The following is a 72,089-nucleotide window of genomic DNA, read 5'->3' on the forward strand; positions in this document are numbered from 1 at the left end:
ACATCTTCTATCTCTCTTACTCAGTCATGCTCCATATCTGTCATTCATCCATATCGCTACGTTCCGTTCCTACATCAATTAAAATGTAATTGCATAGAGTGACAAGAGAAGATTATTATTATAATAATAAGGTAGGTAATAATAATAAGGTAATATAATAATAATAAGGTACTAGGTGCTATTTTCGAAGACTGTCTATTCCAAAAAGGTTTTTAAAAGTTAGCCGCTCGGAATAAAGAGAGTTGTTTCAGAGGCTTAACCTCATCAGAACTTGTCAGTATTTCACGACGCGTGAGTGAAAAACGACTGGTCTAAACGAAACCCACAAAGCGTATTTTGAATAACGTTCCTTAACACAGTTTAGCCATAAATACTGTTACAGTGAAAAAACAATCATATTACATCTGAATTGGGAATCTTTCAATTTCATATATTTATTTTATACTTTATACTAGCGACCCGCCCTAGCTTCTCTTCGGAAGCTGTAATTTATTATTGATTTTTCCACTATTTAATGGATGTTATTATACATATAAACCTTGCTCTTTAATCACTATCTACAAAAAAAACCTCATCAAAATCCGTTGCGTAGTTTTAAAGATTTAAACAGACATAGGGATATAGGGACAGAGAAAGCGACTTTGTTTTATACTGTGTAGTGATATTTGCTCATTTTCGCGTCAATCTTTTTTTAAATATTCATGTGAGATTAAAATAGTATTATCTATACTAATATTATAAAGAGGAAAGATTTGTTTGTTTGTTTGTTTGTTTCGAATAGGCTCCGAAACTACTGGACCGATTTGAAAAATTCTTTTTCCATTAGAAGCCGACATTGTCCCTGATGAACATAGGCTACTTTTTTTTAATTTTTATTTTATTTTATTTTTTTAGTTTCATGTGTGTTTTAATGTTTCCGAAGCGAAGCTATGTATAATAATTCTTCAACTGCTCGGTATTAGACGGATGTTTGTGAACTCGGCTATTAATATTGTAGGTATAATAAATTGTACAAGAGTATTACTGGATTACTTATTCATTTTACAAGAAACTGCGATCAAAGCAGTGACGGAAAAACCTGACGGAATCTTGTTGATAATTAAATATTTATTGTAAGGAAATTAATATAGCATCCAAAAGCGTGTCGGATATTTTAAAGGATGACTCACAATTTGCAGCTACAAGAAACATTTCCATTGCTCAACCAATAATTAAAAATAAATGGGATGATAAAAGAAAAACCCATGACGGGAGATTATAGAAAAAATGTTGATGAGATTTCTTTTTAATTTTGAGCAACATTTTAATTAGCATTACAACGGCGTGCATATTCAGAGAACTTCTAAAGCTTCTCATTAGTCGGTAGGGCGCAACATGGGCATTGTCCAACTTCAGTGATGAACTTCAGTGATACCTCCAGTATATTAGCTATCAAGGCTGAGTGAGCTATAATCTTTTGAAAAATGTCTCAAAACATTTGTCCCGATGTATTTAGATGAGACTCTTGCGAAAGCGGTTACGAATTTATAACTCTCTTAAAAACATAATGTTCCGTTACCAACAATGGTATTTATTTTCAGGAAGACTCAGCAACGGTTGACCAACTCGATCCACTCAAGTGTTTCAGACTTTATCAGAGCTACCGATTAGTCCCGATCTTAATTCGCTTGATGATGCTTTACAGTATTTTTTAGAGTCTGACATACCCTAAACGTAACGGGCTGGGTAGATACCACCACCCTGCTTATTTCTGTGGTGAAACAGTAATGCGTTTCGGTTTGAAGAGTAGTGGAATTGTTATGTAATATCTGTAAGCTCAGGGTGGCAGCATTTACATTGTAGATGTCTATGGGCTCCAAAAACCACTTAACACCGAGTGGGCAATGAACTCGTCCACCCAAATAAGCAATAAAAAAATGAACGAACCCAAGTTTTGGAAATGTAATACATATAAACAGTTTCAAAATATGTTTAGCTGCGCACAAAAATATGAAATGATGAAGAAAAAAGTAACTTACAAAAACTGTGGTTTTTTTATATTGCTTAGATGGATGGACGAGCTCACAGCCCACCTGGTGTTAAGTGGTTACTGGAGCCCATAGACATCTACAACGTAAATGCGCCACCCACCTCGAGATATAAGTTCTAAGATCTCAGTATAGTTACAACGGCTACCCCACCCTTCGAACCGAAACGCATTACTGCTTCACGGCGGAAAAAGGCGGGGTGGTGGTACCTACCCGTGCGGACTCCCAAGAGGTCCTACAACCGGTGATTACGCAAATTATAATTTTGCGGGTTTGATTTTTATTACACGATGTTATTCCTTTACCGTAGAAGTCAATCGTGAACATTTGTTGAGTACGTATTTCATTAGAAAAATTGGTACCCGCCTACGGGATTCGAACACCGGTGCATCGCTACATACGAATGCACCGGACGTCTTATCCTTTAGGCCACAACGACTTCAAAATGACGACTGTGTGGGATTAAAGATCTCTTGTGACACCTACCACCCGCTTTCGTTTTAGTTTGCAAGTTCACTAACAATGCAGCTTTTCAAAGAATAAGCACTTTAGCTTTACACCCTGTATAATAAAGTCCTGGATACGTAGTCATTTTATAAAATAAATGACAACATAATAATGGTATTACGGTTTATCTCAGCCGATCAACATCGCCACTTATATTTTCATGTTAACTCAAGCCGATTGAAGTCTACTACGTTTGACGTATAATTTATTCATAATAATTTATAGCTAACTGGATCGAAGTAAGAACGTTTTCATGGTGGTACAAAAATATATCATCGAGTAGTTATCGCTTCTGATGTCCACTGAGAGCAAGTCCATTGACCTCAAATTTGCGGCGCCGGGGTAATCCGGTCTATTGAGAAAATAGTTCGATCATTAATTTCTTTAAGAGCTATGAATTTTATTTCACAAACATTGTATATTATAGTGAACAACTTCATAGGCCACACACATTTTAAGATATTGTCTACCGGAAAAGTTCTTTCTCTTTTTTTACACACACTCTATAACTCTCCTCACAGCCATAATGTCATGTCAATACACAATGTCAGCAAGACATCTTCGGCGATCCGATAAGTTTTGACACTTCAAATGTTCAAATATTCCCCGCACCAAAGTGGACTTACAAAACCACAAAGATGGCTCATAAAATTGACACTTGTTTTGTTAAAAAAAGTTTAGTTAACTTGCTGGCTTAGTTATTTACTACTTCATAATTAAAATGTTCACAAAGTATGCAGTCTGTGATGATTAAACGATTGACGGTTGACCTCTTAGCATGAATAACTCTCATCAAGCGAGACTATAACAATAAAAAATTACTTACCTATCGGGAAACTGATTTCTCGCTTGTTTCAGTACGTTTCAGAGCTTTTTTCGAATCTTCGTTCCACGATTGCCACTTGACCAAAACAAAAAAACCACTTACCTTTTTACACAAGTTATAGACGTAGCTACGATAGTCTCATGGCTTAATGGCGGAGATGAGTTTAAATTCAAACTTTCTAGAAATAATAGTTTTTTCGAAGTTCAAAAGCTCGAAGTTCGAAAAAAGAAAGTCTTATAATAAAATTGCTAATTTCGAAAAGAAAAAAAACTTCAAAACGATACAATTCTTTGTAACATCATGTTTAAGCTTATTAGTTCACAAAGTACTCAGGTAAATAGTTCAAGAATCACTAAGAGGATTAATACTGCATTTCCAAGACATGCTTCGCTAGTAATGAAAGCTGCAGAACGAGCTCTTCAGTTTATCTTTTTTCTTTAACGTCTTGTATTCAGCATTCGAGCAGACTTCGAGCTTTTAAACTTTTGCTAAAGCAACAGGGAAACAACGTTAACAAGCGTGTAGAAAGCTGGAAGATTCAGTAATATGACACACGAGTTTAATCAAGTATAAATTCCACTCAAAATGGAAATCCGATCTGACATTAATAAGTTTCTCTCTATACAAGATGGCTGTTAACATTCTATGAACTCTTATTTACATTTTCAAGCTAGGACTTACATTTTGAAACAAAAATACCGTAATACCGTTATACCTTTTCGCTATGTTTTTATAATTGAATAGCCTGCACCTTTGTCCGTTTTAATTATGTGTAATTGTATGATGTGGGCGAAAACCCATACTTGGCATTAGGGCTTGATAGATTATATTCTATCCTAGGGCTCCAACTATTTCCAAACAAATTTCTTTAAAATCATTTAAAGGGGTTTGGTACAAATATTGAGGAATTCGAAATGTTAAGTATTTTTTTGGCAGATTCTTTTTAATGGTACTAAAATACTAAAAGTTATGAGTCGTAGAAGTGTTTATAAAGAAATAAAAAAAACTCATAATTTGCCTAAATAAATCTACTTTGCGATGCTTACATTCCGGCTTGTATTGCCAATTTTTACGAGATATAAGGTAAATGCTCGTAGTTGAAAGCGACAATTTTATGAAGGATCCTCCCATAACTTAATAACGCATAGTATAATTTTGCCCGAATGGATCACTAAACTGTGTTGTCTTCTGGTTTTTTTATGCATTCACATGTAACGTACTTACTAAACAAAAAATCGGACAATTTAAAAATCAATCGAATTGTCTGATACCTATTCTACAAGTCATTAAATAAAGTAAACAGGCATGGTTTAATACATAAGAAATATATAAAACTTTTTAAAATAATTGAAAAGCTTTTTGGTCGTAAATTGTGGACCAGTTTTTGGCTCATCAAACAAATATCATCACCTAGTTATTGTTACATAATGTCATAAGAATATTCATTTTATGAATACCAAATTTTTCAGCATATGGTAACGGATTTACTTTTTGTATTCATGATTTTTATACTTTAAGCTATATAGGAACGCACGACATGATCCGTGCGTACGATAGGTATCCTACCGCGGAAAATCGTATTCGAATGCTTGCCCTACAACGCGACGTAAAGTCTCGCATCGCCGAAGTCCGAGATGCCAGATGGTCTGATTTCTTAGAAGGACTCGCACCCTCTCAAAGGTCTTACTAAAGCTTAGCTCGTACTCTCAAATCGGATACGGTAGTAACTATGCCCCCCCTCGTAGGCCCCTCAGGCCGACTCGCGGCGTTCGATGATGACGAAAAAGCAGAGCTGCTGGCCGATACATTGCAAGCCCGCATGCCCAGCATACAATCCGCGGACCCTGTTCATGTAGAATTAGTAGACAGTGAGGTAGAACGCAGAGCCTCCTTGCCACCCTTGGACGCGTTACCCCCCGTCACCCCAATGGAAGTTAAAGACTTGATCAAAGACCTACGTCCTCGCAAGGCTCCCGATTCCGATCGTATATCTAACCGCGTTATTAAACTTTTACCCGTCCAACTCATCGTGATGTTGGCATTTATTTTTAATGCCGCTATGGCTAACTGTATCTTTCCCACGGTGTGGAAAGAAGCGGACGTTATCGGCATACACAAACCCGGTAAACCAAAAAATAATCCAACGAGTTACCGCCCGATTAGCCTCCTCATGTCTCTAGGCAAACTGTATGAGCGTCTGCTCTACAAACGCCTCAGAGACTTGGTCTCATCCAAGGGCATTCTCATCGATGAACAATTCGGATTCCGTGCAAATCACTCATGCGTACAACAGGTGCACCGCCTCACGGAGCACATTCTTGTGGGACTTAATCGACCAAAACCGTTATACACGGGAGCTCTCTTCTTCGACGTCGCAAAAGCGTTCGACAAAGTCTTGCACAACGGTCTGATTTTCAAACTATTTAACATGGGCGTGCCGGGTAGTCTCGTGTTCATCATACGGGACTTCTTGTCGAACCGCTCTTTTCGATATCGAGTAGAGGGAACCCGCTCCTCCCCGCGACCACTCACGGCTGGAGTGCCGCAAGGCTCCGTTCTCTCTCCGCTCCTATTTAGTTTATTTATTAATGATATTCCCCGGTCGCCGCCGACCCAGCTAGCTTTATTCGCTGATGACACAACCATTTACTACTCAAGTAGAAACAAGTCCCTAATCGCGAGTAAACTCCAGAGCGCAGCGTTAGCTCTCGGACAGTGGTTCCGAAAATGGCGCATAAACATCAACCCGGCGAAAAGCACAGCAGTGTTATTTCAAAGGGGAAACTCACCGCTTATTTCCTCCCAAATTAGGAGGAGAAATATCACTCCCCGATCACCCTCTTCGGCCAACCTATACCCTGGGTCAGGAAAGTTAAGTACCTGGGAGTCACCCTGGATGCATCCATGACATTACGCCTACACATAAAAACAGTCCGCGACCGTGCCGCATTCATTCTCGGTAGACTCTATCCCATGATCTGTAAGCGGAGTAAAATGTCCCTTCGGAACAAGGTGACACTTTACAAAACTTGCATAAGGCCCGTCATAACTTACGCGAGTGTGGTGTTCGCTCACGCGGCCCGCACACACATAGACACCCTCCAATCCCTACAAATCCCGCTTTTGCAGGTTAGCTGTCGGGGCTCCGTGGTTCGTGAGGAACGTTGACCTACACGACGACCTGGGCCTTGAATCAATCCAGAAATACATGAAGTCAGCGTCGGAACGGTACTTCGATAAGGCTATGCGTCATGATAATCGCCTTATCGTTGCCGCCGCTGACTACTCACCGAATCCTGATCATGCAGGAGCCAGTCACCGTCGACGCCCTAGACACGTCCTTACGGATCCATCAGATCCAATAACCTTTGCATTAGATGCCTTCAGCTCTAATACTAGGAGCAGGCTTAGGGACCCCAGTAACCGTACTCGTCGAACTCGACAAAGAGGTCGACGTGCAACCTAACCCATGCATCAGCCCGCTGAGTTTCTCGCCGGATCTTCTCAGCGGGTCGCGATTCCGGTCCGGTAGTAGATTCATTCGCGAAGCAATTGCTCTTGAGTTGTTAGGTCTCCTGCGGAGGCGCTCGGGCAGCTGTTAGCAAATCCCACCCCTCCTGGCTGAGCCTTTGCTCGCCCAACTGTCCTGGTGAAACTGGAAAGGCCTTCGGGCCACCAGTAATCTCTCAATCATAAAAAAAAAGAACGCATGACTACTTCACAGTATAAATAGACGCGTTGCTACCATATAAAGTCACCCGGCTCTATTCAAATCGAGCTATGTGACTATGCCGATGTTTGAATCTCGCAGGCAAGTAAAAAGAAAATGTACAGTGAAAACTCGCAATTTTAGACTACAAACTTTCTTAATGATATTGAAAAAGAATTTTAGACTTGTACATATAAAACACGCTCTTTAATGCATGCCAGATGTGTTATGCATGTATCTTTAAATATTAAAAATAATTACCTAAGAATTCATTTTCAAACACATATTTGCATTAAACGCATTATTGTAAAATCGTGACCCGGTTTCGTGATAGAAAAAAAAAACACGCCTATAAAAATAAATGGAATCAAAAATAGCGCCCAAACATACATTGAAATTAAGACAAACATAATTCGTACTCAAATAAAATGACGTAAACAAAAAAAGCGTTGTAAAAGAACAAAAATGAAAACTAAATACAATCTAAAGATAATCTTTTATAAAGATCCAGAAGTCGTTTGTCGCTTGTAAATTATTATTTATTGGCACTGCCTAAATGATTGATTCTGTAGACAAACTAAATTTCTTTCTTCTTTTCCGGGATCACGTCGTATGTGTTTGGGATCAACGTGACTTTTTTTTCTACCTAAGCTGATGGTCTTGAGAGACCATATCAGCGTCATCGGGCGAGTAGGTGAGCTCACGGGCGTCAAGCCTGACGTTGTTGTTAACAGACTTGTTTAAATTTTCTACTACGAACCATATTTTGTCATATCTACGAGTATGCTGTGAAAATATTCTTTCTTCTAAAATTAAGAGATCAAAAAATTGACCATACATTTTACTGCCGATCATTTATCTAATTTAGTTCTTCAAGTATTATTATTGTATCAGAATTTCAGAGAGGCTTTATTGTATAGACTCACTCTATAACGAAATTTATTTGTCTAACCACCTTGATAGGTATTAGTTGCTTGTCGATCAAGGATTTGTTGTCAGGGGCAACCGGCATGTCGGAGAATCGTTTAGCAGCCCACCCAGGTCTAATGAGTCTCTCGAAACAATAAGTACACTATTCAGATATTTCTATCAATCCACTTGTACATTTATCCACACTTGTGCAAATTTCATAAATGCTAATTTTAAGAAATACTAAATTAACAGAATAAAACCAATTCACATAAGATCAATCCTTGTGTTTCCGTTAGGAGACCGTGCTGAAGATTTATCTTAAAAAATCATGTCCAAATTTTATAGTTTTTTTTTTTAAATCGGATGCAATATTACAAAAATCAAAATCAGCTGATCATTAGTTCATTCTAATACACAGGGATTAGTCATTAGATTCTCGGTACCTAAAATATCAACACTAAAATCTTTTAAACTTCAAGGCTACCCACATCCTGTGTTTATTGCATTCGTGGTTTTTTATTATTAGACCTTTAGATGTGTTATTATCCTTCATGCTTCCATACCGTTAATGACGTCAGTGATAACTGCTTAAAATTGTAATTATGACTAGAAAGAAAAAATAATATATATATAACTATATATGAACTTGTGTGGCGCGTGCTCGCTTATTCAATTACTTAAAGAGTGATTTGCCGATGACCTAGATTGACGATCGAGCTCAGCGATATAATAAAAATAATAAAGCTCTCCATATAGTTAATTAACGTACATTTCAGTGCTAGGAACTTCGTAGCTAAGAAAGCTTAAGTTATAGCAGATCGAGAGCCTGATATACAAAAACAACAAACTTGCAAGTTAATTTTAAAACTTAGTTTTAGTTTTAATCGACTGTAGTGTTTACATGCAGTCATCGCTTTAGTTAATAGCTTGAAGAAAGCTTTGAAAATATTATCATATTTTTTGAAGCCCTGGCGAACTGTACACATTAATTTTACTAAAGACACTTTTAACATCCAGAAAATAATAAACTATTATTAGACTTTGAATTTTGTATTTCAGTACAAAATCTAAATGATAATATTCCCTTAATTAGCAATGTCTAGGAAGCAAATTAGCTCAAAAATATCAAATGTGAGTAGAAAAGTTCGTTCGGTCTGGCCCAGGCTCTATCCAGATCGCATTCTTATTAACTATTATTGTTTCCCGCTTATTCAATATTACGAATTGTATAAATAAAGCTACATTGGCACTAAAAAATGAATTATAGAACTAATATAAAACTAATTTCACCGCACCATTTATTTTTCATCCACAAAAATATTTCGCATTAAGAAATGTTTTTTTTTATATGGATAATTTCACCCTCCATCATGTGGGTACAAAGTAACGGTTAGAATTTTTAGGGTGCTAGTTATATGATTTATAATACCCAATGATTTTGATGTTAAGCCGTGGGGGAGAATCGTATAGAACGACATTCATTGTTTAGGTTCGATTTGTATTGCCCCTTAAAGCTTAGTGAAATAATAACTAATATCGGAACCTGATATTGTTGTCATTGAACATTTTAACCTAGACAATGCAATCCATTAGCTTGATGGTAAAACAAAAGCCGATTAGGTTGCTTATAGTGTGTGGTCAAACCTAGCATTGATAATATTTTTTTTTATTTCGATTTTTTACTATCACTCTCTGTTTTTAGTTACATTTAGCCATCCTCCAATTTTGTAACTTTTCTTTTTTTTGAGTGCCATTCGTTTGACCGTGCACAAAATGCAGAGGAACTTTGCGGCCCCCAGCCCTTACGGTTTTCACGGCCGGGTCTGAGATTTATCCTTCGGTGTTCTTGGAATTACCTGTATGCTATGGAATTATGTAGTAAGCCTTAGGTCGAATGTCCGTGTCGACGTCAGGGTGACCGGATTACGGTACCTCGGTCTGGCACTAATGTTCGTTGGACCTTTCGCTCTCACTTCGAGAAGTTGGGTCCCCAATTGATAGCGGGCTCGCTGTGTTAGCAGCCGCGCGGTCTTGTACCACATGCCTTGCACCACAGGACGCTACATGGAATCGTCAAAATATGGGGGAATCGAAATATCACCAAAGCCACTAAAATTAGATTTGTAATAGCGCCCGTTTTCTTTATTATTATAGTACCTAGTCCAGCCATAACTTCTGTTAATAATGAAAATTCATTATTTTTAATGAAGTAAGGTAATATTATTAAAATTTATACCTACATAATATATATTAGACTCATTAAAAAAAAAAAAAAATCAACTCGAAATGGCCACTTTTGGCTTTTACACAGGCCTTTCATCTGCTTGGCCACGAATCTATGGATTTACGTACTGTTTTTAAAGGAAATTTCGCCACTGCTTGCTCCAAATATTTTTTAAGAGACTCAATGTCGCCGTGTCGCTTAGAGCAGGCCATGTCCTCTAAAACTGACTTGAACAGTATCATTAGCCTTTGTAGCTCTAACAGCACGCGGCCGTCTCGATCTTTTCTGGTCTTCGACAGAGGAAATGTTGTTGTATCTGTTGATAGTACGATATACGAACAAACGGCTGATACCAAGCTTTTGAAATGTCTGAAATATGACCGACGGCTCCATACCCATTTTTGTGCAAGGCGATCACTGCAATCCTGTTTTATTTAACACTCCATTCCATATTGTATTTTGATAATGAACACGAACAAAATATGTGAAACGGCGCAAAATCGAAAGAAGTTTTTAAAATAATATAGGTACGTGTTCCAAATTCAAAAGAATTAAAACGTTTTTTTTTTTTTTATGTAACAGTATTTATGGTCAGACTAGTTAAATTTTGAACAATAGTAATATGTGTTTTTTAAAGCAAAAATACTTCATTCATTCATTCATTCTGATGTCCGTGTGTTCCTTTAACTACTTAACACCAGATACTGTAAGCTGATCTTCCATCTGCGGCAATAAAATGTGAATCCTTAATTAGTTTCTTTTTGTTGGACGGTTAAATTTGAGGGGATTGGATTCTGTAGGTGATGAGGGGCTATTTAAAACACACACTGCTTCATTATAATTATATTGCAGATAGTTTGAACACTGTTACACCATTATAAAATTATTATCTTTATATTTTTATAAAACTCTTACATGTTACTCTGACCGTGTCTAGATGAGAAATCTTGACTTTTCTTACGAGAAGACAATCATCTGTTTTTTAAACATTTAAAAAAATTCTAATATTCGAAATCTGTAATCATGTGTCAAGTGTTGCCTGCCATTACATTTATATTCAAACTCCAACACTTTTAATAAAACTAGAGTACCATTTTAAAATCAGCTTTTCACGCGCAAGGGTATATTGTGCATAATATATATGTGAGCTTTGTGTTGACGTTGACGTTGACAGAACCATTAATATTTGGGTATGTAGGTAGGTATCAGAAAAACATTCAACCATTTTTTAATAAAACTGATTGTGAATTAGCTTAATTATAAAAGTAAAAAGGACGATTCAAATTTGAATATAAGAACAGTAAAGCATGAACATTTAATTGTCGATTCTCTGTTTTAGGTTAGTACATAGTTATTTCATTAGTTGATATTTGTTAAGTAAAAGTTTAACTGTATTTAATAAATAAAACTCTGTTTTAGATGAATCACATAGTGTTTTGTTTTAAGAAGAAGGATAATAGATAATCTTATATATATAACATAATATAAGTGTATATTATGTTCCGCATCTAGTCCTTAATTCTTCTTGGTCGTATGCACTCTTGGCAGAGTGGTCGTGGTCATCACTTCGGTTGGTGGTGCGCTTCACCAGACGTCGCCATTCCTTAATACAATAATAATAATAGTCCTTAATACAGTGTGGTTTAACGGATTTTTTTGGTTTAAGCTTAAAGAGAACAAAATATGAAAACGGTGCCAGTAATTTTTTTCATGAGATCGAAAAAAACCATAGGAAAACATCTTATTTTAAAACAAGCATCTTGTGCGAGAAAAATCCATTTCGCTAAATTGATTTCGCGAATCTTGTGGAGTTGCGTGGGTTGTTGGAAAAATAATGAGCAAGATTTTGTCAAAGGCATTTATTAAATCAATTCAATGATCAAATGGTAAAAAAATAGGCTTTGTCTAACGGCAACAGCGTCATTGACACTGTACCATTCATTCGCACAACACAATTTTACTATGACTTTTTCATATTTTAGTTGAGGACAGATTTTGAACAGAAAATAACTAAATCTTCCAATCAATTTTTTTTTATCAGCATTCCAATCAAGAATTTAACATAGAGCTTCATACATATTTGTATAATTTTTATTGAAAGCTTTTGTATTGCCTACATTCGTGTAATTGTCTTGTCTTTGGCCCAACCATAGATAATACACTATACACAGATTATTAAGGTACATATTAAGTTTGTTTATGTTTGTTCACTTAAGTGTGAAACCTCTATGAGTTTGTACATATGTTCTGAATCATTTTAACAAAGTCACTGTCGCAACCCATAGAGTAGAAAGTCACAGCCGGATTACTATGGAAACCAACAAACCATATTGACAATAAATTAATCAATTCCACTGGAAAAAAACGTTGCGAAATCTCCTCCAATTTTGGTTCAAAAATGTCTTTCAAACGTGTTATGAAGGGTCAAAATACGGACCGATTGCCTGCTCGTGGCTTGTTCCATCAAAACGTAAATGCTATTACTGCCTGCCAGAGCGACTGTATCAGGAGACTAGGAAAGACAATTCAACTGGAACAAGAAGCTTATTTGATCAATCATCCAGAGGTAGCGTCTTAAACACTTAAAGCTACGATTCATAACAGTAAATTTAAATCTCTTCATTAATAAACAGCACCTCCTAGCCAAAAGTTGAAGTTTCCGGGAATCTTCTGGACGTGGCTAGCACGTCTATATCCAGCAGTACATGTCTGTAGACTAAGGATGATGTTGTCAATAAAATAACTAAATTAAATAAAGCAGATTTTTTTCTTAGCTTCAATTGGTGGAGGCTGTAATGTGCACGAGATTTGTGTTTCAAGCTATGAATCTTACCACTCGAAAATTGCTAGTGGTAATACAAGGCGCATTTCAATTCGGTAGTGCTTCTGTTTGAAGTATTAAGACAGCCGTTGTTCAAAGCGCCTGCAATATGGTTGTATTAATGTAATGGAGTTCATTAACTTATTAAGAGTCCTAGAGATTATTGATCTATTGGTTCTTTAAAAAAATACAATATTATTAAATTATACAAATAAATACAATATTAAAAATACAATAAATTAGGAACCCAGTGAAATAGTTCATATCTGAATGTGTTGAAATTCATGTTGCTATTTTTCCATAGGCTCCGCTTACTACCTAAAATTGGCAACTTTAAAAATAAACTTCAGAATAAATATGTCAAAAGTTCCGTAATACTCAATGAAGTAGGAAACCTATGGAAATGAAACGTCAACCAAAATTTCGTGCCACTGTGACGTCATCTGACCACAAAACATGGCGGCTTTAGTGCTGTACAAAAGATTTCAATGTTATCAGGTTTTATCGATAAACGTTCTTGGCTCATTTTATTTTAAATATTGTTGAGTATTATTTATTTGTAGAATTTATACTTTAATGGGAAGTAAGTAGGTATATTGTTATGTGCAAATATGATATGATTTAGATGGGTGAAATCTAAGACAAGTTCGTCCTTCGAATTTTCCAAGTAAACGATATGATGATTTTTAAAAGTTGCTACACTGATTTTATAAAGTTGTCGTTTGTCGCAAAACATAAAGATATGGCGTAGTTCAAAGCCATCAGCCCATTTCTAGCATGCTAAATGTTATCGTATTTTGAGTACGTGTTTTTCTTAGACTATTACAATCTATTTTAATTGTTTTGCTGACTCTAAAGTCCGTAACATACTACCGCAGCGCACCCCAAGGAAGGTGCGCCGCACCATTTGAATCACTTTCGCTTGAGTGATTCAAATTTTAAACTTATCAAGGGACCGCGTGAAAAAAAAAACACCTACAGAACATTTATTCATTAATTACAAACGTCATTCCTTGTGACTTCCTCTCTAAAATCACTTAATTATTAAATATTTAACAAATTTACAATAGTGTTTTACTCACTGCGGAATAAAACTATTTTATTTAAATAGTTCCGAAGAGATTTTGTCGGTAGCCTTTTTCCCGAAATATCTAAACAGAATGTCTAAATATGTTTTGATGACATATTTTAAAGTGGTATTTATGATTAGTGTCATGATCAATAGATTCCGACCGAAAAATGGATTTTTCGGATTAGGGCTCCATAATGAATTTAAATACATATAGATAATAGTTTTAGGGCATCGACTTTCTTGAGATCCTATAAAATACGTTTTAATTATTATTTTTGTATGTTTTAAGCATGATAAATTATGAAATTTTATATAATCAATCATATTAAATCGATATCAAAGTCAATAAATAATGTACAACCCAAAACAGACGGCCGAACTGACGTGACAATGACATTTGGCGCGCTAAACATGGCGGATTTTCGGCCTCATTAGACGGAGACGGAGATATTTACGTATAATCATGTTTCATTTTATGTACGCACTGAAATACTGTTATATTGTTTTCCTGCGAGTTAAAGTGCTGAGTAAGAACGAGATAGATATATGTTTATGTATGTGCCTTCAAAATGGGTGCTATTTATATAAGCAATTGTACGTATAGAACAATATGTCGTGTCCCTACTATATAGGTCTATGGTAATACTAAAGCTCTGAAACATCTGGTTTTAATTTCCCGCAGGCGCAATATGTTTTCCTTACCACGATCTTTTAGTGATCTGCAAGCTGATCTACTATCATCAGCAAAATGTCTTAATTAAATATTTTAATAATTCTAGCTAAACTCTAAGCAGAAATCATATTTTAGGTGAAAGCGATGCTTGAAGGCTTCGTCTGTAAAATGGTGCAACAATCGAAAAAAAAGGACATATTAAAGGAAGCTGCTCAATATTTTACTAGAACTGTGGATGAGCTAGAGTGTGAGATCAAGGAATTTCTGGGCTTGCCGGTTGACGCTTCAGACATTAAGGTATAAAAAAACCACGAAATTAATCACGGAAAAAATCTTAGCTACAGAAACTTACATATTTTGATTAAAATTGAACTAGAATTATTTAGTTAACCCCTATTTGAAGTCGTCGTGACCTAAGTGAGAAGAGCCTCCGCGTCTCGTATCGGGCAACTAAATAATCTAAAGAACTACCGATTTTTAAAACGGAAACTTTAAGAATGTTCTCATTAAATGAACAACGGTGTTTTTTTATTGCACAGATTAGTGGACGAGCTCACAGCCCACCTGGTGTTAAGTGGTTACCGGAACCCATAGACATCTATAACGTAAATGCCGCCACCCACCTTGAGACATGAGATCTAAGTCTCAATTTTATAATCCTAAGATTTTTCGGTTTTCCTGGCAGGGTGTCGAATCTCATAGATTTGATATTTAATCGCATAGAATGTGCGTCTTGACAGTCTGCAGACATTAGGAGCGAACCGTCGGCCCTAGGATGTCTTAGGACTCTACTCGGGTATGTAAAGGTACGGATACGGGTTGTCGAAACGATCATAAATGACCAACGACGTTGGACCCCGCGGTATGGCGCCCAGTGAAGGGTGGCACCGCACCCGTTGCCGCCGCTTTTCCGGGTTAATCTGTTGGGTCAGAAAGAGCCTGCCCGGTTGATACACAGCCATCGAGGTACTTTTCTACAGTACATCGGGCGACAACTGTAACGTGGATCACACCTAGAAACGCAGCCGTGGCGACTGACACAGCCTCGTCAGCACCTATGTCGTCCAGTAGCTAAGACGTCTTCGGTCGCGATTCACTCAGTGCTGTAACCGCAGACCGCCCTGACCGCGATTGCGCACTGCGTACGTGGCAACATCGCGACGTTGTCACTGGGTAGTTCCCAAAGACACCGAAGGCTAAATATCAGATACGGCTGTAGATACCATCAGGGCCTGGGGCCGCTCCTTCTTCTGCATTCTCATGTTTTGTCTATGAGTTCTGGAAGAACATTTAACACTGGATGAACCGTGAGCTCGATTAACCAAAAATATGTTGAAAAAAATCGTGTAAATGTAATATCATTAAGGGAAATATATAAAAAAATTTATAAATAACTTAGCTGTGACAATCAGGGCGTAAATATATGTAGCGTGGGCTTAAATGTCCTTAGCTTGGAAGAGAACATCCGGTCCATTAATGAGAATATATTATTATATTTAAAAACGACAACGTATTTATTTATGTTTTAGTTAAACCAACCAACAATGTATTATGAGGATTATGAACTCAAGTCGGACTTGCAGAATATTATAAGGGAGCATTACCCACCGGAGCCGTGGACAATACCATCCCCGATATCTACAACACCTGCCACTTTATCATCTTCATTTTTATCTTGTGTGACTTCGGAAACTACGTTACCAACTCCAGGTATAGGCCTGACATTAGATTTGGTACATTGCATCCACGCAAATCGTACAGAACCACTTTAAGCCTTAAACTGTAATCTCACATGTACTACAAATAAGAAGAAGGGACAGTTGTGGTTATAAATATTTTTTGCGTATACTATTTCAAAGTCACCATATTAACTTTCTAGTAAATAAATTCAAAGAAAAATAATCAAATAAGCTTTGCTTGATTGTAAGAGAAGAACGCATAACGCTCCCGATTGTATATTATTCGAACAATCGTAATGTATTTTTATAGATCTTGGTTCAATCGATGAAGAAATTCTAGAATTCAAATTTGAAACTTAACTAGAAAACTAATATGATTTTTTTGTAGATAGAGTTGAATAGCAGCTTACGCTAAATGAGATTAAACATACTCATTACATTTCTCGAATGCGTTCGTACGTTAAAAACATACTCGTTGATATAGCCTCAAAAACTTTTGCGCAAGCGCTCACGACAACCAAGGCCCTGAAACTGCGATACTTTATTAAGACATATTTTTTTGTATGAATGCTAGCGACATCTTGTAGCGAATGCCCCTAAACTTATACATTGTCAAAGTTAAGGCATTTCATTATTGTATAACTAAACTCAGAAAATAGAAAAAATAATAAATCATACAAGTCTTTATTTGTTATAGACAAATTGATTAAAGCTTATCAATTTGTGGTTTCTGAAAATTTACAAAATCCTTCATTTAAAAATAAAAAATATGATAGGTATTATGTTACTGCCATCTACAGGAGCAATGGGAAACTAATCGAAGCGAAGCCATCTAGTGGCTGACGCCCGTAAACATTTTTCTTGATTGCTTGAATTGCTTATGTATAACAAATTTATGTGTATTGTCTATGACGACAACTGCGTTGTTTCCGACCAATCCAATATACAATTAATACAAATATAATACACAACGCAAATATAGCATAATTATCGCAACGAAAAACCACCGGGACCAGTGAGAGCCTCAATTAGTGAACCTTGAAATTTTAAATTAGGGAATATATGATATGAATTTTGGAGTTAAATTGATATTATCATATGTTTTTAAATTGTATTATAGAACAAATATTTTTTTAATTAGCGTTATATGTAATATCATCTATTTTATTAAATCGAATTTAAGGTGCTTGAAAAGGCGGGAAAAAAATTTATTCGAAAATTAACTACTAATGTAAACGATCAACTTTATTTTCTCAGAACCAGAAGCACAACCAGAATTGACGCTATCACAGATTTTCTACAATACGATATTAGGTACAGTCGATAAAGCAGTGTACCAAAACGTAGACGCGGCTACACTCAAATTTGACACAGCCTACGTAGAGCTCCAAAAAGTAGTTGAACAAGCTATGGAGATTCCGGTCATTGAAATAAGAGAGGACATAGCAGAATTACTATATAACTCTTATAAGATGTTCGAACTTAATATTATGGAGAAGGAAAGAATTGGTAAGTCGATTTTAGGTTCAATCTAAATTTTATATGTTATTTTTTAATGGATTTTGAAAGAATATTATTACTATTAAGTTTTCACAGGTCGTAAATGGATTAGAAAAATGTTTTTCGCTTAATTAATACACGATACAACACGGCTGAGCTCGTGCTCATTAATTAGTCTCATTTATTATATTATATTAATTAGTGTGAAGCTAAAAAGGTCTTCGAAGCAACAATTAATTTTTCGGTCCAAAAAAAAAACATATTATTCATATGTCAGTCAGAGAGAGATCTTGATGCAGAAAGATAATGCATTAAAAATATGTTATTATAATTTATCCAATTACACATTGCATAGTTTAAATTATTTATAGTTTAAATGCAACGGATTTATCATCATTCGAATGTAATGGATGGTTCCCACGTGCATAGAAGTTGATCTTTCATGTCTGACGCTTCCATCACGAATTCGGGAGGTGATAAAATCGCCAGCAGTTTCTTTCAAAATAGCAATATTTTCACACAAACGTTTGACAATTTGACAAATGACCTTTGACATTTCTCCATTGATTCGTATAACAAATATTGTTAAGATTGCAGATTTTCTAAGTTTAAAGTTTCTATGGCTTGGTAACGAGACCTTTAAGCTAAGTCTTATTTTTTCTTACCTTCTGTTATATGAAAAATGATATGAAGCGAAATGAGAGGAAGCTAATTAATTTGAGACTTTAATCAATTCGGATGAAATTACATGAAATGAGATTAGATGTGATGAAATAAAGTCTTAGTAAAATTGTGGTTATTTAAAGAGACTTTTTCGAATAACCCGAGAAATTACGTTCAGCAGCTTTGTTTTATTTTTCCACATTTATAAACTTTTGTAGATGGTAGACTGTTAATAAACAACCATCACTGCACGATTGCATATAAAGAAACACAAAATTTACAAAATCAAACAATTCTCATAAATTCACGCCGCGCTTTCCCGCGCCACAGATTATAAAAACAAAGACAACTTGCTTACGAAAATAATGCTTCCTATATTAACCCTTTGAGGCCCAGAGATCACGCCTATTGGACATATGGTGTTACGTTACATTAGTCATTGAACCGCAAAGGGGTAATAATCTTACTAGAGATTTCTATGGACAAATCTTGTACAAGCAAAATGTCCCCACCATACTATCTATGCTTCGAAGGAAACGAGAAAATATTGAATGCCACAAACTACCCCGTGTGCTTCTAACGCCGATTTAACTATTACAATTTTTTTAGCTGCCGAAATTGCTTGGGAGAAGAGGATGAGGAAAAAGCTTAAGAAAACATTGCGACGTCAAATGAATTTCAAAGGTATGCCTAATAATGTCGCTTGCTCAAAATGTTTATTGATATCTATACAGGTAACTAGTAATTAAAAACAAGTACATACCTTATGTTTTAAATCTAAAAGAAATTTGATCAGCGTCGTTTCTTAATTGTCAATTTATTGATATTCACCACTATTCTTTTTTTTTTATTTTACTCGAGGTTAAAAAGCTTAATGCACATAAAAACATTAATTCTATCACGAATCATGATTGTAGTATAAAGCCGAAAACTTAGATATTCTAACCTAAGTCTTGAGGAGTCACGATGTTACGAAACCATTTTACTGCAAAGTATTTTCATTTAAAAATAACATGCCTTAGAATGGGCAGGTCACACTGCGCGAAGATCGGAAGCCTGATGGGCAGAAAATTCTTGAGTAGGGACCAACGCAGTATGGGACGGCCACCTTTCAAATGGACTGATGACCTAATGAAAATCGCTGGGTCACGTTAGACTGGCCGCACTCGAGACCGATCATAGAAGCCTATGTTCAACAATGGACTGCTATAGGCTGACATGAAGAATTGAAAAATATTTTTACCAATTATTTTTTTAAATGTAGGTTACGAAACTCCCCCAACGCCAAAGAGTGAAATTTCTTCCCACGAGAGCTACAAGAAACCAATGCCGAAATGTTGCGTTTGTCATCCGCAGAACAACTATAATCGGTATCCTAAGGCATGTTTTCTTTTTTAAATACCTTAATACATATTATTACCTTTTCGTTTTTAAACTCCCATGTACCATTTCGGTGCGAGAGCATTAGCGAGCGTCGAGTACGTTGAACCCAAAAATAATACACTAGAAACAATATGGTTTGGACATAAAATTCAATGAGCGGTCTTTTAGCTGAAAGCATTTTCTAAATAACTGAAATTGACAGAAATGAAAGTGACGTATCACGATGTGCTTGCAGTTAGCATAATATAACTGTTGGTACCTACTAGAAGGTACTTTAATATCTATCCTAATATTATAAAAAGGAAAGATTTGTTTGTTTGTTTGCATTGAATAGGCTCCGAATCTACTGAACCGATTTGAAATTCTTTCACTGTTTGTTTGGAAGTTTCGAAAACTGTTCATGATAGAATATAATAATGTGCTATGACTTTGTAGAGCATATTATTTTTTACAAAAAGTGTCGCGACAGCATATGTCTGACTATTATAGTTATGCCGCAATAAGTGTTCTATTATTTAAAAAATAAAACTACGTCAAATATCTTTGAAATTTTTGTTAAAGACCCGAGCGGAGCCGGAGCGTGCCGCTAGTACCTAATAAAAAAATTACACTTAGAAAACAATAGTTGTAATACGTAATATGCTCATTGCTCATTGTGATAAATCGCGCCTCTTATTCATAGTCGCTGGGCATGTGCCAGTCCTGTTTACATTTGTTTGTTGTCAGATACACGTTTTCTATCGTGGCAGCCTGAAGTACGTTAGCGATTGCCCACAGTGGGTACTTCACAAAATATTTACATTGCATCGTGATAGTTCACCCAAACAATTAGTTCTCATTGCAATAATGTTACTTTTTTGTTCACGAACTATGTTAAATGACCTCGAAACGAATCAACAAAATGTTGTTTCTACAAACACAAAACTGATAATGTAAATTGACATCTGAGCCCGTCATTTTAAAGTGTTTATTCGATTAGTTTCGCTTAAAAATTTCAGGACCGTTTCGGTATTTATCTTCCGAGAGAAACAAGTTTCAGTAATAAGAACGTGACGGCGACACCTAATATTTCTCTGGAAGATGTGTCTGAAGATGTTGGCGTGGATAGCGAAAGGGCGGACACAAAGTCTTTGGTCAGCCGAAAGTCTGCTGTTTCCACTAAAAGCAATGTCAGCAAACTGAAGGAGAAAGAATAAGAGCGATACTATAAATAAAAAAACATTGTGGCTGAGATATCGATTAAATTTTCGCAAATGATACACGCTGACCCAGCGCTGAATCCGAAGTGAATTGAAAACTAATTATTATTCTACTAACCGCATTTGAGTATTTCTATGTTTTTTCTACTATTTCGAAACTAACATCCCATTTATTTATTTTAGGAAAATATCTCTGTACTTAGTTGGCGGAAATGCAAATCATGTAGGTGTATTACGTAGGTACGATAGTTCTACATTTTTAACAAAATTCACGTCACATCATTCATTCTTTTGAGTACACAAAATTGTTTTGTTTTATTTCTCGATCACCTCACTTCTATTAAATAAATTAAAGATGTATTCAGAATACATAATGAGGCGAGTCGGTATTTAATGATTCAATTAAGCCGTATTTAGTGATATTTTATTGTTGTAAAAGAAGTTTTTATTAAATGTATACTGTAACTAATGTATATATTTAATTAACTGTATGGTTTCGGGATTGCGGAAACAAGTAAAACTAAAACAACGGAACGAGGCAACAATAACGTACCTATACGGAAATTTTAATTAAAAGTTTTGATCCGCGCCGCTGCAGGTGCGCTGTTTATTTATTTATTTTTGTTTTCTAGAAAAAACAAGCGAAGCGATTGTTTGCTGTGAAAATTGACGTATTAAAAAGAAATAAACGTGTATTCTATTAAATTCGTTGAACATTTTTTAATGCCTCTTCCAGTCTTGCTCCTCGTGTCGTGTAGTTTGTGTTAACCACTTCCATCCATGACTTCCGTCTTCATGATGTTGTGCCGTCTCATCCTGCCTTTAGTTACTCACAGAGCATCGTAGACTGTGGAATTAATGGTGGTGCGGATCAACGCGTTAGACTGCGCCCCCACTCAACGATCTTTTTCCTTCTAATTTGTCAGTAATCACTAGTTTTTCAACTCACCGTCTTTTCTGAGAATGTGTCCGAAGTACTTTATGTTCGCAAGGTAATATGGAGCATATAGATTTGAATACAACTACGCAAAAGCTTAACACAACCACATTCTAGAGTGATATTCACACTAATTTTAAGGGCGTTAATTGTATTGCATATATTGTAATGGCATAAAAGTTAATACCCCATAAATATTATTTAAAAAAAACAAAACAAAAATACGCTATCGAGAATCTAAATAAATAAAACGTTTCAAAGTGAAATTATAACAATAATGATATCAATATTTCAGCAACGCGTGAATAATAAAGCCGTAATATTTCCAGGCGACACTGAATAATCATTAGCAATTAATAAGACGAAAGAAACGAAGCCTCGGTGAGCACTTACCTACGCAACATAAACGGGCACGAAAAGAGAAAAGAAAACAATAATCTATTTTGCAAATTGTCCGGCATCATTCACTCCATTCGAATGGAAGCCTATCGTTTTATTGAAGACGAGATTTTTTCAGCTTTTGTTCTTTCGAATTGTATTTCAGCTTTCAATTATTTTTTTTGTTTTTCTTTTATGCTTATTGCACAATTAATAGCGTTTACCGTTGCTTTTGGAACATCAGCTGTGCAAGGGGAATAGTTAAGACACTCCTCTACCGAATTATATTCGAGACTTCATAATTTTGAATAACTTACTCAGCTCAATGCCATTAATTTTAATGAAAGTAGTGTCCTACAATATTGCTGATAAACTACTAAACTAAACAGGTTCTTATTGTGCTTTTTTTTTGCGTTTCTCTTTCCGCACCAAACTATCGCCACGGGGATGAGGGGTAGGCATAGAGATGTTGCTCCGTAAGTGTTTGAAGTTCCCATTCTTTACTAGTTTGGGAGCCCCCAAGGGCCATCAAAGAAGACAATGTATAAAATGCTTTGTGCCCATCTTGCGAAAGAACATCCGGGTGATTCTTCGCTGCATTCCTTGACCTACGCTGGTTTTGGCTCGGCGAGGTATTCTGGGGACTAGAGTTGGCGACATCGTCTAGGCGGGCTTGGAATAGAAGGCCACCGAGCATTGCGGTCGTGGCGTCGATGATCGCTGGTTCAGTATCCAGTGAGCCAGGGCAACGAGGAAATATGCACTCCGCACCATGGTCCTCACCTTTTCCGCAGCATGCCTTACATGATTTCTGCCTTATCAATTATTGAGAAACAAGAGGCTTAACTTGGTCCAACCCCGACATGCTCCACCTACCCCCTCTAATGCGGAATGGATCTCATCAACAGTTCGTCATTGGTTATTACAATGGACTTGCCCTTGTAGACAGACGAGCATACGGCCTAACTAATGGTGAGCAATTACCGCGTATGGTCTAGTCTATGTATAAGCATATGGACGTCAACAATGCCAGGGGCCAAGTTACTATAGCTGACTAGTCACTGAAAGCCTCGTTTGAAAAAGGGCATATCATAGCGCTCATGAAACAACGTGGAGAGAAGTCCATTCCAAAACTAAGTGGTAACTAGTAAAAAAGATATCTGGTAAGGTACTGTAGATGAACGCAGCGGTTCTAAGTACTATAACTATTCGGTCCGATGGTAAAGTTCCATAGTCCTCTTACAATCTAGGCTTTAGCCATCGCAACGCCGTAAGTTAGAGAAAAACTGAAGGTAAACTTCATAAAAAAAGTATTTTTGTACCTGAAACATACATACATACATATCTTTATTGCCTTAGTAGGCAGACCAACTTATGGCTCAGCTAGTCGTGAATAATTACCGTCGTTCATGATCTTCAGCAAAGCCAACAGGGTAAAGTCATTGTCCACATACCTATCAGACCAAACTTTATGATGAAGGAATAATAAAAGCAGATAATTTAAATTTAAAATGTTTTGGCACTATGTCCGTGAGCTCAATCGGGTATAGCCATTCTGTCTAATTCCATCTCAATTTGAAAATCTTAACTGCTAAATAAATCAATAACGCTTTTGTGTTATAATCAAATTATATAAAATACGATTGTTAAGTTACGGAAAAATAGTCAATTAATTATATTAATTAATATATAATAATAATGTTCGGATAATTTTCTCTCCACAAAACAATATCATTTAAACATTGTTGCTGTTGTCATGTGTAGCCCCCCCCTTTTCTCCTTTTGATTTTTCCGTTTCAGCTGTCAATATGTTTTCAAAACTAAAAGGTCGGAACGGATATCCACCTCCAATGTAGAATTTGCTCATAAACTCGACCCTAAAAAGATGTAACGTATTATTTCAAAACAAAATTTGTATTTCAATTTTGATCACACCACACGAGCGAAAGTAAAATATAAAAAAAACCCTTGTCGTTCCGGTTTAAAAGACAAGATCATGTAGTAGTTATTCTAATCCAACAAAGAACTTAGGTCACATGTCTAAGGTAGTAAATTGAAGTTAGTCAGTCAGGCAGGCTTAATAAAGTCGAAAAAAGAAATTTAATTTCGATTGTAAATATTTTTTGAACAAGAATTTGAATTCCTAAATATTAGTTGCCACAATTAAATGTTATCAAACATAGCATCATCTACAACTTACGAATTGTTTATTATTTTAATACATAACACTACCTACACATCTGTTGCCAGAAATGATTAATTTTGTAGCTAACCCACGCGAAACAGTCACGTGAACCACTCAATTAATAACAATAAACTTACAGTTCAATAAATGTAATTTACCATAAAAGGGAAACGTGTATTGTTCATTACTTGTGTTTCTACAGTTAAGTATAGCTCGTCTCTCTAATTTTTTTGTCATCATAGCTTAAGCCTTGTTCGGACTAGGCGAGTATTTTAGTCGAGTACCGAGCAACTTAGTAGCTAAATGTCTCTGGGCACCAAAAATTTAGTCGAGTAGGTTAGTAAATAATTTAGTCAAGTCAATCCATTTTGTTCTATTTTTTCGGGCGAGTAGCGAGTGGTTTAGCCACTAAATTACTCGGTACTCGACTAAAATACTCGCCTAGTCCGAACAAGGCTTCACGGCCTACCTGTATTGCCTTTAATAGGGAATCTAATAGCGAAACGTATGTGAATTGTATTCATTAAAAATCTGTATTTAAGGAACTTCTAAGATGAGATCGAGCCTATTATCAGTTCATAGACTATTGAGGATTGTTATAATTTAATTTCAAAATATATTCGCAAATATAAATGACTTGTATTCAGCCTATTTTTTGCGAAAACAATCACTTGTCTTATAGACGTTATTTTAATATAAATTAGGCTCAAAGTATCTCATTTTCGCTGTGTATTGCTTATATTATTATGCCTAACTACCTAAATAAATAAAAAAGAAATTTGACAGCGTGTGGAAACGAAAGAATATTATTGAATCTCATGTATATACCGAGGTCATTTCATTTCTTTAAGTAATGAAGTTAGAGAATGAATTTTTCGCGTTGAATTTCGTAAACGCATTAGTACGGTGGGTGGGTTTTGTTTCCACGTAACCGGAAGTTTTCAGGACGGTGCCTATAGCCATATATGTTTCATGAAATTCTCAAGTCTCATTTGCAGAAAGAAACGTGTTACGGCACAAAGTAAGCCGAAACAGGAAGTTCATTTTAAAACTTTTAAAAGAAGCCCTGCCTGTAATCATCGCTGTATACATATATTACATTGTTGTTTTTTTATTTATGTACACACAAAAAAGAAGACATAGTACAGAGTAATAGGAAAATTATGTACAAGGGCACTGCTTATTTCTTTAAAAATCTCTTCCAGCAGACCTGCGAGAGGATTATGAGAATAATAATTTAAAAGTGATGAGTGTGTGTAGAACAGCTAAAATAATAAATGCAACATGAGAATTATAGTAATGCACATACACATAGCAAATATTGTTAAAATTGAATACAAAATATTATAAGTAACACAGTATATACGAAGAGTATAGAACAATGATAATTATTTGTGTAGTCTAACAATAAAGTGATAAAAATATATTTACCAATGCAATCTTAAAGTGTGAAGGAAAGCAGATAGCCCCTCCATTACCACCAAAATGGAGATAGTGAACATGACCCAAACGCTGAATATGATGAATACCTTGATGGCACCGAACATCGAGTAGTCCCGTAAGGCCAGTTTCGATAGTACCATATTCCATAACATTTCTGATAATTCTGTATTAACAAAAACAATATTTAATTGATATAGTATGTATGTAATAGTATGTTGTGGTTTATTTAATTTATTTTATTTGATATGAATGTATGTATCTATGTATTTATTTTGACAATGTAATTATAACCTAGCGTTTATTTTTACTCATGTCTACTATAATTTTATAAATGATTGCCATATATTAACTTTATCACAGCTACGCACTTCGTGAATCTTTCACTTCATCAACGAGGGACAATATTATAATTTGCGTAATTACTGGTGGTAGGACCTCTTGTGAGTCCGCACGGGTAGGTACCACCACCCTGTCTATTTCTACCGTGAAGCAGTAATGCGTTTCGGTCTGAAGGGTGGGGTAGCCGTTGTAACTATACTGAGAACTTAGAACTTATCAACTCAAGGTGGGTGGCGCATTTACGTTGTACATGTCTTCGGGCTCCAGTAACCACTTAACACCAGGTGGGCTGTGAGCTCTTCCAACAACCTAAGCAATAAAAAAATAAAAAATATATTTTGTGCAATAAAGAATTTTCAATCAGTCAATCAATCAATATGTATCTTTTTCTAGTAAACACCAGTTCCCAGTTCTAAGGACGACAGGGTTGTATTTGTGATAAAAAATAATAACATTTTCAAAAACTTAATCAGAAATAATAAAGAAAAAGGAGCTATGTATTAACAAAAAACCCTACCTAGAACGAACACAAAGATGTGATGTCGTATATTAAAGTATAAAACCTAAACATAGCAATAACCATGGCCATTTTCATCAATCGATATCTACATTAAAGTAGCAACAGAATAAATACCATAGCTAACTTCAGGCAACTAGGCACTTCGACTAGATAAGCCGCAATCTGCGTTGACATCAATGTGTACGTTTCTACGCCTCCACTCGAAATATGTTCCCAACATGTTACAGAGGAATATCTCATACAGCACAACTATGGCATGTCGTACATTTTCGCCATAGCTTTCGGAATGCTTTCGCGACACAAATGCAGACAGAACCCCAAGGAATCCCATCGATCGTATAACTGATATCCCGATATGAACATTTTGATTGGAATATGCATTGTTTGAATATTCGAAAATCTTTGAATAGTTTGAATTATTATTGTCTAATACTTGTCATGGACATTTTGGGTATTTCATTTTATTATTACAAATAGGCAAGAGACGTAGAAAGAGGCAGATTCTATAGGGCTGATTCTATTATTAATATTTCAAAAAGAAATTTTGCTTTACGAATACAATCTTTGGGATTTCAAGAAACCGAAATATAAGAAGGTAGGATGGCCAGTTTCTCAAACTTACGACAAATAGAAAATCAAGCAATACCCACAAAATAATGTTTCGAGAGAACAAATTTGTTTCACATTGAAAAGTACGAGGGCGGGATGATAAGTAACTAGCCTCTACTATTTAAAAAGTTAAAATTATTAAAATATACAATAATATGTCATTTTTACATTCGTATCTCAGGCCTGTGTTCCAAATTTGAATTTGGTGGCGTGAAAATTTTATTGATTTTTTGTCATTTGAAACTAAATATTTCGTCAACTGTTTTCAAAATGGATAAAATTGAACAAAGAGCGGTGATAAAGTTTCGTCATATGAAGGGCATGAAGGGGAAAGATATCTATGATAAGTTAAAGAATGTTTTGGGTGAATGTGCTCCTTCTTATGCCACAGTAAAAAACTGGGTGGATAAGTTTAAACGCGCTCGTACATGTGTCCAAGATGAACGCCGCCCCGAACGTCCAAAAAGCGTCACGACTCCGGAAATTGTCGTGAAAGAACATGATATAGTTTTAACAGATTGACGATTGTAGTTATCTGAAACAGCTGACACTACAGGTATCTCAAAAGAATGGGTACATCATATCCTAAGTGAGGAATTAAATATGGAAAAGTCATCGGCCCTTTGGGTGCCGCGATTGCTTACGCACGATCAAAAAGGGATTCGGGTGCAAAACTCAAAAGAATGTCTGGACCGTTTCAGAGTAATAAAGCCGATTGTTAGTCGATTTGTAACAACTGGTGAAACATGGGTTCATTATTACACGCCAGAATCAAACATTCAAATCAAAACAGTGGACGCAATCGCGATGCCCGGCTCCAAAAAAGCTATGGCTGTAAAGCCGGCTGGAAAAGTGATAGCTTCCGTCTTTTGGGATGCAGATGGGATCTTGATGATAGATTACCTTCCTAAAGGTCAAAAGATTAATGGAAGTACTACGCTAATATTCTAGATAATTTTCATCAGTGTATTCAGCAAAAACGACCAGGTTTGGCGAAAAAAAAAATCATCTTCCGCCAAGACAACGCTAGGGTTCACACATGTGATAAAGCTATAGCAAAAATCAACGAATTTAAGAATGATTTGCTGCCCCACCCATCTTATTCGCCTGATCTAGCGCCATCAGACTTCCACTCATTCCCTAAGTTCAAAATTTTTTTGGGCGGACAGAAATTTGCCACAAATGATGAAGTCGTAGCCGCTGTAGAAGAGTATTTTGCAGGCCTCGAAAGAAATCATTTTATTGAAGGCATTACTGCTTTAGAACGAAGATAGAATAAGTGCGTAGAGGTTCACGGAGACTATGTCGAAAGATAAAATTAATTTTATCACGAAAAGTTAAGTGTTTTATTGTTAGGTTAGTTACTTATCATCCCGCCCTTGTAATAAGATTTTTGAAAATACACACTTTTAAAAATAGCATCTATGTTTAAGTTTAAAAATAGCATCTATGTTTAAGAAGATCGAGATAGCTTACAATTTAAACGTTAGATTTCAGCGTCTACGAATTAAGACGTGGTTTTCTCAAGACTAGTGGGAGTGGGAAGGCTTTCCTCCACTCACACTCTTAGCTATTTTTAAATCATAATAATATAATTAATGCTCCAACCATTCGTTTTCTACTTTTTATTTTATAAACTTTTAAACGTCAACTCAAAACCATTTCAATCGGATTTGGGCTCGATAGGTATTGTTTGTTAGATTAATATGGAATTGTAGTTTATAATCCTCTTGATGTCGACTATGATTTTAGCTGATGATTTCGGGTATATCAAAGCATAGTCTACTCTACGCTAATTGCAATCGAAAAGGGATTAATTTAAAACCAAAAATTACTCTGCAATACCATTAAATCTATTTTGACTTTTATATGTCTCGTTTTTTTTTTTTAACAAATTGCATCGTTTTAACTCTCCATAGTATTTAACTATACATTACAATAATGTTATTTTATGATTTTTATGAAAGATGTAGTTTCAATATTTTTTTTATTAAAATACAAATAATAATTATTATATTCCTATCAATTTTGGGAGATGTTGTAAGATATTATTTCCGATGGTAGATGAAATTGGTTGCTTTAGGTGATACCAGATGAATAAACGGGTATACAGTACCGAGTACCGTTGGGGTAAATGTGTTCTTGAGTGGAGACCGCGAATTGCCAAACGCAGTGCAGAATGACGATCATTGCAAGGTGGCTGGCAAAAGCTGAATGAAAGAAGCCGAGGATCATACTCCGTGGCGTACAATAGGAAAGACATATGTACAGCAGTGGACTATAGCGGGTTGATGATATGATAAGCAAGAACCAGCCACCACTTTTTTATCGCGCCTTACCTCAAGCTATAACTGCGGTTTGTACTATCGGTATAATTTAAGGATAGCCAGAATTTGTGCTTTACAATTTTAATCCACCAATTGGAACATTTAACACGGCAGAAATAAACTCTGCTTATTTATGCCGTGAAGCAGTAATGCGTTTCGGTTTGAAGGGTGGGGCAGCCGTTGTAACTATACTTGAGACCTTAGAACTTATATCTCAAGGTGGGTGGCGCATTCAGATGATGCGCCGTAGATGTCTATGGGCTCCAGTAACCACTTAACACCAGGTGGGCTGTGAGCTCGTCCACACATCTAAGCAATAAAAAAAACGTATATAATTTTTGATACTTGGTTATCTAACTTATCGATTTATCCCACCAGATGGGTCTAGCCAATGGTTTTAATCACGGCATGCATTAGATATAGACTTAAATAAGAACCTAAGGTAAAATAATTTTTGCCACGGATGAATAAACGAACACGTCACCAAAACGTCACGCCATAAAAATTTCAAATTCACTTTTGGGAAAGTAAAACATAAAATACAGTAGGTACAAAGTGTTGGCTTGTTGAAGTACGGCTGTATCGCATTATACTTACAACGACAATAAAGCAAATTGAAATTCCCGCACAAGCGCAACCGGCGCCCGGCTTTCACTCATATGCAATTTATTATGTTGAAAGCGTTTCAGAGATTATGTCCAGACCAATAGTCGTTTCGTTTGAAAGTTTCAGAGAAATGAAATTAAATGTCACGCGGACCGGTTATTAAAAATTCTAGTTACAAACAGACTCTGAGCTTAGAGGTCTTTAATTTTGCGGCTGTATGCATTTGAGCCGCAAGATTAGCTGCTAGTCTCGTTTTTGTCGACAAATCTTTGTGTTTAAAAAATTATTATACTAAATTTCACGAATAGTAGTATTTTGTCCTAAATTCATGCTATGACATGTCCTTCTTCAAACGAGGAAGAGTATTAAGCAGTAGGCAGCGGCTTAGCTCTGCTCCTGGCATTGCTTAAGTCCATGGGCGACGGTAACCACTTACCATCAGGTGGGCCGTACGCTCGTCTGCGTACAAACAAATAACAAAAAAACATTTAAAAAAAATTGGAAGACACAACAAGAAAATGCGTGTTAATATTTTAAGGCGTCTCTAGTACAAGATGTCGATCTGACATGCCAAATATTTACAATTCTCGAAATAATTACATTCTTCTAATCAATTAAATGGGATGCTTTACACATAAAATAAGTAAGCTATACAAACATCTCCAGTTTCAGTAATCATTTTTTTTTATCTCATTAACACAAAGTAATAATTATCAGAAGTTTTTTTTTTGGGAACAAATTAATTTATCGACGAACGATATATTTATCCGATACCCTGTCAATGCAGATTGCAGTAGAGGGTCATCTTTTAACTTTTTATATACCCTTGAACCAAATCAAATTAATGACTTGTTATTTTTAAATCTACCGACGGTTTTTATTTCATTGTTTTGCTTAGTTAGATGAGCTTAAAAGACACAATATCGTAACTGGTTTTGCTATTATCTTCGGGACACAATTTTCGATTTTACATGGTTTTGTAGTTAATTTATGACTCTATTTTATTTTTTATATTCAATACCGTATTTGTTTAGATACACATTTTCTTTGAATCAAAGACAAGGAAAAAAACAAACACCAAGCACACCGCTTTTATATTCTTCATCTAAAACTGTAATGGCGTTGCGTGGGCATATCTATACAAATAATATAAGGAGGAAAGATTTGTTTGTTTGTTTGTTTGTATTGAACGGGCTCCGAAACTACTGAACCGATTTGGAAAATCTCCAATAACGTAACCCAAGGTGTAAAAAAATTACCTAACATATTCTTTAGATCGCGTGCCCTGCGAAAACTATTGATGATAGAATAAAATAATGTACTACGACTTTGTAGAACACATTATTATTTACAAAAAGTGTCACGACAGCATATATCTAGCTATTATAGTTATGCCGCAATAAGTGTTCTTTTATTTAAAAAAATAAAACAACGTCAAATATCGTTGAAATTTTTGTTAAAAACACGAGCGGAGCCGGAGCGGGCCGCTAGTTGAAGATAATCACATGATATAATTTTTCTTAGATTAATCGTAAAAGCTTCTCGTGTTACTTAAATAAACGAATTAATAATATTTTTGTGTTCAGCTCAGTTTTTAAAATCATACGTATGCATTTTACATCTGTATCACTTCCGCTGATAATTTTAACGAATTAAGTAATAATAAAAATAAAATATAGAAATCGACGAGCTCACAGCCCACCTGGTGTTACTGGTGGTTACTGTAACCCAAAGATATCTACAACGTACATGCGCCACCCATCTTGAGATATAAGTTCTGAGGTCTCAAGTATAGTTACAACGGCTGCCCCACCCTTCGAACCGAAGCGCATTACTGTTTCACGGCAGAAATAAGCAGGGTGGCGGTACCTACCCGCGCGGACTCACAAGAGGTCCTACCACCAGTAAATTAATTTATTTTAATTGTTACCAATCCAAGGCAATGCTATAGTAGAAATATTTTGTCGCTGCAGTTTGGGTCATAAAACATAGCCCGGCTAGGGCGGTGAGCATGTTGCGCGGGCGCAACGCCATTATCGATAAAAACAAATGAGTCATCGAAGGCAGGTACATGGCGGCGGGGTGGTGTACGAAGGGTGGTGAGACATTGTTATGTTATGAGTAATTTGTAGTTACCTGCAAGTTATAGTACCTACATTATGTCGAAGAGAAATGTGTTTTTATGCATTTGTTCTCTGAATTTCTTTTAGTGACTCAATGGCTACTCCTTTGTTTTGTATCAAAACGGCAGAATTTATTCAAAATAATATTTGCACGTGTTGTTATCAACAATGTGTTAAAAATATTGACTGAAATAAGAATAAATCCCGAAAAGTTACAAAGTGTTAATTTCTGCCGTTCTCGTTAACTTACTGCGGCGATATGTGGTGTAAGTGTTCGATTAGTGATTTTTCTTTCATTTTTATCAATAACCCACAAAATGACAAAACTAAATACACTATCGATAACGCTTATCGACAACAATAATGCGCATCACTATGCCCGTCCATAAGGCTCGTGAGTGGAAGTGAGAGCGAAATATTCGCTTCACCGCTCCGACTTTTTATGACCCAAACTGCAGCGACAAAATAATTGTACTATAGTTCATTTTACAGAAGAATAATCCAACCTAAAATGATATTTGTGTAGGCTGTACTTTTTTAACATGAAGCCCACCTTTAAATGTAATCTTGGACCCCACAGATTAAACTTATAATACAATATGTACATATAATACAATACACTTACCAACATGCGCCAAAGATAATGCCCATAGTCTCAAATACGAAGCTGTATGTGATATTGTACTGAGGACAAACTCTATTGTGTGTACTGCTTGATGAATCATTAAATCCCCAAATGAAGAACTGTCGTGCTCTTTTTCGCTGGTTTTCTTAGGTTCCTTCCTTTCTTCATCAGAGTCTCTTCTCTGATATCTTCTGAAATCACTCACTTTGACCTGAATAACATTATAATGAGGTTTTTATGGATTACGATTTACAGGAGTGCACTCTTACATAACAGTAAATACACTCTTGCGCTGCATTGTATTCGTAAAATAATCAGTATCAACTAAGACAAAATTATTATTTACATAATTACTGGTGGTAGAACCTCTTGTGAGTCCGCACGGGTAGGTACCATCACCCCGCCTATTTCTACCGTGAAGCAGTAATGCGTTTCGGTTTGAAGGGTGTGGTAGCTGTTGTAACTATACCGAGATCTTAGAACTTATATCTCAAGGTTGGTGGCGCATTTACCGGTGTCGATGTCTATGGGCTCCAGTAACCACTTAACACCAGGTGGGCTGTGAGCTCGTCCACCCATCTTAGCAATAAATAAAAAATACTATCATTAACAATGATTACGACCACATATATATTTTTTTCTTTCTTGCGGAGGCGGTAAAGCATATGGCCCTCTGATACTAAATCGTCACTGTCGTCCATGGTATTACGTACTGCGTATTACGAGGGTTCCGACCATGCAACTGCCTACCGCTGACTAATCTTTTAAGAACCTTTTTAAAGATGAACATTTCATAATATATATCACAGTCACGATAGCTAAAATATTTAATTAACGACCAGCGTAATAATAAAATTAGTCATATGTACTAGTTAATTAATCAAACTAGTCGTAATGGTCAACATTATTAAATCTCGTAAAGTTTGACACCAAGACAGAATCAGATTATATTATATAATATAGATTAGATATAGATTAGATAGCAGATTATATTATAGATAGATATTGCTTAGAAAACAAAAATATACAAAACATAGTAAATAGATCATAGCGTACATCAGGCTTTTGTGTTTTCTTTTTGTTAGTACAGTACAAATACACAGGTGTTCCCAATAAAAGTAAAGGTATACACGATATGGCTATAATCATCAGTATCTTCTGAACTAATTCTTGTTTGTTGAACATGTACGCGTCGCAGTTCGCGCCCACCGGTTTCGTTTTAGTCCATAGGAACATGTCAATGAATAATATCAGAATTTGAGGAGCACAATTTGCACCTCGCTTGCCACCTGAAAATTATAAAAAGGAATATGACCAATTTCTGGTTACATCGTCGCCTAGTTTCTTCTTCTTCTTCTGTAACGTATTGCGGTTTTTAAAGTCAAAACGGAAATATTTTTGAACTAGCGAACCGCCCTCGCTTCGCTTCGGAAACATTAAAACATACATAAAAAAAAAAAGTAGCCTATGTTCATCAGGGACAATGACTGCTTCTAATTGCCTGCCAATGAGCCTATTCGAAACAAACAAACAAACAAATCTTTCCTCTTTATAATATTAGTATAGACAAATCAATCGGAATATGAATCAGGTTGGTTAAGAATTATCTCGAACAAAATATTAAAGGTAGAATGTAGTGCTTTATAAAAAATATTGTGAGTAGTAAAAAAATATATTTTATGAATGACTACTTAATTGTACACTTCAGTACAAAAATATTACTAAATAGTGGGAGATTGTTTACTAGCACAAGCCGAGCTTATTGCTTATACTTCGGTAGACGAAGCTAACAGAGTGCCGCGTGGTATTATGTAATTACTGGAGTCAATAGAAATCATAACGTGTTGAGACATTCACATATTCAGTCCTGATCCCGAGAGATACGGGAAGTATGCCATAAGAGAATAGATTACTGTACTATAAAACAATTTGGAACATAATCAAAACTATGAATATTTTAAAATAGGAAATCAAACTATGATAAACCAAAGAGCATAAATTAAAAAAAATACTAAGAATTATCAACATGCTTCTTTCCAGAGACGAGAAGGCACTTGGGTTAATATTTCTAAATACCTACATACTCAAAAAAAAGTTAGCAACATTACTTTTAAGTATTTAAATATTAACCGTCTTAGAAATCTGACAGTTCTAAGAGCCAAGCAAAGCCTACCGATACAAATTTAATATTTAGAGAGGCATTTAAAAATCGAATTGTGTTAGATAACATTTTTCGGAGAAAAGTACTAGAATCCACAAAAACGAACATCGAATAACAAAAGAATCGTAAGAGTTTTTTTTTTGTTTCCACGAACAGTTCCCCTAATACAGTCTTCATCTCTTTAAAGATTCATTTCCACGATTACGCAATGTAGAATAATAAATCAGGACTAAACAACAGGCCAAGAATAGAAGCAAAAATTTCACACAACACACTGTTTATATAAATCATTCGAGCATTCGAGAATTCGATTTTCTTACTGTTATTATATCGTAATCGATAATCGAAATAGTTATTTGTGGATTTGTGCATATCTTATTTTACTTTTGTGAGGGCTGGAAAGCCATTCAAATCCTTTTCAAAGCAATGGGGACGTTCGACTGATATCACAAAGTGACGTGGTAATTAAGTGTTCACAATTTTTATGTACTCCTCAAATACCTTACAAAAGTACCTACGTTTAATAGCGCAAAATTAGAGAAAGATTTTAACGCAAAAACAAAAAACAACGAGGTATAAAAAATGTGAATTCAATAAAGAATTCCATTTAATTGAGATTGCAATTTCTCGACTGAACATATTAGAATAGGGCTCGTTCGGAATGCACCCACCTGCTCCCGTGCTTCGTCAGAGCACTCATTAATGGACGACTTTTTTCTTGAACAGTTTTATATTTAAAATCTATCGACATCCGCTTCGGGCTTAAGTGTACTATGATTGTAATGAAAAATGCGGCAGGGCTTATCGTTTTTATTTTCTTTATTTAAAAGGCAGTCTCTTTAACTCTTATTTTAGGAATGTTAATTATTGGATAAAAGTCAAAATTGAAAGGAATACAGCTAGGTTAATAAAGTCTTTCTTCTAAAAAAAAAATTCTGTGCGTGCAGCTTGGTGCACGTGAAATAATAGAAACTTATTTTGTAGTGTGTGTGTGTGTGTGTGCGCTAGTTCTCTTGTAATAAGGAATGTTGTGCGGGTTGCGGGTTTCATTTTTATTAGACGACGTTATTCCTTCGCCGTGAAAGTCAATCGTGAACATTTGCTATTATATTTCACTGAAAAAATACCTGCCGGTGGGATTCGGCCACCGGTGCATCATTTTATACGGATGCTCCGGACATTTTACCCTTCAGGCCACGACGACTTAGTTATTAAATATTTAATATGTTACTACCATCTACAAGAGCAAAGATAAATTAATAACAATCCATCTAGTGGCCGACGCCCGTAAACAGAATGTGTATAAGAGAAACGACCTAGCTCGCTTTCTCCCTCTCTCCATGTCGAGTAGTTCGCGAGACGCTCTGTCTATTCTCTCACTCTCGCTCTTCCTAAGTTTTATATTTTCTCTCTAGACGCAACGAATCTGTCGCGAGTTAAATTACACTCTTAACGCGCCTAAATAGGTTTCACTTCAAAATAAGCAATGAAATGTAGAAACGGCTACTGTGCTATTCGATGTTGTTTTGATGTCGACAATCAAATCAAATCTATACTAATATTATAAAGAGGAAAGATTTGTTTGTTTGTTTGTTTCGAATAGGCTCCGAAACTACTGGACCGATTTGAAAAATTATTTTTCCATTAGAAGCCAACATTGTCCCTGATGAACATAGGCTACTTTTTTAATATTTTTTTTTGGTTTCATGTGTGTTTTAATGTTTCCGAAGCGAAGCGAGGGCGGGTCGCTAGTACTAAATATGTTGTTATTTTCTAAACATCATCATGTTACTTAGAAAAGCTACGCTATTTATTTTCTGATTAAATGCGTAGAATCAAATAGCTTCATTAACATAAAAATAAAGCGAAATGTGACAAAACAGTATCTTGAATGAAGGGAAAGTGTGAAAGTGAAAGGGAAAGTTTGTCGTCGTCGTGGCCTAAAGGATAAGACGTCCGGTGCATTCGTATGAAGCGATGCACCGGTGTTCGAATCCCGCAGGCGGGTACCAATTTTTCTAATGAAATACGTACTCAACAAATGTTCACGATTGACTTTCACGGTGAAGGAATAACATCGTGTAATAAAAATCAAACCCGCAAAATTATAATTTGCGTAATCACTGGTGGTAGGACCTCTTGGGAGTCCGCACGGGTAGGTGTAGTCCGCACCGCCCTGCTTATTTCCGCCGTGAAGCAGTAATGCGTTTCGGTTCGAAGGGTGGGGTAGCCGTTGTAACTATACTGAGACCTTACAACTTATATCTCGAGGTGGGTGGCGCATTTACGTTGTAGATGTCTATGGGCTCCAGTAACCACTTAACACCAGGTGGGCTGTGAGCTCGTCCAAACATCTAAGCAATAAAAATAAAAATAAAAAAATGTGACAAAACAGTATCTTAAATGAAGGGAAAGTGTGAAAGTGATTAGTAAAAATTATTTAATTACTAAAACAAATCAACAGTACTTACTTATTTTACCACTATACATGAACCATTTGAAAAACATCAGCAGTACCAGCCACATGAAAATGCAGGTTAAAAATACAATTTCAGGTATAAATTGAAAAACTATTAAGTATCGGCGATTCAGGTACCTAGAACAAGCGTTTTTGTTGAATGTAAATAACCACGCACAAATCCGAAATGAAAAAAAAAAAAAAAAAAAACACAAACAAGATTTCGCGTCGGTTGAGACATTATCTTATACCCAATGCCATAAAAAAAATATGTATAAACAAAAATAATTTTAAAAGCATTAAACTATAAAATACAAGTTTTCCCATATCACTGTGAGCCTTTTGGCAAGGACCTCCTCTAATCCTTTTTAAAGCGCTTTACCCGAATGAATTTTGTTTCATCCGCCTACGTCAGGAGTTGTAGACAAAGTATTGTTCTGAGGTGGACTTATGATTCGTTTCTTTCAGAAAATAATCAAAATGAAAGAAAAAAAAACATATATAAATAAGACGAGCTAACATAAATAAAAGCAATGACTAGAGCCTGATTAATCAATGACGCTAGACTATGTCCGTTGCGTTGACGCAGATTCAAGCATCGATATCTCTACATAATATGGTAAGAACTAAAATTATTTTTTAATCGATTTTATTACATAGTTAATACAATATCTTACCTAATATTTTAAATATAACCATAATAAGCTCGTCGCGGATTTTGCCCACGAAATATTACGGAGCTCTCCTTAATTGATACTTAACTGTGATATTTATTTTTGTATCTTACACCGTAGCGAAAAAAGTATCTTTATATTTTAAAGTTAAGCGGGAAAAGTTGATTTAAAATAATTATATCTTATAGTTTTTTTGTATTAAACCCACTAATTGAACAAGTAATCTACTATGTACAAACATAAAATCGATAAAGCTCTGTTATATATTATATTAATATTATAATTGTATCGAAGAGTCTACTAGATAATGTTATTATATATTTATATTTTAAATGAGCGCATATCGGGCTGTTAAATATATGTTCCCTCGCTCATTTAAAGTCAAATGAGACGTGAAGAACTCCATCTGAAGAACAAGAGACTTCTTCTTCAAAAACTGTTGTGTCGATGTGACGATGCTTACAAATCAAAAGATTCTTCACTTCAACGGTAAAATGGCTAATAATTTATAGCAATTCTATTGGCAAACATATACAGTATACATAATGTATTATTTTATTTACATCAAAATAAAGTTTCGCCTAGTAAAACTATAGCACAAACTGAGTTGCTCTATAAAGAGAAACCACATTTAAAGCTATTGCTTCACCAGTTTTTAATTTTTTCTATATTTCAATATTTAAAAAATGTTTTAATGTTTCTAATGTTCCTTCTTCTTATGTTTCAATATTCAAATTATCATTTATGTCACATATGTAACATATTAACCTCTTTTAAGATTTATATAGAGGTTATATGCCGATAGAATTGCATAGTACAGTACAGTACACATAATATTATTGCCTGATGAAACGTACGCAATCTTGATAAAGCCACCGAAGTCAAATAAGAAAAACCGAACTAAAGAAAATTAAACGCAGCTGGTATGTGATAAAAATATTCCGCCAAGAACTAGAAATACAAATTGAAATCTTTGACTAAAATCACTGAGGCAATGTCGCTGTTTCCGGTTCATAGTCAATTTTACCTACGAGACATTTTTGTAGCAGAATGAAAAATTTCCGCGAATATTCGATACATTGTAAGTTATTGCTTACACTTGGTTATTTAAATATCGAATAAACATCCAGAAAAATATATTATCAAAGACGTCTTCAATTAGTATCTTCTCAACAGAATCTTGAAATAGCAAGATTGTCCGTTTGATAATACCTAAACTATAATGCTTGTTACTCATTAATGTTCTTCTTCTTCTTAGTCGAATACTTCATCAGCTTCAGCTTCCATTTGCTTCGGTTTTCGGCTTCTCTCAGGGCGTTGGTAACAGAGAGTCCAGTGAGCGCAGTTATCTGATCCGACCAACGGTTTGGTGGCCGGCCGGCGGGTCTTTTCCCTTCTACCTTGCCCACCACAATCAATCTTTCAAGGTTGTCTGGTGGCCGCCGAGCAATATGACCAAAGTAACCAAGAACCTCCTGGTAGCAAATCGTCGACAGTCTCGTTTCTATACGAAGTTGCTCGAGGAATGCTCATGAATATTAATATACGTCAAATGAAACAGTTTCTGAGCGCTCGTATATTGTATGATTGTATTGTCATTGCTTTTGACATTGGCGTGTAGCTCCAACTCTTTTGCTATGTGGGGATTTAAATTGGCTTGTATTTCTTACCGGACCATGTTATTATTACACGAGACTAAATTCCTATGATCATTTCTTCAAATTATTTTTTTATTACTTACTACGATATTAAAATTCTACTATTACTAAACCTATTATTGATGTATGTGATATATTATAATACATAAATATGAATACATCTAAACTAATAAATTTTCATGACTTTAGTAAATTTTATCACACGTTTTATAATAAAGTCTTTATCATCAAAGTATTTAATATCTTCCTTTACTTTTTATTTCCTATGTTCTATTCCTTTATGTTTTATTTTCTTTTTACCTTTACTAACAGACCCGGCCACACGTTGCTGTGGCTAAGGTTTTGTTTCTAAATAACACGTGGCCGGCTATGCTAATACCAAAAATTTACAAAATAAGATCAATTGGATTTCACTATATTGCGTTGACTACTAAATAAATTTCACTTATACTTTAGCCTCAGCAACACGTGGTGCTTATGCCATTCAATTGTAGCCTAGGTGAAACGTTGTTTTTTTTAGCACAGTGCCATCTATGAGATGTTAATGTCTATAAAACTGATATAAGGCGCCATCTGTTTTAGACTTATGAAATTAGAAATCATTTTATCGTTAATTAATAAATATTGTGACCATTAATCGAAATAAAAACCAGCATATTATTATGGCATAAGTTAGAACAAAACACATATTAAAAAAAAAGGTTAAAATCGGTTCAGTAGTTTAGGTGTCCATCGCGGATAAACAACGAGACACGTAATTTATATATTATTATATTAAGATTTAATTCTAAATATGAGTTAAGTTGACTTGTCTCATCGTATTTGACAAACGAAGTGTATTTTTTAGGTAATCCAAAGTGAGATTAACAGCTTATACCCAGTTTATTGTTTATATATTACAGCACAATGCGAATCTTTCAAAGAAAATAAAACTGTGAAGACTTACCAATGGTTTACAACGCTCAAATTTAAACCAAATATCATATGAAGGACTCCGACAATTATAGAAAACTTCATTTTAATAGAATTTTCATATATTATGTTATTCTTTGCGACCTGAAAACAATTAAATATTATACGCGACAAACGCGTTGAGTGTCAGTTAAAATTTAAAATATGCTCTAGACTCATTGTAAACATGAAGTCGTCATAAAACTTAGTCTGTTGCAAAACAAATTGTTGCCATAAATAGGGCCGCCAGCCAGGCTACTAATTCATTATTTTCTGAACCGCCAGATCTAATTAATCTTCCTTTCACACCGTGAAATAAATTTTAAGTCAAACGTTTGGATTTTCCTTCCATGCCACCATGTCAACAACAATAAAAACTCGAGAATTGCTTCACTATAATATATTTTGTTTTGTTTAGAAAATAACGTCAGAATTATAATTTAAACGAAGCTTGAAATATAAGAAAAACGAATATCTTTATCAATTTTCTTTTGGCTCTAGTTATAAACGTTAGGTTGTTTAATTACAAAAATAACTTTTATATTATTTTTGATCCAAAAAATTATAATAATTATAAAATGAACAATGAAATCTTCATCGGAAAACGAAGACTAGCGTAGTGATTCTTCACATGTTTGATTTAAAATCAAATGTATATTTATGGATGCACCAATGGTATAGCCTAATTACATTGTAATGCTACAATAGCGTAATGCATCCGAAGTCGCGCTACGAGGGAACCTGGAATTCGTTGTACATTTTTTGCCACTTTAATCTGTCCCTAAGAAGTCAGATATCATTATCGGTGACACTATGTCCCTCCATTGTTGTCAATTACTAGTATTGCAGTAGCACGCTGTCTTAATCATAAGCATAAGATCAAGCTGGCCACGATGCTCCTTGTCTCAGAAGTTGGCTGACACATGGAATGTTTTTAATTGCACAGTCCACAGGTTTGCTTAATATGAATGACTTAAATGAGTTGTCTAAAAACCAGTACATCCAAAGTAAAATCCCATAGAAGAGCGACCGTCCGTTTTCGTGGGTTGACAAAGCCAAAACATACGCAAAGCTAAATAAAGGTATCATCACTTGAGTTCAGTGGTGCCCAGTAAACCGTTCAATGCTGATAAGTGTTTCGAAAACAATACGCTTGAGGCTCGGTCAATTTTTTGTTTTACTTATTTCAGTTTGTACTATCGAAAAAGTAAACACAATACTTGACGATATTGAAAATAATCGACTGCTTTTTGAGCTCAGGATTTGATACGGTTGTGGAAAAAATATGAACACGTCATCACTTTAACGTATCAATTATTTACAGTGCGATCTTTTTTATTACCGGCAAAGACCGGAAAGACTCCTACTATTCCAGAGGTACGGAACCCAGTGCCCGGAGGTTATCCAAGTCCGTAAGCACGTGATGGCTACCTTGAGCCACGAGGTCAAAGTGAACGGCATTGAACACGCTATTTGATTATTGAAACGAAGTTCCTTATGGCAGGCTTGGAGGAGATAGGGATTTTGCTGCGCGACCGAACTGAAAAAAATGTGACAGTAAAACCGTAAGAAAAAGTCCATGGAATAAAACCGTTAAATGAGACGTGCGCAGGCGCGACAGTAGTATGCACAAGCGAGTAGTGTATAATACCTTTCTCTTTCTCCTTCTTTCTTTTCGTTCTCTCATCTCTTCTCTCTCTATTTTGTAATTATTTCTATTTCTATGTAATTTTATGTTGTCAAACAAAAATAAAGAGACATATTTTAATTGATAATTTGAATTACGATTTTTTTTTTTATTTTACGTAATTTATTATTTCCTAAAATACTGAATTTCCTAAATACTTTCCTGTACTTAAATAAAAACTAATCAGCAAAATTTAAGAGAAAAATCAAGAAAGCCTACATAAAATTGAGCACGATTTTTTTTTTGCAAATTGTGTCGATTCTACATTAGCCGAAGGAACTTCGTTCCTACCTGGTGTCCCACGACACCACATATTTTTTTTAAATATGAAATGGTTCCTACCGACTTTTCAGTAGTCTATAAAGACATAATAATATATTACTTACGCCCCAGACAGGGTCAACGCCCAATAAATAAAGATTTCTCGTTTTCCCTTTCGGGTCTAAATTGAGGACACTTTGTTTAGCTAGGGCTTCTGAAGAGAAGGTATTCACCCAATAAGACGGCATTGGTACTATCGACCTGCCGAAACAATCGTTGTACACAACACCGGAAAAAAAACTGAACATGCCCATCAATAAAATGATATAGCGACCTGAAAAAACACAATTAGTTAAATTCACTTCACCAGATCGTTCAGATTTTAGAATCATAATATATTTATTTTAATCCTTCTTTTGGTATCCATGAGAAGCCGTAACCACTTACAGTGTGTACGACGTGGTTAAATCTCAATTTCTCGTGGAATAGTGGCCGTAATGAATGACGTAGTTACGCCATCTAGTAGGAGTTCCCATAGACACATCCCACTCAGTTTTTTGCCGAATCTTCTCAGTGGCTTGCGGTTCCGATTTTGTGGTAGATTCTGCGAAGCCCTACTCTTGCTAGGACTACTGCTAGCAAATTCTCTCAGTTTGAGCCCGTGCGCACATCTACCCATCAGTGCATAGCTGGAATGGCTGCTTAGGCTATCAGTGAATGAATACGTAGGGAAACAAAAGGCAGGAATGGATGGAAAAGTACAATTGTGACATTACCAGAAATCGTATCGAGTATCTGGTGGGTGAGCATAGGTTCAGCCAGTAGAAGTGGGATTTGGAAACAGCTGCCGAGCGTCTCCGAAAGAAACTATTACCAGATCGGAACCGCAATCCACTGAGAAGATCGGGCGAGAAAATCAGTCGGTACCTGCTATTGACTAGGTTTCAAATCGGACTCTTCGACGAATTCGACCAATACAGTGACTTGCACTTTAGATGCTACTACCAATAGCTTCCAAAAGCATTCCTAGTGGGAGATAATCGGACATTGATTCAGAATCATTATATGCGGCGCAAATACCTAAGCACCACTGAGAACGGGCAACGGAAACAGTTTAACAGAAGTTCAAAGTCAAAAGCAATCCGAGTTTCATAAATGACTTGGCCTTATAAGCCACCATCAGCGTTATTACAAAATACATTATAAACGATAATATAAAAAAAGTGTTTAAAACTGTTTCTTTCATTCATATAATAACCAAAGTGAACCAAATTCAATCCGTGATCACTAGTCATTTTGAACTTAGTAAAATTGAAAAGTGAAGAAGGGTTTGGTGATTATTACAAAAACGGACTTAATAATTATAGTTCATATTTTCAACCAAACTTTTAACGATAATTTGTTTTTATTATATGGAGAAATTAAATGATAATAAAACTCAAAAGAATCTGTATAAAATTATCAGCTACGCATCATAATAATTATGTACCTCCAAATATAATGTTCCAAATCTCATTTCTACTTTTCATGGCTATGAATTTTTCCTCGTTTTTAACCATCCAAGTAGAAAACGACAATAATATTAAAGCGTGTCCCATATCACCGAACATCAAAGCAAACAAAAACGGGAAAGATATTATTGTATAAAGAGCTGTAACAAAAAAAAAAGTCTGAGAAGGCGCTTCATTATATTACCAGTAACATCAAACTCTTTGCTTCTACTATTTAATAGCTACACACTATTGAAAGATGGGGAATATTTATATATTTTTACTGGTGGTAGGAACTCTTGTGAGTCCGCGCGGGTGGGTACCACCACCCTGCCTATTCCTGCCGTGAAGCAGTAATGCATTTCGGTTTGAAGGGCGCGGCAGCCGCTGTAACTATACTGAGACCTTAGAACTGATATCTCGAGGTGGGTGGCGCATTCACGTCGTACATGTCTATGGGCTCCAGTAACCACTTAGCACCAGGTGGGCTGTAAGCTCGTCCACCCATCCAAGCAATAAAAAAAAGATGTAGACATTGTATATTAATCTGTAATATTCTTGTCAGATGTGCCATTTGCTAATTTGCGACACCTCTTCATCATACCTCGTTTTTTCAAAATTTTGTGATGAATGAATGTGTGAATTCTATGAATATGAATCATTCATATGAATTCTAACCACGATAAGTGAGTCTCACTGTCTGTTCTGAACTCAAAAGCAACTAGCTTATATATAATTTTTCGTTTTAATTTTTTGTGCCTTATTGAGTACAAAAATCGAATAGCAATCAACTATATTTTGGATGGATCACTGGCTATTAAATAATATTCAGAGTACATACCTAAACCACCGAAAAATTAGAAATTAAATTAATTTAAAAGGTTTTAATATATCCATTTGAAACAAAGATTCATAGCCTTGGTGTGATTAACGCGTGTAAATATTATATCAATCACGATTGAAAACTTTATTAAGTAATTCTCATCCAGCATTATCCTGCTCTGATGGAAAAACGCACAAAAAATTAAACACAGACTCGAAACGCCACATACCGAAATTAACAAAGACGGAACCCCGACACCGTGGTCGACGCCAAAGTGCTTGTTATTACACTTTCGCAAACACGAGCAAGCTACAAAATCTTTGTAAAACGCTATAACTAAATAGAACGCTTGACTTCTATTCGATCGTGATACGCTTTTCTAACGTAAAACAGTTATTGTCTATGTTTAAACACAAAATACTAATACAAGCAATAACACTAAACATTCGTTACTAAGTAGGTATAACAATAATAAATATCCCGATCTATAGACCGCTACACGGATCACTTGACGGCACGCGCGATAACATTATCCGAAATGTGTTTCATGTTGTAATTTCACGGTTACGTCTGTTGAATTTCGATCATAATAATCTACGTCTGCCATATGCGTATCAACTGGATTACCTGGATTCAGTTCCCTGTACATAGAATCGCCGTAAGCATTGATCAGAACTTGAAAGCCGTGCGTGTATTTGTTCGTACGATTGAACGTGGGCGGCGACATTGAAAACGTAGTTTTAGATATAAATGAGGGCACATTTGTACCGATCGTTTCCTGTAACAACCATCTATACGTGTACCGAGGAAAATGTTACAACACCAAAAAAAAAGAATGAACTTCCATTAAAATGAATTGGCTCGTCGTAACGCGAAACCAACGGGAAATGCGTTCCGAATAACAGATACAACATTAGCTGAAGCATTTTAATACTAAAGAAAGAAAAAAAACAAAGCCTTTCTTATTTTTTGCGTTAATACGTAAATCAGCTCGCGGTCTCCCTGGTGTTTTAGTGGTCAACAGAGCTAACAAAAAGGTATGGTCACCGCAGTTTTTTTATATACATTTTTTTTTTCGTCTTTATCGAAAATAAAACTTTCATCGGAGAGAGATATGCTCGATTCAATGCCCCCCCCTAAACTTATCGAAAGTTATAATAGGATTATTTAAAGTTTATCGGACCCTAATGAGCATAAGACCAATACAATATATTTGTTCGAGTATCTCAAGTATCATTCTACGTTTGCTCTCTCTCCGTTCGTTTATTCTGAACTTACATTATTTGTTACTAAGCTAATTTCTCGAAAAGTCAAGAGCCAAGAGACATTCACGTCTACTTATCTTATAACAACTTGAGAGGTATTACTGAATTACCGAGCATTCCACTAAAATGTCTTGAACTCTCATGAGATCGCGTTCCGGTATCCAGCATTGGCCAATTAGACATTTCTTTGTAATGTCCAAGGAGAAAAGGTTCATGGTATGATAAATCGCCTTGGCTTTTTTCACTTGTACAATTCCGTTCTGCCATTGCTTGCCGACAGTCCGTAAGGTTTTGCAGCGAATGTACTTTGATTTACTCAAAATCTACAAAGATAAGTTAAATTTACACCCTACACAATTTATGACCCCGGGTTTTCCGAATTTCACCCACCTACAATGGTTTTCCGTAGAACATAATGTATGAGAAACAAATGATGATTCACAATCAGATTCGGTCAAATACAATGAAACTGGCAATCACGCGTGTCATTCGAGAGGTCGCAAATTGGGGTATATTTTTATTGCTTAAACATTTAATTTTAGTAGACGTACATAATATTAATCGTTAGTTATCAAAACTCATTGAGGCGTGTTTTTGTTTATTATTGTATAGATTAAGGCATATTATAAAAATGAATTTTACCGCGGACCCTTTACTTGACAACGATTTTCTCAATTGCATAGACAAATGAAACGTGTCGCTGTTTCGTGCTAGATTTATGACACAGGAATCCAAGTAAACCCACAAAACCTTCCTCCAGTTATATAAAGTTTATCATTAAATTAGCTTTTGCCCGCGACTTCGTCCGCGTGGAATACTTCACAAATAATGCTTTATTTTAGAACAAATTTGAGCCTTAACATATACAACCTTAACATATAGACATATGCTGTCGCGGACTTTTTTTTAGATCTTTTAAAGGGGAACAATTCTGTCATAATTCTCTCAAAAGGTAAAAGTAACCCCGATTTTGAAACATTCTTTATTGGTGCTCCGTTTTTAATGGTATCAGCGTGATGTTATATAACCTGTAGCCTTCCTCGATAAATGGGCTATCTAACACTGAAAGAATTTTTCAAATCGGACTAGTAGTTTCTGAGGTCAGCGTGTTCAAACAAACAAACTCTTCAGCTTTAAATTTCAAGTTGTATTAATTTAAATGAAATTGAACCTCTTCTAAATCGCTCATCCTCGTTTCTAGCTGACTTATCATTTCTAGTCGCTCCTTAGCAGATTCCGGGCACGGGTATGAGTTCACCCGGAAGCCACTAAATATTTTTTCCATTCTCGTGCTAAGCTCTTCGCCCTGGCAGACGGCTAAGAATGCCACTTTCCTAATTTCCATGCCCTGCGGAAAAAAAGTTATTACCTACACGAATTCGCCACAAATTATTACGAGCTTTCGTATATTTCAATAAGGAAAAATCATTGCAATTCCATCTAACAAGTTTCCTTTTTATAGTCTAGTTTTAATTTAGTTAATGGACAAATTTAATAGTAGACGTTCTCGGGTAATATTTAATGGAATCGTTTAGATTTTATCCTCCATTACTTATGACTTCATCTCGCTAAGTTATATTTAAGTGCCAGTGGTGGGTAGGGTGTGTTGTGTGCCCGCATGAGTTAGTTAGTACCGCAGGCCTATCTGCTATTCCTAGTCGGGAAATAAGCACGCGTTCTAATGTGTATTGTGGAATATTTCAATTCCATTGTTTGTATTAATTCCATTGTTTAAATTGACTTTGATGTAATACCTCAAGATCATGTGTCTACAGCGCAATGGCTGTAACATAATTAATACTAATCGTTCGTAGAAAGAAATCAAACCATTCCTAACAAAACATAATATTATATCAATTGTAAGGTTTATTGTAAAATAATGAAAACAAAAATAATAAAATGTATCATGTTAAACTTAAGGCAATTATCGGATCGTCACATAGCAACACTGTTAGTGGGAGCAATGGAAGTAGTGGGGACGTGACATAATAAAAAAGGCGGTAGTCTGAAAAAAGGGGCACAGAAATTAGTGTATTAGGTAGTGAGCAGATGTCTAAAGATTGTAATAGTGGAGTTACAAATAAAGCAATACAGAATTAAGTAAACTACTGCAATCTGTGTATTATTTCCTGACTGGTGGAAGTGGAGTTTTACACAATGATGATTATGTTGTAAGTAATAAGATAAATCGTCCAAAATACAAAAATAGACAATACTTAGAAAATATAGCTTCTTTAGTAAATAAGAAAGAATATGTAGCATTTAGATGGATTTGTGGCGCATCAGGTTACTTAAATACTGAATAAAATATGTTCGTCACATCAATTCCTATTCGTTAGTCTCGCTAAAACTCGGTGACGGCTGGACGGATTTGGCTAATTTTGCTCTTGAATTATTAGTGGAAGTCCAGAGAAGGTTTAAAAGGTAGATAAATATGAAAATGCTCGGAATTAAATAAAAATAACAATTTTGTTATTCATTTGATGTGTCCTCCGTCGAACGGATTCCTTTTGTTTTTATTTATCGATTGAGGCACTACGAACTCTGCCGGGTCAGCTAGTACCCGATATATTTCACTACACGAAAATAACGCAAAACGTTTTAATTAACTTTTAAATATTGTATCGAGTATTCAATTTGACTTTTGTTCGAATTTCATAAATTCTTATACGTTTATTAAATCACCGAAACGAAATACTGACAAGGTATCGAAAACAATAAAAAAGAACTCCCCACCTTAGGCTGCCTACATGCCTAATTAAAGGTTGCTGCATCGTCTTCTGTGCTGAACATTATATACGACGAACCACTCCAACCACAATAACAAGGTAAAATAGAAATTGTATTAAGAGAATCAATTAGCGGTACACGTGTAAACATAGTAGCAAGCCAAACTCCCAGTTCAGAAGATTTTACATAAGAACGATCTAGCTACGACAAACTAGACGAACTCACAAATGGAATAAATATCACGTGCCCGATAAAACCATAAGAAAACTGCCTAATTTAAGAATTAAAAAGTCTTGATCGCGTTTAGTACATTGGCTATCCTCTCCTTCAAGTAACGACGTATTGTCTGCAGCAAAAACAGCCATCAAAGTGGTACCGTCCGGCCTTGCTTGCTTAATTTCATCAGTGCTTAAAATTGACCTTACAGTGAATTAAAGGTAAGCTCTACTACTGTGGACAGGTAAGAAAGACGCTAAGGCATAGCATCGATTCACATCCATCGCTCTAAAAATTATATCACTGATAATGTTAATCCCTCATCTCCTTTTTATCATCGCACCTCCCGCCATCGGAGCAGAGCTCATCCATATTATCTGAAACCGCTGAGTTCATCGACAGTGCGTTTCCAGAGGTATTTCTTGCCAAGTACCATCCGGCTATGGAATGAGCTCCCCTCCACGGTGTTTTCCGAGCGCTATGACATGTCTTTTTTTAAATGAGGCTTGTGGAGAGTATTAAGCGGTAGGCAGCGGCTTGACTCTGCCCCCGGCATTGCTCAAGTCCATGGGCGACGGTAACCACTCACCGTCAGGTGGGCCGTATGCTCGTCTGCCTGTAAAGGCAATAAAAAAAAATTGTTAATGCACTGTCGATTGCACCTATAATTGAGGTGACATCTGCCATGAACTTTTGTCAGTTTGTCAATGCTTTGTATTGATGATCACTTTGTTGGTGCACTTTAATTAATAAATTAATAAATTAATTAATATATAACTAAATAAGTTAATGATGAAGGTTGAGACTACAGCCAATTGTGTCGTTGAAACGCAATTCGACTGATGTTGACAACAACTAAAACAATATTAAATTATTAATAAGCAAAATATAAAAAGAACGCTCGTGGGCATTTTGCTTCATGATGTAACTCGACTAAAAAGAGAAGAATATAACGAGTGGTGAAAGGATATTTGATTTAAGCGGCATTTTTGCAACTTTACAGAACATACAGCCATTTAATGTTCAAAATATGGAAAAAATATCATAACCAAAAACCTCTTCAGCTATTTGAATGAAATTAACTTAATTGAACTTCAATTAAAATATCAAACCAATTAATGTTAATATCAAATAAAACGCACCTTTAATAATACAAAGTTAAATGTCGCTTAAGCAAAATAGAATTTCACCCCTCGATAATATGTATGTTAAAAAAACTGATGTGTAAACAGTTTGAAGTTCCGTTTTAATTTTAATAATTATGTTGTGAAGAATATTAGGATTTCCTGTAATTGAATTTCAGAAACCTACTGAAGCTATTTGAGTTTACAAAGATTGTAAAGAATCATTTCCGGAATAGAGATTTTGAAGAATTCAATTGCAGTATTACCTAAATCAATAACAAAATACAAAGTATACTGTACTCAATCTTTGAAAACAAAAACCACATACAGTGAACGGGTCTTTGAGTATTTTATCTTCTGTGGCTTGTCGATAGTAGATGTTTCCTCTCGATACCCTCCATAGCATCATTTCAAAGTGGTAACTCTTGCTGCGACGGACGACCCCCGGCATGACGATGAGATGACCACCGGGTAGAATATCAGCTCCTCTCAAACTTATTTAAAAAAAAAAATAGTTTCTTTTTTAACGTCATCATATATCTAGCTATGATAATCAAATAAATAAATAATAGTTTTAAAATAAAACAAAAAAAAACACACTTTATATAAAATTCAACTAAAAAATAGAAAATAAATTTTAATAAATTTAAATTGAAAATAGTGTAAAAAATATATTTATATTTATTAGCTCTTGCTAGGGTCAGTGTTAGCAACACTCCGGTTTGAGCCCCGTGAGCTCACCTATCGTCAAGGAGAAGCTGATATATAGCCTCTCAAGGCTATCAGCATAGGTAGGAAAAAAATTAAAATAAAAAATTTGCAAATTGAATAATGGAATAATCTATCAAATTAGTGTATTGTCATCGATCCTCGATAAATCTACAAAGTTTGAATGAAATCTGGCCGTTTAAAGTGGGTTAAAATCGCGTCTAAAGGAGTCAGTCACAAACATACATACAAGTGAAGCTAATATAAAGCGTGTAAAAAAGAACGAATTAGAACTCAAGTCTAAAGAAGTGAGCGCAAACTACTTACTTCGGAAATTTTGAATCGCGTCGCATGTCGTTATCGCCTAAGAGAGGACCAATTTGGTTTAAAACGTAAAGCATTTCGTTTAATTCTAGATAGCTCTTATTCAGCTTCGTGTGATTTTCTGACATCACCGTAATGTCGTTCTTCCACTTCTCAAGAATATTCTAGAAATAATAAAAAACAACTACAGTAGATATTTCTAGTAGGTACTATGATAAAACACCATAATAAACTAAAATGACATCTCGGTAATGTCGTTCTTCCAGTTCTCAAGAATATTCTAGAAATAATAAAAAACAACTACAGTAGATATTTCTAGTAGGTATTATGATAAAACATCCCTATAAACTAAAACTAATAAAATTCTTGAATAGAATTTCGCAAGAAGCTTAGTGAATATGTATAGTTATAGTAAAATCAAAAACGAAATTCTATCACATTAGACTTCAACAAAAAATGTATAGAAAAAAAAATCTTATAAATTAGATAGTTTAACTAATGATCGATACAAATTTCAAAGACTCCCTTTCATGTTTACTTCACCTCGTAAGCGATCATCTCGTTTGGTTGCAACGCTTTTGGTTCCTGAACGCTGTCTGGTACATAAATATTATCCTTTAACAGCTCAGCTTCTACGTAGCGCAGCTTGCGTTCCATTTCGGCACAACGGCACACCTCCGTTATGTAGTTCCTTTGGAAAGCCTGCACATCGGGATTCATCTGAAATTGAATATTCGCCCCTTGTAAAAATAGTCGAACCTGAGCAAGCCATTAGGTGATCGAAAATGTTTTACGAGACGGGTACATTGAGGTGCTTTTACGTGAAAATCTGTTCAAAAATAATACATCTCAAAAATTGAATAGTTTTTCGTCAAATGAAATTATTGAATGCAGCGTACGACAGATAATGACGATATGAGTGGTGTGATCGTAAATGAAATTGAGTAATCATTGTGCATATACATGGATTAATATTGTTATAAAACAGCAATGGTATTTTATCGTCAAACATAGAACAACACTTGTAAGTTCTAACTTGGAATTCTCGAGCAATGTAAATTAAGTAATATATTCGAGACAAGAAAGGTACTGTTTTAATTGCTATCTTCAAACAATGCAAAAGACGCTTCGAGTAATTTCCATTATAACAAATATCTCGAATTGTTTCGTTTCACTGAATATCAAATATTGAACTATTTATAGAAAGATTAAACCCGTAACAGCTCCCAGATATCGTTCCGACGCCTACTAGATATGTTTGCTTCATTACGCTTTACTAATGAACTGTTTTGTTAAACGTTTCAAACATTAGTGGCAATATTAAGCTCATTTGGCGATATAAATAATTGTTATACGATGTTAACGGTGCAAATTTGAATGGGATATAGTGAGAACGTTTTGTTCTCTACAAAATGGTTCAATATTATTATTGTAATTATCAATATTGTATGTGAAAACGTTAATCAACCGTGTTCAATTGTTCTATTAGTTAATCGACTAAATATGCTCTTCGATTAGCGAAACAACAGATCGATTATTAGAATTATTTGTTCTGCAATCCTCTAAGAGTTCATTGTTCAATAAATCGTAGCACATCAAGGATATACGTATATTGCTAGTGGAATTTTAGTTATGGCCCGGCCTTTGAAACCGTTGTACAATCTTATTCAATTTTCCATAGACTTAAATGACGTTTGAACTTTTATATTTTCATTGCTTTGATGTATGAACGAGTTCACGGCTTACCATGTGTTAAATCGTTAATCGCAGTACAGACATTCAACATTTAGGCCGGCATGCACCTTGAAACAACAAGGTCGATGTTTTGGATATGATAAAATCTAGGTCTTCTTATAACGGGCTTAGAAACATCGATTACTCATCTATTATACTAATATTATAAAGAGGAAAGATTTGTTTGTTTGTTTGTATTGAATAGTCTCCGAAACTTATGAACCAATTTGAAAAATTATTGCACTGTTTGGAAGCTACGCTGTTCCCGAGTGACAAAAGTTTTTTTGAAAAAAATTATGGATCCCTACTAAAACTCTAATAATGTAAGGTGTAAGAAAATTACCTAAAATATTCTTTACATCGCGTGCCCTGCGAAAACTATTGATGATAGAATAAAATAATGTACTTTACGACTTTGTAGAACACATTATTATTTATAAAAAGTGTCGCAACAGCATATCTTTAACTATTATAGTTATACCGCAATAAGTGTTCTTTTATTTTAAAAAATAAAACAATGTCAAATAACGTTGAAATTTTTGTTAAAGTCCCGAGTGGGGTCGGAGCAGGCCGCTAGTTTTAAATAAGATCGTAAAAGTATTTAGGAAGCTGTTTATATGATATTTTATATTGAACATATTACAACTGTTTAGAAAAAATTGAGTAATAATCTTAATTACATACGTAGGCAAGTAGGCAGCGGCTTGGCTCTGCCTCTGGCATTGCTGGTGTCCATGAGCGACGGTAACCACTCACCATCAGGTGGGCCGTATGCTCGTCTGCTACGCCACTAAAATATGGTAATGAAAAAAAAACGTTCTTGACAAATCGAATAAATAAATTAAAAGAAAGAGATTGGCAAAATGAAACAAAATTATTATTTACATTTTTAAAGGTACCTTTCAGTTTTATTGTAACAAATATCTCTTGCGGGTTTTTTTTTTGAGACGAAAAGCATGCTTATGAATATTTGTAAGTACGTTGGTGTTGTAATACATAATATATTATTGTATTACAAAATTGAATTATACATAGAACTATAAAATTGTTTGAGCCAAAGCATAATGTTAATATCGCCGTGCATTTTAATTAATTAGTTCAATCAGTCACTTGGATGAAAATAGAAACATGAATAATGCAATCTGCCAATTAGTGGACACTGGCTAGATTGAATGAATTAAACAACAAAACCGATAATCATGATCATCATTCACCAAAGGACGTATTCTTTGCGACGCAAAGCGCAGGCTTTGCCCAAGATTCCACGCGACGACAAACTGGTGCGGGGCCTACTATACACTTCTCCTTCTAGTGCAAGGTAGCATCATAATACTATTAATCTATTGTAATCGGTAAATCCAAAAATAATTCGATTAAATTATAAACAACAAGGGAATTGTTTGGAAAAATACAGCTACGCATTACTGACGCAGGCTTTTTTTTTTTTTATTGCTTAGGTGAGTGGACGAGCTCACGGCCCACCGGTAGTTACCGGAAGCCATAGACATCTACAATGTAAATGCCGCCACGCACCTTGAGATATAAGTTCTAAAGTCTCAGTATATAACGGCTGCCTTCACCGGGAAAGTCATCGTGATTATGAACCACTTTCTGTTTTAGCTGAAACAGCGATGGTATAGCCGTTCGCTAGAAGGTATTTTAGAGCATGATATGGACCAAATCAAGAAGCAAATAATAAGACAAGGTACAGAGTATATTTATAAATAGAACGGATTAATAGATATAAATAGAATTTTCATAGTTTATTTATTAATAATATATTAATAATATATATAATAATAATATTTCACCTTTTCCAGTTTTTATTAGACCAATGTTTATTTACACTTTTAAGTATCAACGCTTCTTCGAGGAGAAGCTCTCAACTTTAATTATCAGAACTAACTCAGCCCCAATAATTATCTTTGTTGTCGACGATAAGCAAATTGCGCCTTAATAATTTCTAAAATTATTTTGTTCTGAACTTACGTCTAAAAACTGGACACATCCAACTTCGCCGAGTTGCGATAAAATTTCGAAAGCGGCTTCCGGCTGCAAATATATATCACACAATGCCATTTTGTCACTCCTCAGCATCGAACCCATTTTCGAAAATCTATACAGACAAAGGTGTACAATGAAATCACTATTATAATTAATATCAGATGGTAGTCCTACCACCATGGTGGCATAAATATATCTGTCGTATATCGGTCGTCTAAATATATCTGTATCTATAAATCTACCAGTCACTATGACCGACATGGATCTCTTGTTACTCTCCAAAAATTACATATCCTTCTGCGAATTTTGCTTGAACCAGACAAATTTTTCTTGAGGCACAGTTCCGCACATTTCGTTTGTCGATTATTTTACTTCGAAATTATACTTTTCAAGGTGTTTTGCATCAAGATTAATTTTATATAAACGTTCATTCTGTAAAGGTATAAATAAAGGTAATCCTACTAACATAAGTGTAGATCTTCGAGCACTAGTATGAACTATCGCTTGGAAGTAATTGAAACGTGCAAAGAAAAATATCAATGTTTGTCAGTTTCATGTCAAATTATCTTCGAGAGACAACTACATACTTCTTCTCTAATCTCCATGCTAAAAGTTTGGATCTCTTTTTTTTTTTTTTTAAAGAACCGACTAGAGTACGCCACTGGTGTCCAGTTTGGGATATGAGATTAAAACTTTAATTGTATAATAATAGGTATTCAACCATAATGAAGGGCGGCTCTGCGGCACTAATAAGCAGGATCTGGATACCAGCCCGCGTAGGTTTGCATCATGGTCAATGACTAGTTCTTAAATAGAAACTATGGTTAGGAATACGGAGTTAATTAGGATAATAAAGGAGTATTCAGAGGTAATACTGTTGGTCGATGGAAACGAGGAGGTCATATACCCATATTTTCTGATTAATAGCCGCATCTGTTTTAGCCTTTCTTTAAGCGAAAATATTTTAGCACAACCAAAGCAAACAGAGATAATTTGATAAAATGAAAAGAAAACATATTATAACGCAACTATCTGAAAAGTTAATAACGCAATGTGTAAAAATCTTATATAATTAATATAAAAAACAGAGCGCAGGAAACAGAGGATCCAAACATGAAAAGAAGATCGAGATAGCAACAGATTCTAAATAAAAAAAAGATGGACAATCTTACCAAATAGTTTAACTTTAAATGTCATGATTATGTGTGACGAGGTTGCGTTTATGCACACATCATATTGTGTTAGAAACAAATCTAATGAGATAATGAGACCGTTAGAAAAAACTATAGTCCTATCGAGAGATTAAGAACATTCAGAAGTCAAAAGAGATAATCGTCTCAGAAGATGTAAAAAATAATATGTAATAATTTCCTTATTATTATTATATATCGCAACAAATCAAGGCGATCCCAATGGAAACCCAATCGATTATTCGCTGGCTTGCTCTACCTTCTTCTGTTATTCTTCATATCCCTAGGGTTTCGAAGGCAGTGGAATAATTTACTGTTTTCCAACCAAGTTTTGAGGTGGGCCTACCATTCCCGAGGGCCATCGAACCTATTTTCTCTTCGCGCATTATAGTCGATTGCGTACATTACTTTGAATTTAAAACTAAAACGTTTTCTATGTTACATTGAAATTGAATGCGACTTCAACTTGTTAGTGACTGTTTTGTCAAAGATACTCAAAACTGTAAATTCAAAATTTGCCAACAAATTCAATCTTTCTTATCAATATTTCCAAAATGAAATTAAATTTTATATGATAACCTTTTTAATTATTATTTAATGTCTATAAGATCATACATAAATCTTGAAAATTTTGAGTGATACCATCCTTTCTTTTTGGATTAGAATCCGCGACTGTTTCTCTGTTCTTCTAATTTTGATTTCATCAAATAACCTTTAGGTTACTCTCTTTAAGTTTAGTGTTTAGTTTTAATTTTAGTCTTTTTTGTGTGTGTTTGTGTCTGAGATTTGTAACAACCGGTTTTGCTCTAAACTCTAAGCTCGAATAAAATTGCCTGTAAGATGAACAGTAATTTAATTGTTGAATTTGAGATTACAGTACAATTTGAGGTATTTAAATAAAGCTGTTTTGTCATTGTAATAGCCCCAATTACAGTAGACGACATATAAATGACCGCACTTGTCCGAGCCAAAAGAACGACGATATCAACCGTTAAAATTATGACCCTCTTTTGATATTCAATTATTTTGAATGACAGATGTTTGAGGTACTCAAATCTTAAGATTGTGCTCAATTAATTCGTGGCAGAGTTTCCTGTTTGTGTATCGTAGGGACCCCGCCGGAAATATGAGTTTCCTGTATACAAAACATTACTACGTATCGGCAGACGAGTGATTCCCGCCACCAGGATATTGAGAGGCTGCTTGCTAATTAACAACAAATAACTCACTAATAAAATCACGGTTCACTTAACGAAACATCCGGGGTTGCATGCGGACCCAGCCGATTCGATTATTATGATACGCTAACTATTATATGAAAACTTGCTATAAGCTATTAGTGTGTATCTAGGATTGTTTGCATTGTACTTAGATCATTTTGAGTCGATTGGTAAAACGCGAAATTAATACGAGCACCAAATGCTCTATCAGTTTCTATCTTCTTTCTTCTTCTTCTTTCTATCATATAAATAAATCCACAAAGCTTTTTTTTATTGCATAGATGGATGGACTAGCTCACAGCCCACCTGGTATTAAGTGGTCACTGGACATCTACAACATAAATGCGCCACCCACCTTGAGATATAAGTTCTAAGATCTCAGTATAGTTACAACGGCTGCCCCACCCTTCAAACCGAAACGCTTTACTGTTTCACGGCAGAAATAGGCAGGGTGGTGGTACTCACCCGTGCGGAATTTGATAACTGCTTTGATATTTGAACTTCGGCCTAATAGCAACATTGGATACAAGAGCATCAGGTGTCTTATCCTTTAGGCCATGACAGTAAAATCTAATCATAATTCTGAAAGATTCGTTTTGTGTTGTCTTGCGCGGCGACCGAAACCTGACCTAATTTCTCTGTACAAGAGCAGTAAGTAAGTACTACACAAGTTTTTTTACCTCCGAATTCTAATTAATTATTACGCGTTTTAAAATTTATACTTGAACAGTGTGCTTTTCCGCATTTCGAGGGTGTATGCGCTTACGAAAACGCACCAAACAACTTGACCCACCCTCCTAATTTTAACGCAATTGTTTAAGTCGAAATTAAGGGATCACATTTGCCTGGTCGTGGATTACCTGTAGTACATACCATCAGGTTTTCGTAATGTGAGACTTCGTAATTAGTTAGTATGAACGTTAGAGAAGTGAATTAATAAAATTATTCGCTCCCGGCTGTTCTGAGCGATGGAAATAAAAGCTTGAGTGGCCCTAAAATATGAGCAGTTACAGAGGTTGAGCTGTTTTGTGACATAAATATTTTAAGGCGCCATTTCGGGAAACCGAATCACACATCCATTTTTGCGGACCAAAACCAAATTTTGAGTAAGATCTTTTTTAAATCAATCAAATATCGTAAATGCACATGCTTAAATATATCTGAAGATGTAAATATAAATAGAAATATGAGAACCAGGTTAACTGATAGATACAGAGCGAGAAAGCCTGTTTGATCGTATTATTGAGGCTTCCTCTCAGAGGTCAAGGCCGCTTCCCTTGGTGACATTGATCGGTAGATAGTGCTACCAACGGCCTGCGATTAAAAATTGTACTTCAACTTCGTATTTCACTCAGCAGACATATTTTTTAAAAACTACGTCCGAAATGACGCATTGCAACGTCTTTTCACGAGTAAGTTTCATTAAATTTAATGTTAACATTAAAAATGGTTTATGTAATAGGTTGAACAAATTTTGAGATGTGCTTGCGCAATCGACGGTCCCGCTTGTCGTAACACAAGGTTTATGAAAGCAAAGTTAAGGAAAGATCATCACACAACAACAAGTTCACCAGCTGCTTTAATGGAAAGTGGGCTTCAGATCTGCTTGGCGGCTGTCAGGGGAACATTGATAAACAAGATTCAATAATAAAAACAATATTCATTCAACAAACAAATAATATTCTTCGATACTCGATAATTCTCCATAAACAGGGGTGAGCGTGAAGAACGATGTATTTGACAATTATGTAGCTCACTTTGAAGCATGAAAACTTACGGATTAATAATTTTTATTTTTTGCAACTATTATTTTAAGCAGTATTAATTTTCACCAATAACTATATATTATATATTTTGTAGTAATTAAATAAATTTTGCGTCTCACAGATAACTTATTATGTAAGTACATATGTGGCGGCATCAAATAAGATTTTTGAAAACGTAAACTTTTTGCCAGAATTTTTTTAGATACATTTATAACTAAACTAGCGGCCCGCTCCGGCTCCGCTCGGGTCTTTAATAAAAATTTCAACGATATTCGACGTTGTTTTAGTTTTTTTAAATAAAATAACACTTATTGCGGCATAACTATAATAGTTAGACGTATGCTGTCGTGACACTTTTTGTAAATAATAATGTGTTCTACAAAGTCGTAGTACATTATTTTATTCTATCATCAATAGTTTTCGCAGGGCACCCGATGTAAAGAATATTTTAGGTAATTTTTTTACATCTTGGGTTACATTATTGGAGGTTTAGTAAGGATCCCAATTTTTTTCAAATATGATTATAGCCTATGTCACTCGGGAATAGTGTAGCTTTCAAACAGTGAAAGAATTTTTCAAATCGGTTCACTAGTTTCGGAGCCTATTCAGTACAAACAAACAAACAAATCTTTTCTCTTTATATTATTAGTATATCTATAGATACATTTTGATTGATTTAAAACTAAGAAATCTGATTAATCCTGCAATACAAAAGGCTACCTGATAAGATAACAGTTCGGCGACAGAGGGAGCCGATCGTATGGGCGCACGTTCTACAAACATAAGTGTGTCAACATTGAACCGTGTTTCGCTAGGTTGTTTACTTAATTTTGTGTTTACGTTCGGGTCGTGTTTGGTTTCTACACGGTTCCGTTGGAACCAAGGTATCATCGGGATCACGAGTTTGAGAACCATGCACCAGGTAATAGAAAACCAGAATTATTCTCATCGGTCTCCGTTGAATATGACGCCAAGCATTGCTCCAATGATCGCTAAATTTACTAAAGAAACCTCCTCCACTTGAACCGGAATTTTTGAATTTTTTGAAAGGAAAAAAAAGGAACTTATCTGAAATGTTATTAAAATAAAAAAATCGAGAGAGCCGCGTTTAAGAAAATATATGTTAAAATTTACATAAAGTAATTTGGGAATAATATATACATATAATAATAATAATATATATAAAATAATAATATATATTTGTTTTAAAAAAACTTAGCACCTAAACTTTCCAGTTACCGTGTTTTCTAGTACCTATTTAGTTTATCGTATAAATATAATTTCAAAATGATCGAAAATCTCATTTCAATATATTCTAGAATATTTTTGTGGAAAATTAAAAAAAACATAAAAACGACCGAGGGCTGACTGTTAGCAGAGCTCATTCAAAAACAAAACACTTGTAACATTCATCCGTGTGATCGGTTACGGGAACATCGTTAAATGTTTTGTTATTTTTTCTGTACTATTTTTAAACACTCACGATACTTGAACGGTGCACGGTACACAATCTAGGTTAGTCAAATTTACATAATGATATGAAGTTTCTAGTCAACGTTCAACATTTCGCGTGGTTCAGATAAAACAATGATTATGTAAAGTCAGACAGATTTTTCTATGACTTCCCTAATTATTTTTTTATTGCTATGATGAGTGGACAAGCCCACCTGTTGTTCAGTGGTTACTGGAGCCCATAGACATGTACAACGTAAATGCGCCACCCACCTTGAGATATGAGTTCTAAGGTCTCATTCAGTATGGTTAGAACGGCTGCCCCAACCTTCAAGCCAAAACGCATTACTGCTTCACCGCAGAAATAGGCAGGACGTTGGTACCTACCCGTGCGGATTCACAAGAGGTCCTACCACCAGTAAAAAAATTATGAAAAGCTCAATTTTACATATTAATATAGATACAGTAATGCCGTGAAGCAGTAATGCGTTTCGGTTTGAAGGGTGGGGCAGCCGTTGTAACTATACTGAGACCTTAGAACTTATATCTTAAGGTGTGTGGCGCATTTACGTTGTAGATGTCTATGGGTTCCAGTAACCACTTAACACCAGGTGGGCTGTGAGCTCGTCCACACATCTAGTCAATAAAAAAATTAAAAAATTCACATAAGGTTTTTTCGATTGTCTTGTGATTATCGTTGAACGTTGACCAGAACAATGAAACACCTTCGATATTCTTCATCTGCATGCTTTTATTTTCTCTTGTCTATTTTAGTGCATTTTCAGATCTAGAACACTGGAGGAAATCCTAGTCTGGGTCCCTGGAAGTAAAAATCAAACTATTATCTAGATTTTATTGAAGGCTGTGAAAATTCATTGAACGTTCAAATAGTGTTACTTTTGAATTCATTCATTGTTTGTATTCTGGCGCATTAAGTGCTCGACCGGATCATTGAATAGTACGAAATGAAAAGAAAACCTTTAACGTTGTTGACTAGTGAATAATTTAATCTCGCTATCAAAGCTCACGCGATTTTATTTTAAAGCAATAAATTTTAAAATTTATTTCTACTGTTAAATAATAAGTAAAAGATTTTAACAAATAAAAAAACTGTCTTTTGGAAAAGCAAAATGGGAATATCATCAATGTAGAACGAATTCAATTAAATATCAAAAACTGCTGGTCAGATCTTCATAAAGCTCAAAAGAGACTGAGTGAGAAGTATGAGCTTTCAAATAAAAAAGAATCGGCAAAATCGTTTTTCCATGGAAAAAGTTCTAAGGTAACATGCGTTAAAAAACAAACTCCCTTTTTTGAAGTCAGCTAAAAATGAAATGAAATCTGTTTAGTTTGCCTATCATTTTCACCTTTTACTTATTATTTATTTGATTGAATAGAAACGTATTCGTAGCCTCCTACTAAGTAAGATGAACAAGGTATTGAAAGGTTTTGTTCCCCTCGCGTCAGTCTGCTTTATCGTGCTGAGGGGCCTTAGTAACTATTGGCAACCTGGCTGAAACTAAAGACCACAACGGAGGGTTGAAAGTCCTTAATATTGTTCCAGACTGGATAAGTGTAGGGGTGTGTGTTTAGACCTTAACTAGGGTCGTAAAAGACAGATATTACATACACGGAACTTTCGGCAATGCAACGTAGAGCTTTCGAATGCTACGTTTTTTTTTTTTATTACATCGAGAGGCAAACGAGCAAGACGGGTCACCTGATGGTAAGTGATTCACCGCCGCCCACGGTCACCAGCGTTTACGCCAGTGCGTTGCCTACCCTTCAGGTAAGAATATGCTCTTTTCTTGAATAACCCAATGTCACAATGTGACCTATCTCCAATTAATGTCGCAATGAATTTAAACTACAGATTTTTAGTAGTTCGCACCGTCAATTTTGTCTTAATTATCACACTGCAGACTACGACATTCATTGTCCCCTGGCAGTGGAGAAATGCATGCTTCATAATTTTTTGCGTTGAATATACCTTATAAATGTAAATTAAATAGCGGTTTCTAGAAAAAAAAAATAAACAAATTTTACAAGACAAATAAAACTCTAACAGCTGTGCATGCGGCTATCATAGTTTTATATGTAGGTAGTTGACTAATTTGTGCTGTTATCAAATTTAATGCCAGGACAGTTGCCGAACTAAATAAAATGTTTATTTATACAATAGAACTTTTTTTTTACAGACAATTCAAATTTTCAATAAATTTCTTACATTTACAAGTCGTCGTAAAGGATAAGACGTCCAGTGCATTCGTGTTGAGCGATACACGGGGTGTTCGAATCCCAGACGGGTATAAATTTTTCTAATGAAATACGTACTCAACAAATGTTCACTATTGACTTCCACGGTGAAGGAATAACATTGTGTAATAAAAATCAAACCTGCAAATTTTAGTTTGCGTAATTACTGGTGGTAGGACCTCTAGTGAGTCCACATGGGCAGGTACCACCACCCTGCCTATTTATGCCGTGAAACAGTATTGCGTTTCGGTTGGAAGGGTGGGGAACTGTTTTAACTATACTTGACACCTTAGAACTTATATCTCAAGGTTGGTGGCGCATTTACGTCGTAGATGTCTAAGGGCTCCAACAACCACTTAGCACCAGGTGGGCTGTGAGCTCGTCCACCCATCTAAGCAATAAAAAAAATTAAAAAAAACATCAGTTTATTTCAAATAAAGAATAAATAAAACAATAATATAATGAAATTTCCGAAACAGAACGTATCAATTGGATCAAACAGAGCGTAGAAGCCACTGTCCCGCTAGATTGAGTAAAGTGGAATACCGTGAAATCACATTCACAGTGAACGAGAATCGTCTCGCTTGCTGGTCGACACTCAGACGTCTACCCACACTGGCAACAATCCTCAGCGCCCCGAGTGACCTAAGAGTTGTTATCAAGCGACACAAACCACGAACAAACGCTTCAGTTATTCCGGCTTATGTCTTGACATTCACATTTCAAACGAAATTGCTTTATTACATTCACTTAAGTACGAGCACGTGCCAATGTTACTCATTATAATTTTGTGACTTGTGATTTAAGTGATCTTTCCAACGACAAAATAATGTTTTAATAATCTTAGATATACTTGTGTACACATTCAATGCTAATACATACATAAATATGCCGATTCGATATACCGATTGAAGTTGTACTTTTTTCTTTTTAATTCAGAATCATTTGTTTCAATTTGGATGTAATTGAACATACAACCACTGGCTCTGAGAACAGCCACAGCTCTGCGAAGAATTAGTGAATTAAACTCACATCTCTTTTTATATTAACTTACTAGCATAGCAGTAATTTGAGGCATAAACAAAAATTATAATAGACAGTAAACTGACAAAGCCTTAGGCGACGCCTTATTCCCACATAAATATTTCTGGAAAAAAATGTTCACTCTACTATGTTACCGGAGATTTTATCTTTTAAAAAAATAGGTAGGGGAAAATAATAATTAAAATTAATTTAAAATTCTGGAAACATTCAATGCCTTTAGACGTTAAATGGTAAGTAATTACTTAGTAATAAATGTGTTTTATTAGATACTTTTCTGAAATTGTTCCGTTTATCGATTAAATGGTTAGTGGCATTACTGTACACTGAGTTCGAGTTGCATTAGCGGACCGAGTTCGTTAATAATATTTTGTATAATAATAAAATTCCACATGTTCTTGTTTCATACCAGTTTCCAGCATTCTTAGCGCACCAAAATATTCTACTGCGGGGCTTAATAATAATGTACACACTTATAAATTTTATTTATCATTCTTCGAAGTATTAGTGAAATTCAACATTCTTATTAGAAGCATGTTTTAAGACACTGATTGTGAATAGAAAACAAAAACGATTGATGAGGACAACAATATAATTAATTACATAACTGCGTGGCTAACAACCGACCAATCTCATTAATCGGAACCAAATATTTTCACTCGATTAAAACTCAGACAATGCATTAAAAACCTTATGTGGGTTTCAATTATTCTCAAAGTTATGGCATGTGATGCAGAATAGTATGTCCGCTTAGTTCTTCTTTCTGGTAAAAATAGTCATGAATTTTTACTTTTCACTAGAGGTCACGCAGTAGTCGAAATTCGACTATAATTAATTGGAATTGTAAGTTTGTATACTATTATGATTGTATTTTATACTTCTATAATCACAAATTTCGCCCAGACTACACTATAAAAAATATTAACAAAGACAAACAATATTTAATCTATTCTCAATTTGACAACAGACGTCAAGAACAAAAGTTTGACATATTATGCATGCGTGTGTGCGTCAAATATATGGTATGTAGTGTGTGTAATGTTTTCTTTATTGATTTAATGTATCTTATAGGCATTATTTAAAAAAAAAATTAGCATAGTGCACTTCTTCTCTATATTCTCTATAAGTGTGGAAAATTTTATACTCCTCCGTCCGCGCAATTTTCGTAAAAAGGGATACAAAGTTTTTGCTTCACGTATTAATATATAGATTTATATATAACCCGTGTCAATGAAGTAAACCAAACGAGGATAGTCAATGTTTAATTTCATTAGCAAATAGCTAAAACTATTTAAGTTCAATATTAATTTCAACGTAAGAAATGGAACAAAATAAGAGAACCCTTAACATCGGCGCCATTTTTATATTGGTCATTAATATTTTAGTATTAGTAATCTTCTTTCAAAATACGATCGTAAACAGGGAGTTGCTTTTCTTTACTGACAGAGATCAGAGCCCTTGCATCTGTCACCAGATACTGTAGCCCATAAAGATGCCCACCCATTTAAAGATGATATTATTATAGTTAATTTAAGACTTTACTGACTACAAAATATATTTTAGTTTAAAAAAAAACAATAAATACACGTTTTCATAACAATTCATAACAATTTGTCAAAGTATTGCATCAAAGTGATAAAATTACTATATTGTCCAATACCATTGATAAATTTCGTTCCTTAAAGAGACAAATATGTTACAGGTCCAGCTAAAAGAATGCTTATCAACTATCAAGCTAATAGAATTATGATGATTTGTTGTTGTTGTTGTTGTTGTTGTTATTGTTGTTGTTGTTGTTGTTAGAATTCCTTGTCATATCTGTCATATTAGGTGTGATGTGGTACTCGCTTTGTCATGTCTTCAGGTTACTTAATATTGGTTGACCACTACCTTTCATTGTCGAAATAAAGTGTAATCATCGGTAAGGTCTTTTTTGTGACTTACTTTCACAGGCAAGCTTGAGATCTAAGTAAAAGGTTTAATTTTAAGCAAGCCTCTCCGTACATGACCTGCGGAAACAGCACAAAACTTATTTTCTTTATAATATGTTAAACTAATGTATTTTTTAAACAGTAGGCAGCGGCTTGGCTCTGCCCCTGGCATTGCTGACGTCCATAAGCGACGGTAACCACTCACCATCAGGTGGGCCATATGCTCGTCTGCCTATAGGGCAACAAAAAAAAATCATCGTTTCGCATCGCAAACATCTGTTACATAAAACATGAGCTTGTTAATTGGAGATTATAGTTCAAAACAAATACGAAGAGCTTAACTAGACCAAAAACACAGAGCCCGCATGCTTGTTACAGAGCATCGCACGAGGCGAGTTTGTCAACGAATACTACATTGAACACAAAGCGTAATGATATGTTGCATATTCCTATCCGCAGATGCTAAGCTGCATATGTCATGAGTAAACAGTGTCTTCGTTGAGACGAACTTGCTAATTCACGAGCAACTCCAGTCGGTACAACGTAGTTAGACTTGAGTATTCAATAGTTCAGATTCTGTAGAGAGTCAGGGAGTATTTCCTTTACGCTGACTCCCGCGAGTTGTTATGTTACTAGTTTGTAATATAATTAACGGATGGTTGACAGAATTGCACGAGTTCTCTCAGATTCAATTTGAATGTACCTACGTAGTTATTTTGTTTATTAATTAGCTATCGTACCGTCAAATATTTGGAGGTTAGCGACAAGGGAAGTTCTTCCACCGAACGAATAAGTTGGCTCGGTAGACCAACGCGAGGATCCCAATGCATTCGGAATTTGTAAATATGCAAAAGTTATGTTATAAAAATATCGTTAGCGAGATTTTATCAAAATTAAATATCTTGTGTTCTACAATATAATAGCCACAGCAAATTCAGAGCAAATTACTACAATTAATTACGCAATGCAATTGATATTTCTTGCGTCGTGTTCCTCAGTGCTGAGGATCGTAACCTTTACGGAATACACACGTAAAGGTTTTCTTGGGAAAATTGCTAGTGGTGGGTCCCCGCGTCCTTCCACAGCAGAATTTCAGAGGCGATTTAGTTCCTCTGGGCCACTGAAGCCCTACTTCAGGTTACTTGACCGCCGCCCGTTGCTCGGCGTTATATTTTTACGGTCGGGTAGATGGCATACCGACGCCAACCCTCCTCTTTTCTCATCCGAGCTTGGGACCGGCAATGGCAGAGAGCAATTGATATTAAAGTCAACAAATAATTTAGTTCAGTTACGATCAATCTACATTTAAAGACTAGTTTATGCAGTTAAGTAGCAGACATTACTACAAATTAGCAATTGTTTTACAGAGATACAAATATTGTATGTCTGCAATATACGTGAAAATAACTGGCAATACAAGTCAACTTATTTCAAGTTACATTACATTACGTCGTGTTTTGCAAAAATATTTAGAAAAAATTGTTCCTATTTTTCGCATTTGACTTTTTATCTTTTTTTGGCATGCTTTTATTTGTACTAGTGGTGGCCCGGTTGTCGAAATTCGACTATAATTATTAATTTAATTTATAAGTGTGAACATTATTATGGTTCTATTGTCAAAGACTTTACTTCTATAATCATAGATTTCATAGATATAGACAAATAATATTAAAGAAAAACAACATTAATCTATTCTCAACTTGGCCACAGACTAACAATATACAAAATAATAATATATATATGCGTGTGTGTGAAACAAATGTTAGTGTGGGTAATGGTTTCTATATTGTTTTAATGTGCTTTTTATGCACTATTTAAAAAAAAGCATTGTGCACTCTTTCTCTATTTTCTCTATATGTACCTATGGGAAATTTCATACTCCTCCGACCGCGCATTTTTCGTAAAAAGGGGTAAAAAGTTTTTGCTTCACGCTTAATACATAAATGTCTATTTAAATATTACATACACTACTACAGTTTTAAACAATTTGAAATTAAAGACATCCAATTAACTTCATCATCATCATCATCATCATCATAATGTACACACTTATAAATTTTATTTATCATTCTTCGAAGTATTAGTGAAATTCAACATTCTTATTAGAAGCATGTTTTAAGACACTGATTGTGAATAGAAAACAAAAACGATTGATGAGGACAACAATATAATTAATTACATAACTGCGTGGCTAACAACCGACCAATCTCATTAATCGGAACCAAATATTTTCACTCGATTAAAACTCAGACAATGCATTAAAAACCTTATGTGGGTTTCAATTATTCTCAAAGTTATGGCATGTGATGCAGAATAGTATGTCCGCTTAGTTCTTCTTTCTGGTAAAAATAGTCATGAATTTTTACTTTTCACTAGAGGTCACGCAGTAGTCGAAATTCGACTATAATTAATTGGAATTGTAAGTTTGTATACTATTATGATTGTATTTTATACTTCTATAATCACAAATTTCGCCCAGACTACACTATAAAAAATATTAACAAAGACAAACAATATTTAATCTATTCTCAATTTGACAACAGACGTCAAGAACAAAAGTTTGACATATTATGCATGCGTGTGTGCGTCAAATACATGGTATGTAGTGTGTGTAATGTTTTCTTTATTGATTTAATGTATCTTATAGGCATTATTTAAAAAAAAAATTAGCATAGTGCACTTCTTCTCTATATTCTCTATAAGTGTGGAAAATTTTATACTCCTCCGTCCGCGCAATTTTCGTAAAAAGGGATACAAAGTTTTTGCTTCACGTATTAATATATAGATTTATATATAACCCGTGTCAATGAAGTAAACCAAACGAGGATAGTCAATGTTTAATTTCATTAGCAAATAGCTAAAACTATTTAAGTTCAATATTAATTTCAACGTAAGAAATGGAACAAAATAAGAGAACCCTTAACATCGGCGCCATTTTTATATTGGTCATTAATATTTTAGTATTAGTAATCTTCTTTCAAAATACGATCGTAAACAGGGAGTTGCTTTTCTTTACTGACAGAGATCAGAGCCCTTGCATCTGTCACCAGATACTGTAGCCCATAAAGATGCCCACCCATTTAAAGATGATATTATTATAGTTAATTTAAGACTTTACTGACTACAAAATATATTTTAGTTTAAAAAAAAACAATAAATACACGTTTTCATAACAATTCATAACAATTTGTCAAAGTATTGCATCAAAGTGATAAAATTACTATATTGTCCAATACCATTGATAAATTTCGTTCCTTAAAGAGACAAATATGTTACAGGTCCAGCTAAAAGAATGCTTATCAACTATCAAGCTAATAGAATTATGATGATTTGTTGTTGTTGTTGTTGTTGTTGTTATTGTTGTTGTTGTTGTTGTTAGAATTCCTTGTCATATCTGTCATATTAGGTGTGATGTGGTACTCGCTTTGTCATGTCTTCAGGTTACTTAATATTGGTTGACCACTACCTTTCATTGTCGAAATAAAGTGTAATCATCGGTAAGGTCTTTTTTGTGACTTACTTTCACAGGCAAGCTTGAGATCTAAGTAAAAGGTTTAATTTTAAGCAAGCCTCTCCGTACATGACCTGCGGAAACAGCACAAAACTTATTTTCTTTATAATATGTTAAACTAATGTATTTTTTAAACAGTAGGCAGCGGCTTGGCTCTGCCCCTGGCATTGCTGACGTCCATAAGCGACGGTAACCACTCACCATCAGGTGGGCCATATGCTCGTCTGCCTATAGGGCAACAAAAAAAAATCATCGTTTCGCATCGCAAACATCTGTTACATAAAACATGAGCTTGTTAATTGGAGATTATAGTTCAAAACAAATACGAAGAGCTTAACTAGACCAAAAACACAGAGCCCGCATGCTTGTTACAGAGCATCGCACGAGGCGAGTTTGTCAACGAATACTACATTGAACACAAAGCGTAATGATATGTTGCATATTCCTATCCGCAGATGCTAAGCTGCATATGTCATGAGTAAACAGTGTCTTCGTTGAGACGAACTTGCTAATTCACGAGCAACTCCAGTCGGTACAACGTAGTTAGACTTGAGTATTCAATAGTTCAGATTCTGTAGAGAGTCAGGGAGTATTTCCTTTACGCTGACTCCCGCGAGTTGTTATGTTACTAGTTTGTAATATAATTAACGGATGGTTGACAGAATTGCACGAGTTCTCTCAGATTCAATTTGAATGTACCTACGTAGTTATTTTGTTTATTAATTAGCTATCGTACCGTCAAATATTTGGAGGTTAGCGACAAGGGAAGTTCTTCCACCGAACGAATAAGTTGGCTCGGTAGACCAACGCGAGGATCCCAATGCATTCGGAATTTGTAAATATGCAAAAGTTATGTTATAAAAATATCGTTAGCGAGATTTTATCAAAATTAAATATCTTGTGTTCTACAATATAATAGCCACAGCAAATTCAGAGCAAATTACTACAATTAATTACGCAATGCAATTGATATTTCTTGCGTCGTGTTCCTCAGTGCTGAGGATCGTAACCTTTACGGAATACACACGTAAAGGTTTTCTTGGGAAAATTGCTAGTGGTGGGTCCCCGCGTCCTTCCACAGCAGAATTTCAGAGGCGATTTAGTTCCTCTGGGCCACTGAAGCCCTACTTCAGGTTACTTGACCGCCGCCCGTTGCTCGGCGTTATATTTTTACGGTCGGGTAGATGGCATACCGACGCCAACCCTCCTCTTTTCTCATCCGAGCTTGGGACCGGCAATGGCAGAGAGCAATTGATATTAAAGTCAACAAATAATTTAGTTCAGTTACGATCAATCTACATTTAAAGACTAGTTTATGCAGTTAAGTAGCAGACATTACTACAAATTAGCAATTGTTTTACAGAGATACAAATATTGTATGTCTGCAATATACGTGAAAATAACTGGCAATACAAGTCAACTTATTTCAAGTTACATTACATTACGTCGTGTTTTGCAAAAATATTTAGAAAAAATTGTTCCTATTTTTCGCATTTGACTTTTTATCTTTTTTTGGCATGCTTTTATTTGTACTAGTGGTGGCCCGGTTGTCGAAATTCGACTATAATTATTAATTTAATTTATAAGTGTGAACATTATTATGGTTCTATTGTCAAAGACTTTACTTCTATAATCATAGATTTCATAGATATAGACAAATAATATTAAAGAAAAACAACATTAATCTATTCTCAACTTGGCCACAGACTAACAATATACAAAATAATAATATATATATGCGTGTGTGTGAAACAAATGTTAGTGTGGGTAATGGTTTCTATATTGTTTTAATGTGCTTTTTATGCACTATTTAAAAAAAAGCATTGTGCACTCTTTCTCTATTTTCTCTATATGTACCTATGGGAAATTTCATACTCCTCCGACCGCGCATTTTTCGTAAAAAGGGGTAAAAAGTTTTTGCTTCACGCTTAATACATAAATGTCTATTTAAATATTACATACACTACTACAGTTTTAAACAATTTGAAATTAAAGACATCCAATTAACTTCATCATCATCATCATCATCATCATCATCATCATCATCATCATCATCATCATGGTTCCAAGCCGGTTTCGGCAACGGCAACCAAAATTTTCTGTTCAATAACTTAAAAGCTAATGTCCGCGCCTCTCATGCTTTCTAATATGGCTATGGTAGCCTATA

General features: G+C 35.1%; 2 protein-coding genes and 1 long non-coding RNA gene across 4 annotated transcripts; 1 reads left to right on the forward strand and 2 right to left on the reverse strand.

Annotated features, from left to right (window-relative positions):
• Nucleotides 1-12,466: 12,466 nt before the first annotated feature.
• On the forward strand, nucleotides 12,467-21,900 carry LOC101736770 (uncharacterized). Its single transcript, XM_038013941.2, has 7 exons — nucleotides 12,467-12,771; nucleotides 14,907-15,068; nucleotides 16,301-16,481; nucleotides 17,708-17,959; nucleotides 19,223-19,297; nucleotides 19,878-19,993; nucleotides 20,995-21,900. The coding sequence occupies exons 1-7, from the start codon at nucleotides 12,604-12,606 to the stop codon at nucleotides 21,190-21,192; spliced, it is 1,152 nt and encodes a 383-aa protein (XP_037869869.1). The 5' UTR covers nucleotides 12,467-12,603; the 3' UTR covers nucleotides 21,193-21,900.
• LOC134199231 (uncharacterized) lies at nucleotides 12,555-20,166 on the reverse strand. Its single transcript, XR_009973616.1, has 2 exons — nucleotides 20,034-20,166; nucleotides 12,555-13,128 (listed from the first exon to the last, which is right to left on the reverse strand). It is a non-coding gene; the product is annotated as an uncharacterized LOC134199231 (long non-coding RNA).
• Nucleotides 21,901-24,183: 2,283 nt separating the features above from the next.
• Nucleotides 24,184-56,128, reverse strand: LOC101736898 (V-type proton ATPase 116 kDa subunit a 1). 2 transcript variants are annotated; one of them, XM_012693480.4, is made up of 16 exons: nucleotides 56,022-56,128; nucleotides 55,541-55,667; nucleotides 52,361-52,537; nucleotides 51,821-51,981; nucleotides 51,114-51,279; nucleotides 47,887-48,063; nucleotides 46,826-47,038; nucleotides 46,078-46,228; nucleotides 44,627-44,788; nucleotides 43,263-43,471; nucleotides 41,185-41,294; nucleotides 37,920-38,044; nucleotides 34,344-34,576; nucleotides 33,288-33,498; nucleotides 26,127-26,301; nucleotides 24,184-24,387 (listed from the first exon to the last, which is right to left on the reverse strand). In XM_012693480.4, exons 2-16 carry the CDS (start codon nucleotides 55,655-55,657, stop codon nucleotides 24,246-24,248), a joined length of 2,529 nt encoding a protein of 842 aa, XP_012548934.2. In that variant the 5' UTR covers nucleotides 55,658-55,667; nucleotides 56,022-56,128; the 3' UTR covers nucleotides 24,184-24,245. The 2 variants fall into 2 exon arrangements, with proteins under 2 accessions (XP_012548934.2, XP_062525539.1); XM_062669555.1 differs by lacking the exon at nucleotides 26,127-26,301.
• Between the last annotated feature and the right edge of the window lie 15,961 nt (nucleotides 56,129-72,089).

The sequence above is a fragment of the Bombyx mori genome, chromosome 1 (assembly GCF_030269925.1).
Source record: "Bombyx mori chromosome 1, ASM3026992v2".
Taxonomy (NCBI): domain Eukaryota; kingdom Metazoa; phylum Arthropoda; class Insecta; order Lepidoptera; family Bombycidae; genus Bombyx; species Bombyx mori.

Coding starts and splice junctions, on each gene's coding strand:
- LOC101736898 (XM_012693480.4), bottom strand. CDS start 55,657: ATGGGTTCGATGCTGAGGAGTGACAAAATGGCATTGTGTGATATATAT. Junction 52,538..55,540: donor GATGTGTCCAGTTTTTAGAC/GTAAGTTCAGAA, acceptor ATTCAATTTCAG/ATGAATCCCGATGTGCAGGC. Junction 43,472..44,626: donor TTGGAACATTATATTTGGAG/GTACATAATTAT, acceptor GTGTTTTTTCAG/GTCGCTATATCATTTTATTG.
- LOC101736770 (XM_038013941.2), top strand. CDS start 12,604: ATGTCTTTCAAACGTGTTATGAAGGGTCAAAATACGGACCGATTGCCT. Junction 12,772..14,906: donor ATTTGATCAATCATCCAGAG/GTAGCGTCTTAA, acceptor ATCATATTTTAG/GTGAAAGCGATGCTTGAAGG. Junction 17,960..19,222: donor TATGGAGAAGGAAAGAATTG/GTAAGTCGATTT, acceptor CAATTTTTTTAG/CTGCCGAAATTGCTTGGGAG.